A 72,089-nucleotide genomic window follows, 5' to 3' on the forward strand; every position below is an offset into this window, starting at 1 on the left:
GTGCCTACCAAAATCGAATGTGTCCTTGTGTAACGTAACTAGGTCTCATGTAAAGCACTCCAATATAAGATAACTGGTACTCATGTAAAGCACATTAATAAATCTCACCCACGAGTAAACGCACAGCCCAAGCGCAAACAAAGGTAAAAAAAGTGCCAACTGTCATTATAAAACGCACCGTGTTCTGCCGCCAGTAAAAAATCCAGTCCCGGGGGCGGGGCCAAAAGTGGACAGGGTGGCAAACAGGAGGGATTAAAATACAGCTGGTGCAATCATTGCACCCGCTTTTGCATAATTTGTGACACCAAACGACGTGCACGAATGAAAACTGCAGGTAGAGCAGAAACACAACTTCGGAATCTGTATTGATTCCAAGAAGCTCTTGAATGCCGAGAGCAGCGCATGCGCGCTGCTATCGCCAGCAATCATTGCACCCGCTTTTGCATAATTTGTGACACCAAACGACGTGCACGAATGAAAACTGGTGCAATCATTGCACCCGCTTTTGCATAATTTGTGACACCAAACGACGTGCACGAATGAAAACTGCAGGTGGAGCAGAAACACAACTTCGGAATCTGTATTGATTCCAAGAAGCTCTTGAATGCCGAGAGCAGCGTATGCGCGCTGCTATCGCCAGCCGAGACCTAAAAAGGGCTTCAGAAAAGCATGTTACTATTGGAGATGGAGCGCTCCAATGGCAAATTATGATTTTATGTGTGGTTCTCAAAATCCTTATAATGGAGCTGCCTCTCTGCAGCCACCGTCTTAGCAGTCAGTGGGTGTCTTCCCTTGCTCATGTAATGGTAGTGCGATCGCGAAGGCCCCACTGAAGGAAACAAACGTTGCTGACTCAGGGGTCCTTCCCATATGGCGTGCAGAAGGGGTCGCAAAACAGAAAAGAAATCTGGTATTTGAGAAAAAGTGTATAATGCACACTGTTTTTGGCTCAGTTTGTTGTCTATGAACATCTCTCTGTGTAAATATCCATGTAGCAGAAATGCTACTGAGGGCCAATTGTGAGTTTATATGTCCTAACTAAATGTTATGTCATATTCTTATCCAATAAACTCTCTTTCAAAACAAAGGAAATGTTATTCCCTCTTTGTCTCAACCCTGGTTCTAGTGGGTGGGCCACCCAAACATGACTCTCTGTCATAAGGAGAAGAGGCCACTGGTAACATGTTAAGTTCTTCCTCCATGTCAACAGCCGAACATTATATTTTTCTCACTTGTTTACTTTAATTATCAGTCAGGGGTCATCAAGAAATCCCAAGAATACATGTTAAAGTGCATTGCTTTAAAAGTAGTTGTTTTAATTGTGTGCTGGTAGGGGAAAAAGTAACTACTTTAGATGATTTTCCTTTCTTTTGTACTGGCGGAGACATTAAGATACCGGTCAAACGGGTAACAGAAAAGAACTGTGGCAACCCTGGCTCAGGTCTGAGGCAAGCTGCAGTGGGGACCTGAATGATGGGGGAGAAGGGATAGGAGTTTACCTTCCAATGATGCAGCAGGTGCAGTGGCACCAGGTCCCAGGGCGATGAACGGCCTTCTGCACCTCAATGATTGCTGTTTCTATGGGAGGGTTCTGAGAGTGTCATGTAGTTTAGTCTGTGTAGGATGTGTAAGTAATATACTGTGGAATGAGACATGCAATATATTATCAAGGAAAGTGGCAGTTAATGCCTCATTGGATGAGCAGCCATAATGTGGAATTACAGTGCCTACCAAAAAATATGCATCTGCCTATTCTGTGCCAGATGCTGTGGTAAGGAAAATAATAGTTTTATTGCAAGTTAAAATTGGCCTGGCCTGGGTTTATTCTTACCAGTGTGGCAGGGTTACAATCGTGCACTTTTTGTTTCTGATATTCTTGTTACTGTACATTGCATATTCCCAGGTTATAGTTGGGCCACTGGACTCATGTATTTTTATAGCCATTGTGTTTTCCACATAATTATGGTTTTGACGCATTTGCCACCTAACCCACTATATAATGCATAATCTGCAGATTAAAAACAAAATACTAGCTCAAATGGATCAAAAGTTGATACAAAATACTGCAACACATGTTGCCGCAGTGTTGAAGGCACTTCAAAACGATTGACTGGTCACTTTTCTTTTGCTTATTGATATACTTGGGTGGTAAATTGTAGTACTGAGGTGCAATCTATGCCCAGATAGTGATAACAAGCGTGAAAAAAAAATGACAAAGTAATGAAGAAGTACTATCACAAAATGTGCCTTATTACGCCGCATGATTTGGCTTTCCTTGCTTCATAATTTACTTAACCTGCTGCATAATTTGGTCCTACCCTGCCGCATAATTTCAGTGGTCCTGTTTATAGGGTTCTTACTCTTCACATGTACTACCAACGGTACTGATCAAAGTTCAGTTAAATAAAGAGCTACCAAAAAGTATGGAATGTGGTCAGATATACACATGGTGGCAATAAGGCTAATTATACAAACTGACATCAGAATGAAATAATTAATTCCACAGGTATCTTTTAAAATTAATATCACTAAAGTTTTGCCACAAAGTATGATTTTCAGATAAATGGATAGTCTCTGTGTACATAGCAGTATATACTTTGTACATCTATTTTAAAACCAATTATGTACAGTTTGTAAGACAAACGTAATCTATTCCATTTGATCACATTTACTAAACAGTGTTTGCTTACTTTTTACATTACACTACATAGCACTAGGTTTGAGAAGGTTCGCTGTTACCTGCACAGCTGATAATTCATGTACAGAAGATGCCGAGCGTGTGGTCCTTTGAACTTCAGCACCCAAAAGCAGCACCACGTACACATTCAGAAGATAAATGCTGTCTTCTTGCCTCAAGGAGCTACACTGGTGTAAATGTTGCCACCATTTGAGAACTTGTGCATGATTATGCTGAAGCTTTTCCAGTACTTCAAGAAATGTATGTTTCTGCAGTTGTAATAGTGATTGCAACAGCAGCCTATGAGAACACCTTTTCAACTCTATCTCCTGCCCTCTCACCTTTGCTGTCCACAGCCAGACTACGACCAGAAACCCCCACCCTGTAAAAAAAGAAGTCCTCATGGGTCGAAAACCAGCCCCCACCTTTCCAGCCCACCAGGAAAACACCCAGTGCCTGCTATGCCCAGTTCGGCCTTGTGCCCGTGGCATAATGAGTGGAAATACAATTTGACCATTTTAGAGGATGAGATGGAGCTCCCAGCAAACTTATGCATGAATGAGTTTGTAAGGGAGTTTTTAAATAACAAGAAGGCCTATATTACAGATAGGGAGTATTGTCACTATTTGTGTTACTGCACACTTTTATGGCGTCTATCCTTACACAAGGAAGGCCTCAACGATTCCATCCCATGGTACTCCTTAAACTCCTGATCCAAGCACCCACAGCCTGGCCTCATGACACCTGGCCCTATGGACCTACACTCAATTCATGATCTATTATCCCTAGCCCAGCGGGCTTGATGTCGCTGTCCCTTGGCGGTAACACTGAGCTAGCAATGTTATGTACAGTGATTTCAGTCCAGCGCGACTCTCCATTATGGGAAGCTCAGCCCTGACAGCTCACTTTGGTTCATCCCTACCGCGCATGTGCGGACTTACTCTGTCCCATGCACACATATGCGCAGAACGTAAACTAGAACAGGACCCTGATGGCAGGCGCGCATGCGCGATTACGCTCTGTCTCATTTACACACACGCTCAGCCCGCGTGGCGGATTGCTAGTCTGTTCTCTATTGCTGCCTCACCCACAGGTGCCGACAATCCGCACCAATCAACTCCCACATAAATACAGACCGCTACCACCAGACAGGTTCCGGAGTGCGAGCACGGCACACAGGTTCCCCGCAGGTCCTGACTGAGAGTTTTGTGAGTATGCTGTCCAACCATCACTACGACCGGGTAAGCGTTTCTTCTCCCACAGGTTCCTAACCCCCGGTGGTCCCATATTTGTATTCCAGAGTCATACGCCCTGCCGCTACACTCCAGGAAGCATCGTGGGCCAATTGCTAGCGTTTTAACCTTTGACCTCACGTTCTTTACTCCACCTTGTTTGTTTGAACCTCCGTTTCTTAGTGTCACCACGCCATTTAGAAACCGCCTATCTACACTAACGGTACCACCAGTACCGTTACACTTTTGCCGTTTAGAGTTCCTACACGCAGCACTTTAAACAAACGGCAATTTTCAGACTTGTGCAATATGCTAATGTCTTTTCTCCTTCTACGTCATGTCTACGTCATATCCGTTGTTCGTCCAGGTATGCTTGAAGAGGGAATCCCCTCCTTTAACATATAGAGCACCTTAGTGAGTGCAACACTTAGTCAATTAACACTCACTGCTTTAAAATAAGTTTTTAACATGCACCGCACTTATAAAACGGTCCTGAGGAAAGCCAGCATAGAGAAGGCACTGGCTGAAACATGTCGACCCACACAGGATGCTAGAGGTTGTAATCCGCCACCAACACATCCACACTGCCTTGTTTTTTAACCGCTGACAGGGGCACATTTATTAAAGTCTAATTTAACCCTCGGGTATTGGGACCCCTGCCAAGCCGTTTTAATCTCACTCCACCTTTTCACAACATTGCACTTTCAGCGATATACCTGCTCCGCTGTAATCAGGCGTCGAAGCACATCCGGGACATACTGGGTGTCACTGTGGTGGGCCCGATGATGAAGCATGCCACCAACTAGGTTGGTGGGTGAGGGCTTTATAAAGACACCCAACAGGTGCCAACTGACAAGACATATCAGAGAATAAAGCTACAAGTCACTTTTAGCTAGTCCTTTTTGATACATATAAACTGCACACTTTTAAACATGTGCGCAAGGTGGAAACGGGGACAGTGCACCCTGTTACAATGAATGCACTGCCCTCAGGGCAGCCTGGATCCCGCACCTGCCCTGAGGGCAGTGCTTTCAATGAAATACGGAGCAGAGGTTTAGGTGTAGGAATCACATGTTTCACAATGCAGCCGGCATGCTGCCTGCAATTTAAAGAGGAGAGAGAGATCACCTTGCGGGCAGGTGAAGTCAGTGACTGCACCTGCCTGCAAGCCGAAGTCTGGGGGGGTCCATCATAGCCCCTCGGCACCCTCCAGAAGTCTGCCTTAAGGTGGCACACAGATTGTGTACCACCTATTTGTGGTCTATTGTCAGTAGACATCCTGACAGTCTATTTGCCGCTGGACCTGCATCCATAATATGGGTTGAATGGGCCATACTCCCATGAAAATGAGGGAATGCGATCTGAAGATAGCGTTAGCTCTAAATGCGTGCCAGCGCTATCGGTATTGCAGAAGGAGCTGCACAAGCATCCCCCTTTCTGTACCATCATAGTGCACAAAGCTGGCCGTTGCACCCCTAGGGCTCAATGTGTGATACACTCCAGGTGGTTACCTCTTTGACTGCAAATACCAGTTTTATAATTACCAGGCATGAAAACTGCTCTCAGGTATCAAGAGTACAGCTTTTTTTTATCCAAATGTGTTGCTGTTTTTAAACCTTATCAATGAAAGCAAATGAATGACATAAAAATAAATAGTAACAAAGATCACAGTGTGCAAAAAATGGGTTGGACAAATTACGAGTAGTAAATAGCCAATCTTCATAGTGCAAAGATGCGAAGGCTTGGGTGTGGTTACAAGGACCTTCTTAAACTTAAATTACTGTTATAATCTGCTTGGTATCCAGGCACTTTTATTGAAGCCTGGCCTGCAGGAAATTATGAGGGTTGGGCCTGACAAGTATAAAGATTAGCTTTTACTATAGCCTTATAGACCGCCGTAGCGCGCTATACCGGCTATTAAAGGCCCGCTACAGCGTTAAAGGCTCGAGCCGAAGGCGAGGGACTTTAACACGGCAGCTGGACTTTACAGCCGGTATAGCCCTGCTATGAAGGGCTGTAAGGCTATTAGAACATTCTGCCACTAGAGGATTGAATGTTCTCACAAATTAAACAAAGGTTTCAGGGAGCGGGAGGGGATTGAAATGCCCTCAGGCTCCCTGAAGCCTTTGTTCACAGCCAAAGAGAAGCATTGGAATGTTGGAGCTCCGGGCTTATACCAGCCACTGTAAGCCCAGAGCACTCCATTGTTTTCAATGGAGCTTCCAACATTCCAATGTTCTAATTTCAAATAATTCTCCACATGCTCTGCAGGACAGTTTGGAAGGAAATATAAAGTTAATCTAGAGCAACTTTCAGAATTGACAAAATTGGGCACAGGTTGGCCCACTCAAATGCACCCTTGTCCCATACAGATAAATAATTCTGGAACAGGGCCCGCTCTGTCTTCTGGCAGGAGTTGGAGCTGGACAGGAATGACCTGAAGGTACTCTAATGTGTGAAAGGGATCACTGAGCACAGGGGTAAATTACGAGACTCTCCAGAGTGCTGTGACATGCCCAGAGTCACACATGGTGTGAGGGGGGAGCTGGGACCTAAAAGCCAGCTACTTCTACTTTGCAGCCCAGCACATCATGTATAACACAGAAACCCAATAAGAAACACCCTGCACTGCAGGAGCACAGCCTGGCATCAGCACAAGCCGCGTGCAATGGATCCATCTCTCACTACTGCTTCCAAAAGAGGTGTTGTAAAAAGGCTCAAAGTCCAACACACCCTGCTTTTTTTGCCCGGATTGAAACGGAATGCCTCTGTTGATAGACTGCACCCTATGAAAGCCCGACGATAACTTTTTTGAAAACATTTGTGGAATTTTGCTTACAACACGCCAAAGGAAAACACGAGGAAGGGTGGGGGAGATTGGAGCAGAGGGCCCAATGGCCAGGGCAGGGGTGAGGGGCGGTATGGCCAGGGTGGCATAAATACAGGTGTGACACGCCTCCGCCTGCAGAGGTCGGTGCCAGGCAGTCGGGTGAGTACCTGACCCTTTCAATCTAGCCTTCTCTTTAAGCCTCACATGGGGGAACAGAGGAGTGTTTGTGCCCCTGTGGATACATTCTGGGTCGGGCAGAAGGGACAGGACTCTCACTCCCTGGGGTAACAGGTCTGCTGAGAATAGAGCTGTCAGTCCCGGGAGAAAGGGTCAAGATGGGGTTAAACACCCAACTCAAAGTTACAGGCGAAAGGTATAGCCTCCTACATTTTGATTTCTTCAGATTCTGGCTGTGCTGGAGGGAGAGTTCCCTTCTCTCTTCTCCTCAGCCTCAGGTTGTGCTGGAGAGAGAATCCCTCCTTTCATCTCCTCAGGTTCTGTCTGTGCTGAAGAGAGAGTCCCTTACTGCATTGCCTAAGGCTCCGGCTGTGATAGGGAGTCCCTCCTTTCATCTCCTCAGGTTCTGTCTGTGCTGAAGAGAGAGTCCCTTACTGCATTGCCTATGGCTCCGGTTGTGATAGGGAGTCCCTCCTTTCATCTCCTCAGGCTTTGGCTGTGCTGAAGAGAGTCCCTCCTTTCATCTCCTCAGGTTCTGGCTGTGCTGCAGAGAGAGGCCCTCCTTTCATCTCCTCAGGTTCTGGCGGTGCTGCAGAGATTCCCTTCTCTCATCTCTTGTGTTTCTGTCTGTGTTGAAGGAAGAAAGACTCTTCTCTCCTCTCCTGCCTTATGCCTGTGCTGAAGAGAGGGTAACAGTAACTGAACAAAGAGCACGTGCCTCTAGAGAATGGTGGTTGTTTACTAACAATTTGTGTAAGGAGAGGAGAACCGGAGCGTTCGGGGGAGGAAAAAGGGGGGGGGGGGCGGGGGGGGGGGGGTTGCTACAATGGGATCTCACCATGCCTTGTTGTCAGGGCAGACACAATGGATTGTTATTTATTTAGCAGTTTTGTTAAAAGCTGGCTAAGGATAGTCAGCCATTTTAGAGAACTGTGATGAGAGGAGTGTGGCTCACTGGTTAGAAGCGGCAGACTCTGAAGCAGAGATCAGGCCGGGAGCAGGGTTCAATTCCGCTCTTGGACTCAATCTCCCCGGACCTGATAATCCTCGCCTCGGTGCCTTGTCTAATCATGGGTCCCACTCTGTGACGCTGGGAAATAGCTTGCTTAATTTCCACAACGGCCCCAACAACACTGGGATGCCTGGCTTCACCTTGGGTGTGCCCAGGAGGGGCATCTCACAGGGAAAAGCAAGGAAGGGTTCCACAGTGTTATACAGTGCCCGGACGCCCCGTTGCTGGGGCAGCTGTGCGCTTTACAAGTATACTACATTTACATTTACAGAAATAACCAGTCCCTTCCTGGACGGTGGAGTATCTGTATCTGTGGGAGATTGGAGACCGCATGTGAATTCTCAAATCTGGGCTACGGTGCACCCCTTAGTCCAAAATACCAGGCACCCAGATACTTACAGCTGCTTCAGAAACCACTCTGAAAGCCTCATCGAGGTGCCATGCTAAACACACGAGCGCTGCGCTCACTATTGCTCCGCGCGGTACCACTGTTGTGACTGCATCATTAGAATCCCTGATATTAAAACAAGCATAGCCTGCAGCAAGCTCAAATCCATGCAGTCTTTCATACCTTGCAAAATACTTATCCAGCGGCCTTTACAAATTCAAAACTGGCCTCATTGGCAAAGGTGGGCCACTTTTTTGCCTAACTGGTTTGCTAATAAGATACACTTATATTTGGGTGCCCGGTCCTACTTCCTGTTTCAGTCCGACCCTGGCATGATGGGTAGGGATTTGAAGGGAAGGGTGATGAGAAGAGATTTAAAGAAAGGGTGAGTGTATCAAAGAGTGTAATCGACATGCAGGTGTGAGAGGACACAAGGTGGAAAGGCGTGGGAGAAGGAACTCTTCTGGAATTGTTCGGAAATCCAGACGGATGCCCTGTGATGATGGGTTGCTTGAAGAGATAACCAGTTAAAGTCAAAAAGGTCCATCCCAAAAGAGACTAGTTTGAATGATTATGTCCTTGTTTGATGACATGCCCTGGTGTTGCCAGATGAAATAGACCTCAGTGGCAAAAAACGTCAGATATTGAACTTTTGTTAACAAATGGGGGACAACCGCTCACTTCTCCTTAATATAATGGGGCACCTGGGAATTTTGAGGTTTGAACTAGAGAACGTTACAAAACAAGGTGAAATTGTGGTAACAACAAACAAGTGAATGTGGTTGCTGTTGAAGAGGGGTTAGTATTTCTCTGGTGTATACAAGCTCAGTGAGTCAATACCTGGGACAGGTGTGCTGGAGTCAACTTCAAGACAATCTTTCTTTTCCCAACAGGATGGAATTTCTTGCAGTTCTCCTCTTCGCAGTCAGCATCTTCAGAGGAATATGGGCAGACCCTGTATGCAACCCAACACCAGCAAGTAAGAGAGGGATTACTTTTAGTACATTTAAAATAAGAATAACACCATTATTGTAAGGTTTTACAGTCAAAACTTAAAAAATTGGTATCATTAGGTCTCGCCTGAGCCAATGCACTTGCGCATTGCTCCGGTGAGATTATTTTTGTCATTGTAGTAGATTTACATTTTGACAAATTATGCTTGTGTTTGGCTCTTCTATGAGCCAGGTGATTAGGACTTGAAAAATATTTTATTTTGGCCATAAAGTAGAACATTAAGTATCATACTGAAGTTCTGACAAATGAGCTAATTCACGGGAGAGCAAATAGTATATGTTAACTAGGGAGCGTGGTGTACAACGCCATTTGTGGTATCAAAGCCTGCAAATCAGGAAATCACAAGGTTTGCGACTGTAAAATGGCATTTTGAAATGTATTAAACCAATTTATGGCTGTGGTAACAGGTTTACAAATCATACATTGGGTTTAGGAACCTGTAACAAATCACTATTTGGAAGGGGAGCATTGGGGCATGCTATTCAAATAGCAATTCTTTAATGTATGTATCAATGTTTCGCAATTGCAATCCGGTCACGTAAATTAAACTTTCACCGAAACCTCAAAGAAGTTGGTAACACAATTACAAAAGGGAACTGGTGCCCTTGGAACTTCTTCCTCTTTGAAAATGCTTTTAAAAGTTGCTTGTCTCCTTTGAAACTGTTTTTTAGAAAAGTTTGATGGGGAATAAGCAGTGGTCCATGAGACAGCTACCAAATCTCAAACAAACACATTTAAAAAGCTGCTTTCTTTTTAAATGAACCACTGTTTCCTTTAAGGAAAAAGGGCTGCATTAAAATAAGCTGACTTTATTTAAAATGAGATCACATACATGCTGAACTGCTGACCCCAAAAAGGGGAAACAGCGTTTACAACGCCGTCAACACAACGCGCATCCACTACAGCAAGGTGGTTACAACGACAACGTTGTTTCTACGCGATACATTCAGGGCCGGACTGGCTACCGGGCGTTATGGAATGCTGCTGACCTGAGGGAAGATTTAGTTAATGGGGACCTGCGTGTACTGAACGAAATTTGTTTCGCTTTAATTATTTCGAAGTACACGCAAGTCCCCATGAACGAAATCAGCCCCCACTGCAGAGAACTCTGCCCCCAGCTCGGCAGAATTCCAAAACGCCCGGTAGTCAGTCCGGCCCTGGATCCATTACATCGCAAGTCATATCAACGACTTGCTGTAGGGGGCGTGCAACACCAGGGAATGCGTTGGATTTTAAATCCAACACCTTCCCTGCTGTTGCGCTAACTGGAGTAGGAATAGTAATTAATACTATTCTTTAATCCAGCGTGCCCCCTACAGCAAATCATTGAAATGACTTGCGATGTAATGAATCGTGTAGGAACAATGCGGTTGTTGTAATGACCGCATTGTAATGAAATGCATAGTGAAAGCATTTGTTGTAAAGGGCCATATTCCCAAAAAGGCCACTGTCCCTGTGATGGTCTCCAATCTTAAAGAGTCACAATTTTAGACCTCCTGAATACTGATGCAGTAGGTCAGATTGTGAATTTCTTTAACTGACCTATTCATACACGGTCGGATTGCAAAATTCCTTTCGAATGAAATCTTAGGGGCAGATTTAAAAGCCCCTTGCGCCACTTTTGCGTCACTTTTCCCATGTTAAAAATGACGCAAAAGTGGCGCACGGGGCTTGTAAATCTGCCCCTTAGTTTTTAAATAGCAAACCTCTATTCTTAAATTCATTGTTTGGTGCTTGTGGTATTTTTGTTTTATTTATGGTTTGTTCCTGTAGCAAACTGATTCCTTTTATAATTTCGTAGAACTTTTATGTTTTTTTATTGTAAAACTAATTTTTGTGCCAAATAGTTTTTGTCCAAATTATTTATGATATTTTCTCATATTAAATTTATTAAAGAGTAATGTCACTCGCTCACAACGTTTCACAGATTACATTTAAGACATGGGTCCTCAGAAATGGGTAATTTCATAGCGTTAACATTTACTGCAAAAACAGTCCCCCTACCACCACCTACATTTTCCTTGTGAAATTTGACTCTTGCGCTCAGTGTGGTGGTTCAAGTGATGTATCTTTTTATCACTTTTTCATTTTAGGAATGGATCTCTCTCAAAATGATTTGAAATAGACAAAGAGACACAAGTTAGCATAGGAGACTCTTACAATGTCCTTTTAATGCACATCCTGGGGTTTGCTGATAAAAGAAGCAAAATTCTTCCGGTTTACTACGACTTTATGGTTTTTTTCTGGACATTGAGGAGGAGTGGAGTCTTTAAATCCAACTTCAAGAGTATTCGGCAACTTTAATCCATACTTTCAGAGGCAATGCCAACTAACGCCCTTAAAGAAAAAAAGGCCACAGCTGCTTTGTTCACCTGTCCTATTTTGCCCTTTTCAATTGTCCACTGAAAGCTACTTTATGTGTATTGATTTTTGTTGTTCCCAATAGGCGACAAGTGTGATTATCTTTGAATAATCGTGGTGCTCATAGGAAATGCAAAACACACAAGGTGATGGACGGAATGTTGCACATTGGCAAAACATTCAACTCCAGTCACAGATCTGGGTTTAATCCATCGTTATTTTGCTCACCACGCCACCCCAGTTCAGACATGGCCACATGCAAATCAGCCTTGACCCTGTGCCTCATGGGAACAGTCCAGCCCGAACTGCCAAGCCATGTCTTCCCTGGACTTGAATCAAGCATCCTACGACCGGTTTCTGGCTATCAGCCATCATCAGCCAGGATAGCTTGACTCCAGTGGCGTAGTGAGCACGGGACCCACGTCTGGACATACCCTTCCCACATAGGACGAACAGCTAAACACACAAGGTGATGGACGGAATGTTGCACATTGGCAAAACATTCACCCCCAGTGACAGATCTGGGTTTAATCCATCGCTATTTTGCTCACCCAGTTCCATGCATGAGTAGTTCATCCAATCCAGATGTTTTGCTTTGCATTCTGGGAATTTTAGTCCTGATTGTTAAATGCAACAAAGAGGACTACAAGTCACAGAATGCAAAGCGAAAACCTGGACTGGATAAGCTTCTCAAATGTGGACTTGGGAAATTGGGAGCTCTGGGATTGTACATCCTTGCCAGGCAGGCACAGGCCCTCCACAATGTTTCTTTTAATGTTTCTCTGGGTAGGCTAAAGGTAATTTATGAGCGCATGTGAACATGTCCAACGCTTTGGCGGGAGGAGATTCAAAACATATTTCGGAGCCCTTATTGGGGCCCCTTGCAAGTAGCAGCGCATAATTTTATGGAACCGAAAGGGAAACAATAGTGGGGCTCGGGTCGGCTGTAACTGAAATGTGAACGAGCTGAGCCCTTAAAATGTTTGCCATGCAAAACTGTAGTGTCGCGCACTAGATGTTGCACGTCACGCCGTAACGTGACGTGCGGGCGGCCATATTGGTGGCTGCACGCGCATCTCAGTTAGAGGCGCAAAAGCCGACCCGAGAGACAGATCGGCTCGGCGCTCTTTAGGGAAAGAGTTTAAATAAATAATAGTTGAAACTACACACTGCTGCAGAGTCTTTATTGGGCCGAGAAGCTACATTACAATGGCGACGAGGACGGGATCCTGAAACCCTGCACCCTGGAAAACATACTTATCAGGGAAATACACTGAGGGAGACAGCAGCACACCGGTTAACCCAGATCCAAGCAGGAAACAGGACAGCAAGGCCAAGCAGCCAGAGAAGCACGGTGTCGAGGAGGGGCAAACAAGCCACCGCATGAGGGACCAGACCCTAAAGAGCGCGGCAGAGCCCAAACACACCCCGTGGGGAAGACAACCACACAGGGGGGAGATAAAGGACCCAGGCGTAGTCAGGACTGAGCGCGCCGAATCCACACGGCTAACTTAAACAAGGGTAACCGCCCTGGGTACCGTAAAAGAAGGCGAGGGGGCTGATACAGATAGTCCCCAGTCACAAACCGGAAAATAGGAGCCAGACAGCACTCCAGGTAGTCCCAGAGGCCAAGGAAACACACCAGCCACGGTCAAAGGGGAGAAAATGAGCGCGCAAGCGGGATACGCAATGGCGCCAGTTCAATTGCTGCCCAAACCGGGGGAACCACTTATGAAGTGGGAAGATTGGAGGGAGTATATAGACAATTTCATAGGAGTCCTAGAAGACGAGAATGAGGAACAATTTAACCCCAAGAGAAAAAAGCGCATTCTACTACTCAATTTAGGCCCGGAAGGACTCAGAATTTACAAGAGCATAGTACCCAAACCAAGAGGTAGCACAGACGACGACGTGTACGCCCATGCCATTGACGACTTGAACGAACACTACCGGCCGGCAGTGTGTGTATCAGTCGTCAGATTTAATTTCCAACAAAGGAAACAACGTCCCGGAGAGTCGGTAGAGGAGTACGTGGCGGCCTTGAAGAAACTGGCGACCACATGCAAATATGACGCATGGGAAGATGAATTCATTAAAGATCAAATAGTGATGCACACTACGAGCATGAACGTACAGGACAAGCTGTGGGCCAGTGGGGAAACCACGCTGAAGGAGGTGATGGTCATTGTCAAAAGGGCAGAATTGGCACGCAGGTGCGCAGACGCTGCAAAGAAGGAAACAACACCCAGTCCCATGGTGAACAAAGTAGACGATGAGGAGACTCGCAGAGACTATAAATACAGAAGTTCCACCTCAAAAGGACCAAATAAATGGCAAGGCAACCCCGGGCCACCAGGAAAACAAGCATGGAACAACAAGAAAACGTGCTACAGATGCGGAAGCTGGTCCCACGAAGCACACGACAGGAAATGCCCAGCGTTCCGGGCCAAATGTATGTACTGTGGCATAATAGGTCACTACGAGAAGGTGTGCCGGAGAAAATCTTCCAAGAACATGGTGAAATACATTGACCAGGATCATGAAGACCATGAGGGAAGCACAGAGGAAGAAGTAGTCACCGTACTGTGTATATATGACCAGGTGTTGAGTGTGGACGGAAAAAGGACAACCAAACCAGTATTAGAAATGACAATCGGCGGAATACCCATAAGCGTAGTGGCGGACACCGGCTCTCCCTACACCATTGTCCAGAGAGCGGTGTGGAATGAAATTTCCGGGCCACACTTAGGCCCAGAACTGGAGAAATTGGACATCCGACCAGTCACATACAATGGGGACCGCATACCGATGGCTGGATTCCGACCATTAAAGTTTGAGTTCAGAGGCCGATCCGCATTTTGCAAGCTGTACGTATCGGAGAAGGGACCGTCAGTATTGGGATGGCTGGACCAAGGTGACCTGGGCATCAAACTGGATCCAGGCGGGAAGGAGCAGATACTTCTCACAGAACCAGAAGCATGGCCAGACCTGGTCAGGTGGAAAGAAGACTACCCCAAAGTATTTGGAGGCAAAGTGGGAAGGTTGGAGAAATTCCTACACAAAATTGTACTGAAGGATGGAGCCATACCAGTCGCCCACAAAGTGAGAAACGTGCCCCTAGCGGTGAGAGACGCTGTTCAAGTCGAACTACAGGACTTAGAGAAAAAAGGAATTATCGAACCCATCACGTGTGCAGAATGGCTCGCGCCATTAGTGGTGGTCATGAAGCCCAGTGGAAAGGTCAGGTTATGTGTTGACCTGAGGGAGTTGAACAAGAATATCGTGGTGGAGAAGTTCCCTCTACCAAGAATCGAAGAAATGTTGGCAAAAACCAGAGGAGTCAAGTGGTACTCCACCATTGATTTGACCTCGGCTTACCATCAAATTGTCTTGCACCCTGACAGCAGGAAATTAACATAATTCATCACCCCATTCGGATGCTATCAGTTCTGCCGCATGCCGTTCGGACTGGCCTCGGTGGCTGCAGTGTTCCAGAAACTGATGCACCAGCTGTTTAGGAATATGGACGGCATCCAGTACTTCCAGGACGACATCCTGGTAAGGGGGCGCGACAAAATGGACCACGACTCGAAACTTAACAAGGTGCTGAAGACCTTGGAGGTCAAGGGCCTCACAGCAGAAGGGGCCAAGTGCCGATTGGGCATGGAGTCGGTAACCTACTTAGGCCACGAGATAGGGGTGCAAGGGATCACGCCAAAAACAGAAAACGTAAAGGCCATTTATGAGGCACTGCCACCCACCAACAAGGAGGAGGTCAGGTCATTCCTGGGCATGGCGGAGTATTACAGTAAATTTGTGATGCATTTTGCCTCAAAGACACACCACATGAGGATGCTGACAAGGGAGAGCACCGCATTCCAGTGGACAGCAGAGACTCAGAGTGAATTTGAAACCATCAAGAAGGACGTCGCAGGAGCTGTGCCACTCCAGGGGTATGACCCTCAGGGCATAAGGGTGCTCACAACCGACGCCAGTGACAAGGGGCTGGTTGCAGTACTCATGCAAGATCGAGGCCAAGGGCAAATGGAGACAATCAGCTTCGCATCCCGCACATTGAGCGATACGGAAAAGAAATACAGTGTTATCGAAAAGAAGATGCTGGCCGTCGTGTGGGCAATGACAAGGTTCAGGCAATTCCTATGGGGCACTCGATTCCAGCTGAAGACAGATCACAGCCATTATTGAAAGTGTTAACATCCAGCGGACACGCCCAGGATCTCGAAGATGACCTTGAAATTGCTTGAATTCAGATACGACGTAGAGTACATTCCAGGAAATCGGAACAGGGTAGCAGACTACCTAAGCAGAGCGGCGGCCATGGAGCCAGGAGAAGAAGACCAAGCAGGAAAGGAGGAGATGGTAGCACTCACGGAAGACCAAGAGAGAGTCATCTGCAATCAGGAGTGGACTGAAGCATACGAAAAGGACTGCACCATACAGGAAGTGAAGTTACACATTGTCAAGGGTTGGCCGGACAAAAGACAAATGAACGAGAACATTAAACCATACTATGAGGTCAGGGAAGAGTTGTCGTTGGATGACCGAGGAGTATTCGTGTACAGAGGAGATAAATTCATCCCCCCAGAAGGCATCATTCCCAAGCTACTGGACATACTACATGAGGGCCATTTGGGAATAGGAAAGATGAAATTAAGGACCAAACAAAACTACTGGTGGCCAGGTATGGACCTACGGGCAGAGAGACATGTCAGAGATTGTCTACAGTGCCGGGGAGCAGACAAGACGCTCAAACCTTTGCGTCCAGCATTAGGGAAATTCGACCCTCCACAGAATCCGTGGGAAGAACTGTCGATAGACATTTTGGGCCCGATTCTCGACGGCCAAGGTATCCAAAAGTACGTATGTGTCCATATAGACAGATACTCGAAATGGCCAGAGGTAAAAATAGATGAAGCAATGGATGCCGAGAACATTTTAAAGTTTCTGTCGGACACTTTCGTGAAAGAGGGCATCCCCAAGTCCATCCTGAGTGATAATGGCCCCCAATTCACTTCCGACAAATGGAACAACTTCATGCAGAGGAATGGTATCATTACCAAACGCACGTCGATCTACCATCCGGCTGGCAACGGCCTGGTAGAACGATTCAATAGAGTAGTGATGGGAGCTGTACAGGCAGCGAACTCCAGCAACAAGGACTGGGAAAAAGAAATATGGCACATGGTGTGGGCGTACAGAATTACCCTCACTGGGACGGGGTACAGCCCTTTCCAGATACTGAGAGGTCGTGAACCATTCACTCATGACAACCGCGCATGGAAGGAAAAAACCATAACGAGTGAGTGGTCCCCCGCAGTGGTTCAAGCCAACCTGGAAAGAGCACAGACCATATATGCCAACCACTACAACAAACGCAGGAATGTGAAAAGTACAGAACTGGAAAAAGGCGAGTGGGTGCGAGTAAAGTTGGCAACGTTGCAGAGGAAGGGGGACAGTAAGTACAGTAAACCGATGCAGGTCAAGGAGGTGTATGACGAGCGGCCTTGCTGAGTGATGGGAATGTGTGGTCCCAAGACCGCATGGCCAGGTGCAACAAAGTCTTACGATGGCATCAAGGCGGAACAGAATGGGAAGACATGGAGGATCCCAATGTGGAGCAGGAACAACCCGCCGTAGAGTTGCAGGAGAGGAGAGGCGAACAGCACGAGGAGAGAAATCCTGACATCAACCAAGGAACTGCAATGGAAATGCAAGTGAGGAGAACTGATGGAAGCGCGGCGGCGCTGAGAAAGGGAAGTTTAAGCACAGAGACCCAGGATAGGGGGGCGCCGTCCACCCCAGCAAGGGTAACCCGGAGAGGAAGAACTGTGGTGAGACCTGCCAGGTTTCGAGACTTTGATATGGACAGCGAACTGTAAGTTACTTGTTCTTTATTTGGAAAAAAGGGAGATATGTAGTGTCGCGCACTAGATGTTGCACGTCACGCCGTGACGTGATGTGCGGTCGGCCATATTGGCGGCTGCGCGCGCATCTCAGTTAGAGGCGCGAAAGCCGACCCGAGAGACAGATCGGTTCGGCGCTCTTTAGAGAAAGAGTTTAAATAAATAATAGTTGAAACTACACACTGCTGCAGAGTCTTTATTGGGCAAAGAACCCTGTAAAACTAAGGGAAAGTCTCTTTTAAAACGTGCATTTCTTTAACATGCGGGAGCGTTTTACTTCCGTACACCAAACTATAACACTGCACGGTGAGTGAGGCATTTATTAAACGTGGACATTTTAAACACGACCTTAAAAAGATTCATGCCCCCACACCGACAATAATGCCAATATTGAACAAAAATCAAGTCTGTTATCTCCCGCACTATATAATAGCCTAGATTTTTTTCAGCGATGGAGCAACTTTATTAAACCAAACACAAGGGGATTTTATACAGCGCACATCCTTAGCTCGCGTATTTCAAAGACCTTTCTTCTGCGAGAATGTTACAAAATGAGGGCGGTGAAATAAAATATTTGACTAAGATCACACAGTTCGGTCAAGCAGCGTAGCGTGGATTGATCCCAGTGGCAAACTGTGCAATTAAGCCACCAGATGCGTATCTCTGTCTTATGATTTACACAGGGACATCTTAAGAATTTTGGTGGTCCCTGGTCCTAAATAATTTTTGGGGGCACTTTTCAGAACAGCTTTGAATTTATGATCCAATTTCAGCTCTTTCATGCCTTCTCTGGCCAGGTCCCCGACAGTCAAGCAGGGGCAGTACCTCCGCTATGGCAGAGGAGCGTCGCCCCACTGTTTTCTCGCAGTGCAAGAAGCAGAAACATAAAATGGTATTTTAAATGCTAATTTATATTTTGCTTCTGGCACTGTGAGAAAGCAGAATGGTATGGCTGGTTGGGGGCGGGCGGGTCGGAGTGGCTTGCCCAATGCTGTGGGCCCTGACTGTTTGGTCGGCATCTGAGGCCGATCAAACTAGTCATGCACACTCTCCATTTTCAAGCCTTGACTGCAGTGCACATGCACACTCCAAATTCGAAATTTGTTTACATCCAATATTCAGGGATAGTGATGTGTACTTAAAATATTGTTAATCACACTATAAGGTCAACTCAGGAGAGATAGTTACCATCTAAGGCACACTCCTAAACTACAATTCTCACAAAAATAACTGGATGGTTACGACAACTATACCCAAACAGTAAGTTGACACCAAAAATGTATTAATAGGGACAAGGAATGAGGAAAATCATGTTTAAAAGGACAATTATTGTCTTTAAGTCGAGAACCCTCACTCACCTGAAGGTTACATGCGTCATCATTGGGTTCTCTCTTGCACACTGTGACAGCAAGGTACACAGTGTGGGCTACAACTCTCCCTCCGAAGAAGAGCGTGAGGTGTTTTAATTAACTCTAATGTTATGATGAGTGAGGGGTAGAGTGCAGAAATGCAAAGAAAATAGTGAATTAAAACTATCTCCACCAAGGACACAAAACTTTAATGGTTTTCCTAGGCGGATAGAAGAAAAAACCGTGTGGAAAAATAGGGGTATGGATGTTCTCTATATGTCAGGTCAACATGTTTCTGCCTTGATGACTAAAAAGTTTGTGGCATTCGTCAGGACCAATAAGTTGTCACTCTGCTATAACGTGAAAAATAATAATAAAATTACCATACTTAATATGTATGGAGAACCATGAAACCAGCTGCAGTCTGGTCCGGTTTCTGCGAATAAAATTATTCATGGTCAATATTGCTCACTAACCATCATTTCCTCAGAAACATACATCCCGTGTTAATAAAACTAGTGCAATACCCATATCACCACACACGTGTGAGATGAAATTTAGTCACCTCACAATTTTTTCAGCGATCATCTACTTCTTCCTTCTACCGCCCTAGATACACACGTCACAGGAATCTAAAGTGTCATTAATCAAAAGTAAACATGAAACACTTTGACACACATTCTCTTAGGCACTTCAATTATATACATCAGCATATTCCATACCATACTCTTACTGTTCAATTCACATCATTGAACATGCCTTCCAACCAAATCGTCTAATCACAGTTATCCAAGTATATTCTTAATCTATGCCAATGCCTCTTGGTTTTCACTGTCAGGCAAAACAGTATTCCCTGAAATCTCACCCGCCCGTCTGTCATTTGTGAACCTCATTTTAAGTATCATACAAACGTTAAGATAATATTGCTAAGTAAATAATGTCCCATAGTGATATATACGGGTCTAATGCTGGCTACAGAGACCGAGTGTATCACTGGACGCGTATAGTCAAAAACCATCGCGATGCACTGTAGACCTTACCGACTTTCCTGGAGCCTGCAGCTCTCACATCAAGGCCAAAAGGGAAGCCCGATTGACTTGAGTGACATTTAAATATCTATATTGCCGACATCTTGCGTCTAGTGACCCGGAAGTATCCCAATGCACAACCGGGTCACACGGGCCACCTCATTGCGGCTGTAACATAATTTACTGATGGTTCAACTATTGTGGAATTTGATAAAATGGCTCATCAAATTCGGTAATTACAGTGGTTCAAAATTTCCTCTTGGGAATTTGTAGTTCTAAAAGGAAAAGTGGTCTTATAAACTACAATCTTGGCGTGAATTGTAGTTTACAACCTAAACCCACTACCCTAAACAACGATATTATACGGGCCAAAAGGAAAAAGTTCTCAAAGATCACACAGGACAAGTTCCTATATGCGAACTAAACTACACGCATGCAAACTAGTTCCAAATATGGAATGTGATCATTAGAACTGCAGACATGCTATAAATGTAGTTTGGACCAGAAGCACGTCCCTAAAGAACATTGTAAAAATCAAGCGGACAATGGACAAAACTAACTCTCATGTACATAAATAGTGTGGTACTCCATTGTATATATAGGTTGGTGCACGACAAATTAAGACATAATCGAGTAGACACATCCGTGTCATTCAAATCGCAATCATTGTGTATTGTCGCTACACCACATAATATACAGTATAGGGGCATGATAAAGTCTTATAAAGAGCCCCAGGGTATATCCTCATTTAATCCTCTCTCATGACTCTTTCTGTTCACGTCTAAACATTACCTTCTCAAGGGGCCCTATATTAGTCTCATATCTAGGTTTATCCACAATGACCCAGGAGAAATCATTTTCAGCATGGCCCCTCTCTATGTAGTGTCTAGTCATGCGTGTGTTAGCTTTCTTGCATCTAAATGCACTACGGTGTTCAACCATTCTATGTTTAACCTTATGTGTGATCATACCAATACATATTAGTGAGCACGGGCAAGTAATCATATAAATTAACCTGCTCGTATTACAATTGGTATGTATCCTCAATTGCCAAGGTGTTTTCAATATCATATCCAATTGTTTCACATATTTAGTGAGAGGACACACTGAACAACAACCACACGGGAAGTGGCCTGTAACTGGAGGTACCCCCCATATAGTGCTCTGTGTCACTCCTGGTTGTGGTACTCTTGGTCTCGTGTGAACTAGTAGTTTGCGTAGATTACTGCTCCTTTTCAAGGCAAATGGAGGTTTTTCTAAACTTAAGGAGCATGTGCCAGAATTTCATAACGGCCCTTTTGACATTGGACGTCCGGTCACTATAAGTAGTCACACAAGCCATTCTCTTATTTTCAGGTTTATCATAAGATTCAAGCAATGGTTCACGATGATTATAACATGTTCTTTTTTCTGCTCTGTACACCAAATGGATGGGATAATTTCTGGCAAGTAATTCCTCACTCAAGTTCTTGGCATGTTCTTTATATCTGGGAACCTCACTACAATTCCTACGTAGTCTTAAAAATTGACCTATAGGAAGGTTTGTTAGTAAGGCACGTGGATGAAAGCTGTGATAGCTAATCAATGAATTCCTAGCCATGGGCTTTTGATATAGTTCTGTGTGGATTTTCCCATCTTTGGGGTATAGTCTAAGATCTAGGTAGGTTACTGTCATGGTACTGGATTCACCAGTGAATTTCAGGTTTGCATCACAGTTGTTCAACCACACGGAAAACGTATCTAGAGATCCCTGGTCACCTTCCCAGATGAAAGAGACAAGGCGTCTTTCCAGTCATCCCTCGATTGATGTTTACAGTCGTGTTGATTATAATAACTCACCTTCGGAGTAAGAATTTTAGTCCCTGAGCTCCCCGGCAGCTGGTATGAGATAAGCAAGCTGCTTGAGGTCTACAGTGAGCAAGTGTCCAGTAGTATTGTGGCAGAAAATTGTGCGGCCCTGAAGAACCTGCTAAATATGTTCATGGCAGAGAAATATGTCGGCGTTAGGTAATGGTTTGCTAAATTAGCTACCAGCCTTTTTAATTCAACAGAGTACACCCATTTTTCAATAAAACTTGCGGAAGGGTGGCACTGTTGATTTTAAGCACTTTTGTTTGTCACAAGCAGATTCATTTTGCTACCACATTTTTTCCCTGCACTTCTTTGGTTATTGTTTTGGACACATTTTCTTTTGAACCGATTGATGACCAATGATGAGAAAGGGGCCCAGTCTGGAGTTTACATACCAGTTGCCCCGATGGTGGTGTTCCTGTGAGGTGTCATTCGGTTCTTCACACTTTTTTTGACCTTTATGTGCTACACACTTGGCGTTGATTTAGGTTCCAGACAAATGTTTGGACTCGCTCTCGGGACCTGTCAGAGAACGTTTAGCCATTAGGTCTTGTCCTTTTTCGTTAGAAGTAATTTGGACGTTGTGCAGTATGACATCCCCGAACAAAATATAAAATACTGGGAAATATAACGGTGAGCAGTACTTTTTAACTGATCCGTTATGTATAAAAATAACTGACATTATTTACGTCCACAAGACAGGGCTTCTATTGTTGATGAGGTTCTTGAGTGGGGGGCTGCCCTGTCTGTTGTTTCCCTCTAAGCTCCGTTTTGTTATACACCTTCCCAGAAGACCAGGATATTGTCAATACACCGTTTCCACAGTTTAAGTTGTGGGTGAAACAAATTTGTACAGGAGTATATAAACTTGGTTTCAATGCCGTGCATGTATAAATTGGCCATACTAGGGCCACAAGTGCTGCCCATCAATGTGCCCGTAGTTAGCCAATATAATTTATCCTCAAAACTGAAGAAATTTTCTTTTAAGGCTAAACTCGCAGATCGCATCACAAATGCATTAAGAGTTTGATCCTCACGAGGGTGACACTCAAGAAGTTGTTCGATGGTCTCCGGTGTGTCATTCTGTGGAATACAGGTGTATAACGACTCAACGTCATATGTTACTTAAAATATTGTAACACAGCAGCAGCTCACTAACATTACTGCAAATAATATGTGTCACCCTCCCATTTGTAATATGTGGAGTCCTCTATTTAATTAATATGAAGGGGTGGGTGAGTGTGTGAGTGAAAGGATGGATGTGCGTGTGAAAGTGTGGGTGAATGATGAATGGATGGACGGGCCAATGAATGATTGAAGGGATGGATGAAGTGACTAATAATGTGAATAGATTGAAAGGGTGAATGGATGGGTGGGTGGATGGATGGATCGATCGATGGGTGGAAGGAAGGATGGATGGATGTGTGAAAGGATGGAGATAAGGATGAATGAGTGAAAGAATGGATGGATGAAGATGGATAGATGAGTAAGTGAAAAGGTGGATGGATGAGTGCAAGGGTAAATGGATGGGTGGAAGGATGGATTAATGAATGGCTGAAAGGATAGATGAGTGGAAGGATTAATGTAAGGATGAATAAGTAAAAGAATGAATGGGTGAGTGAAAGGGTGGATGGATGGGTGAAAGGGTGGAGGAATGATGGATGACTGAAAAAACGGATGGATGGGTGAAAAGTAAGAAGAAAGTAAGGATGGATGAGTGGAAGGATGTATGTATGAGTTAAAGGGAGGATGGATGACTGAATGGATGGATGAATGACTGAATGGATGAATGAGTGAAAGGGAGGTGGGTAAATATATGAATGAAGTGGTGGATGGATGATGAATTAAATGATGAATGGATGGATGAATGAAAGGATGGATGGATGAGTTAAAGGGTGGATGGGTGAAAAGGATGGGCGGATGAGTGAAAGGATAGATGGATGAATGGAAGGGTGGGTGGATGGATGAATGAAAGGGAGGATTGATAGATGGAGTGAAAGGGTGGATGGATTCATCCTCAATGGGATGGATGAATGGATGGATGAGTAAAAGGGTGCTGGAGGGATGGATGAGTGAAAGGATGGATGGATGAGTAAGTGAAAAGGTGGATGGACGAGAGCAAGGGTAAATGGATGGGTGGAAGGATGGATTATTGAATGGCTGAAAGGATGGATGAGTGAAAGGATGAATGTAAAGATGAATGAGTGAAAGAATGAATGGGTGAGTGAAAGGGTGGATAGATGCGTGAAAGGGTGGAGGAAGGATGGATGACTGAAAGCACGGATGGATAAGTGAAAGGATAGAAGTAAGTAAGGAAAGATGAGTGGAAGGATGGATAAATGAGTGAAAGGGAGGATGGATGGATGAATGAATGGATGGATGGATGACTGAACGGATGGATGCAAGGATGAGCCTACTTTAAAAGGGTGGTATAAGTTCAGTTCCCAGATCAGAGGTGTGTAGCTAACTGTACTTCTTGGTGGGTGATGATTGTAATGAGCTTTGTTTACTATGGTCTATGGTTACTGCTAATTTAATATAATTTTGTTTAATGCAAACCTTATCAGTAGATGCTCACAGCACGTTGCACATAAAAACAAAAGAACCTTTACATCTTGTTTGCTCTCTCATAGTGCCAATATCGGTAACCCTCCCCATCCCCTACACAGCAATATCCTGGAGAAATAAATAGACAAGACACCTTTGTGGAGAAAATTGCTGCAGGTTTATTTGCATAACAAATATGACAACATAATGGGTTATCTTACGGGCGATCCCAGGGCAGGCATCTCCTCGCCGCCTGCCCACCTGATCAGCCAAATTGCACCGTGGCCCTAGCCAACCGGTGTTTGTCAGATTTGGGGGAGGGGATAGCCCCTCCCACCGGTGGACCGCCAGTCCACCCCATTACTCACGCCCCCAGAAGGAGGGGGGGCTTAGCATCGCAGGCAACCCCCGTGCGTCAGGGCAGTGGGACAAAGAGGGTGTCCAGAGGGCGGGAGAGGCATATGATGTACCTCGCCCCCCACCCACTCCTGCCCAGAAGTGACGGAGGCATGTGGATCGTATAGGGGTCCCAAACACTAGGCGGCTGCCTCGTGTGCCATCATGTGGCACTAAGGAGCCACCCTCTTAGGAGGGCCCCCTTCGTGGGCCCGGGGCAGCCCGCATTGAGTGTTGTGGGCTGTGCCTAGACTACACATTGCATTCTCACCCTGGGTCTTGAGGTTTAACGGTGATATTCTGGGCTGGACCCAGGTCTCTGGGTGGTGGTGCCATGCCGCTGTTTGATGACATGGTTGAGATGGATTCCCCATTCGGGACTGGGATTTGTGGGGTCTTCAGCTGGTCAGAAGTAGTTGGTTTGAGGATCTGTTTGGCCCACATAGTGTTGTGTGCATGGACGAGCCAGTGGTTGGATCCCATGGGTACAGCACTGGACCCTGGAGGCATGCAATGAACTCAGAGGTCGAAGTGCATAAAGAAAAGTATTGGAACTGTGATCATTGGTAAAAGGGGGGGCAATCAGCCAGCATGGGGGCGGAGTCAGGGTCATGGCTGAAAAGAACAGAATATTCTTCAACCCTGTTCTTGATCTTTCACCTTCAGGTTACTGCATATAAAATATAATGCACACATCTTAAATGAAAACTAAATGCAGCTTACATTTGTAAGTGGAAAATGCATTTTTTCAGATAGGACAGCTCTGTTGGGTAATGCGGTCACTTCATGTGTAATCGGATGGTCACCGATTTGAATCCTGCTCAGTACCCCGGGGAATTAGTGACCTCTAATTATATTGCTAAAAAGACCATACCTGCCACAGCAAGCACTATTAATAAGTACTTTTTTTTTTTAATATTAGACCCGTTATAACATAGGTTGCACACTGTAAAAAGCATAAGGCAGATATATTTAAATGTTTAGAGTGCTTTCAAAGGCTATGTTTTCAGTCATAAGCTCTTTATAGCAATTTTAAACCGTTTTTATAGGTTTACATTAAGTGAAAAACGCCAGATCCTATCAATTAAAGCCTATACTGGCTCCCGAGCAGCCTTTAAATTGACCAATTTACTAATTGCACACATTTACATTTCTTACAGGCAGCCAAGAACATGGAGGGAAGCTGGTTTCTCTTCAGCTGCATTTCCCTTCCCCTCATTCAGGCCAGGGGAGCTTCTCTCTATCTAGACCACTTCAAACATTCAGGAAGGTGCTCTTTTTTTAAATAAAAAGTATGGGAACTGTTTCAATCAAATGAATACAGTTTGGGAAGTCATTCTGCTGCTCATTTCGAACTCTGAATGAACTTTTCTCTGGTGATATATGACCTTGAGATAGTTTGTAAAGTTGTAGGGTACTGCTGCCTTTCAAACCAGCCTTTCTTGGTCTCAACGTGAAATCTGTACAAATTCTGTAGCCTTCACAAGGATTTCTGGGCTAATTCCTAATGCATGCCAACATTTCAGAACAGGAAAGTGGGAGATTTTACTAAAAAATCTGGGGAATGCATTTTCCTCATTCATTTTTATTGAGTCAATTTTAGGCGGGAAGAAACTAAATAAAGTAACTATTGGCTTCAAAAATTAAAATCGTGAGTCTCCTGACTAAATCGGGTCAGATGGAATGTACGTTATGCCCAAACGCAGCTTCAAAAGGGGACTTGTTTCACCATAATCCTGCTTCATTTCTGAAATAAAAATAAATTGTTGTGCGCTAATGGAGATGGGTGATTCACACAGAAGCACATTCTAGCCGGTTCGATGCTGATGACGGAACCGCTCCGTCATCAGCTGCGGGTGCGCTGTGCTGATGACGGAGCTGTTCCGTCATGGCCCGGCCGCCGCGCCTGCGCGGCATGTTCTATTAGGTGGGCGGGGCCATGACGGAACCGCTCCGTCACTAGCACAGCGCAACCGCGGCTGGTGACGGAGCGTTTCTGTCACCAGCATGCGGCTGCCGTGCGGCCGCCCAGCCCACTTAGCGCTGCGGCGGAATAGCCGCCGCAGCGATGTGGTTAACAGAGTTGAATGGGTTGTACTCCTACAAGTGAAGCATCCCAAGGAATGAACTCTGTGGACCACTGACACCTCAAAAAAAAATGGCGGCATCTGAGATAAAGCCCCAGCCCATGCCCAATAGCTCTAATCTACAGGAAAGCTAGTGCTAGTATTGTCAACAACTCTATAAATAAAAAAGTGGTTGTTGCCATTTCTTTAGCTCATAAGGTGGAGTGGTGTGGCTCATTGGTTAGAGGCGGCAGACCCGAAAGCAGAGAACAGCCCGGGACCAGGGTTCAATTACCGATGCGGCAGGGTCTTGGACCAGGGTCAGCGGACTCGATAATTCTCGCCTCGGTACCTACTCTAACCAGGGATCACACTCGGCAACTCTGGGCATTAGCTTGCCTTATCTCTACAACGGCCCCCCACATTCGCCAGGGATGCCAGGTTTCACCTTGGAGATACCCAGTAGGGACCATCTCACAGGGATAGCCAGGACGGGTTCCCCAGCGGTCTACAGCGCCACGACGCCTCAGGGCAGCAGTGCGCTTTACAAGAACACATACATTACACATACATAAACTCTGGGAAGTTTTGTCGATTATACTGTTCTTTTTGTCATTTCCGGTGGCCCTGTATTGGAAATGGGCATTTGATGTCGTCATTTTGCCCACTTAATAAGAGCACAGCTTCTTAAGAGTCAGATCAGATTGTTTGCTGATGTGTCTATCTGAGAAAGAAAATATATTCATAGTCCCTGGGACATTAAAATATAGCAACGTTTGTGACTAATCGTTCTGTGCAAGAGACCAATGAAGGCACTTGGACAACATATTAACTTACAGGGTGTTTGTGTATTGTCCTGGAAATATGTCACAGGTGAAAGGCAACACTTGGAGCCTGTTTTAGAGTAGGGTGTGCCAGAAAATTCTCCGTTTTATAAAGGAAGTGTTAAATCCACTGGGGAACCGTCCATGATAATAAAACTATCTGACTTGGATTGTAGGTTAACCACAAATATAGTGACTTGTACAACATTGTAAAGGCAAGCATGCATAGTGGAGTATAGGTTTACTATTCTAACACCACATGGATGATATTGTGCAAACCAATATCTTGCAGTTGATGTTACTGCATGTCGATATTTTTGAGTCGATTACTTGGTAGAACGCCATGCATCGAGCTGGGTTTTCGACTTATCTTCTACTTACCCATTTGCATGTTTTTTTTAGCTGAAGATTTGGCGCTGAAAGGTACAGCTACACAAAGCAGCCAGTATCCATACCTCGGGCTGCCGTCATACCCACTCAACACCAAGCGCAATGGGAACTACTTTGAAAAGTACTGCTCTGCCACCAACGGGGACATGAATCCATGGTGGAGAGTGGACTTAGGACAAAGTCAGCCAATTGGATCTATTGTGGTGGTGAACAGAGCCGACTGCTGCCCTGAGAGACTCAGAGGTGCTGAAGTTCGGGTCGGAGACAATGTGAACAACAACAACCCTGTGTAAGTTCTGATAATTGTGCATTTGACTGCATTGAGCCAAGGGGAGCTTGATATTGTAGAAGCTTTTCCAAGAGTGCTTAGAATAACCTAGTTCTTAAGCAGGTACTCACTATACCACTCATCTGTCATTGTCTGATTTGTGATGCAGCTCTTAATGGATCTTTTGTCATCTTTGTCTTCGCACCTTATGTACAATACTCATGGGTGGGCTTCCATAAAAACAGGTCTGGCTCACTCTGTTGTTCTGGTTGTCTCTCTCATTCTACAGGTGCGGCACCATCACTAACCTTGGCGCCGGATCTGTTACTACTCTCTGCTGTAAAGGGATGGTGGGACGCTACGTCAGTGTCGTCATCACAGGCCGCCGGGAATACCTCACCCTTTGCGGAGTGGAAGTATACGGTGTTGTGCCACAGAAGCAGCCAAATGTGTGCTGGTAGTGAGGAGGAGTGCTCATCAACAACCATGGTCACATGTCCAATATGGGACCTGTTTTAACTTTTCCTCAGACGGTTCTGTTACTTTGCTGTCATGTCTTTTGTATCAAATACCTGTAATTCTAGGCGCTATAAAAGTTCTCTAACGCAGCATGAACCATTGATTCATTGAACATTTAAAAAGTGTGTGGTGGCTCGAAGGCAAAAATCTTTAATCAACATGCTAGAAAATAACAGGTTTTTTGGGGGGAGGAAAGAGGATTTTTGACCATTTTTGCAGCTGTCTACAACAATGCACCATATGTATGCTGGAGAGTGTGTCGGGGTAGGAAGGCCTACGTACTGACCCGGGGTCTGGGGGGTTGTCGGGATGGGAGGCGGGTATGACTTGGAGGGGACCCAGTGCGCTGGGAGTGAGCCAACTGTTTGAAAGTCCTGGGGCGGTTTGTATGTGGGGCGAGAGAGGGGGGGCTGCGGCTGATGGAAACTGACTGCACTATTCTCAAGGCTATCCGGACTCACGTTAACTCGATGGATGAGCTCTTACTTTACCCCGCATTGTTTTTAGTTATGTTCAGGGAGGGGGGGGGTTTGGTTTGCTACTTGGGTTCAGAGAACATGTAATAATAAAAAAAAAAAAGGATAAAAGCAGATGCCCGGATGGACACGATGGCCACCCTCTGTGTTGGGGCGGAGCCCCGCTTATGTGACCCTTATGTGATGGTGCTTTGACTACTGTTTTTCGCAATGTTGAGAATTGGGGGGTCGCTGGCCTTTTTCTTTTCTTACCTATGTAAGCATTGATCTCTGTTTATTTGATATTGGCAACGTAATTCTACATGTATCTGTGCATCTGCAATAAAAACGTTTTATAAAAAAAAAAACAATGCACCATATGCTTATCGCAGAAAGACTAAGGGCCCGATGTAGGTAAATCCCATTTACCGATTTTGAAATACAGAATTTTACCGATTCGGTATTTCAAAATCGGTAAATGGGATGTAGGTCCCAACATCTGGATTCGTTACCGAATCCTTAACAATTCATTAATTACCGATTCGGTAAATACCGAATCGGTAATGCCCATTAATTCCTATGGGCTTTGAAGCCCATAGGAATGATTAGGCATTACCGATTCGGTATTTACAGAATCGGTAAATAATGAATTCACAAGGGTGCAGGGGGTGTCACTTTGACACCCTCTAGCACCCCCAAAACGGGCATGTGTGCAATGTGGCACACAGACATGCCCTAAGGGCATGTCTATCTGTCACATGGCACATGTGTACATGCACAGATGTGCATGTACACAGGAATCAGTATTTTACCATGGATTTGTATTCCATGGTAAAATACCGATTCTGTAAGCCATGTGCCAATGGAAAATTGGCTACCCACATAGCATTTTCGGTAATTTTACCGAATCGGTAAATATTACCGATTCGGTAATTATTACCGATTCGGTACTTATTACCGATTCGGTAATAATAACGATTCGGTAAAATTACCGAATATGTGCACCTACATCTCCCTAGCCCTTTACCGATCGGAAACGGCCGAAAATCGGTATTTTCGGCCGATTCCGATCGGTAAAGGGCTACCTACATCTGGCCCTAAATCCCTGAAAGTGCCCTGTGCACAGAGGTCAGTAACAATGGTGGTGGGGCAGAGTGTGGGAACACTTACTTTGAGATGCAACCTAACGTCCTCCTCCACCAGTCTTCTCTCTTCCAGTCAGGCTCTAACACGGGACCTAGCAAACTCGCCCAACCAATCCTGGTGCTGCTCTCACCAGCATGAGAGCAGCACCTGGATTCGAGGGAGGATCCTCACTCAGCGCTCAAAGAGCACTGGAGACCTGCACTTCCTCTAACCCAGCTGTCTAAGATAGCTAGGTTGGAGAAGTATAAAATGTGCATGTCTGGCTGGTTGTTGCAAAGAGACATGCCATTTTAAAGCGCTCAGCTCCCTGCTGCCACTCGGCAGCACTGGCCCTGCCTCGTGCTGAAACTCAGTTTGGGACAGGCCTGTTGCTCTAAAATAAAATGGTAATAAATAAACGTTATTACCATATTTTTTTCAGCTCTGGCCTGGGGCTTTTCTTTGTGGCGCGACGCTCCTCCGCTCGAATGGAGGAGCTGCCTTTGCCGTACACTCAATCCAGAGACCCTAAGAGTCAAGTGAGACTAAACCACAAATGAACTCCGCCTGCTGTCAGCTGAGGTGTAGGTCGGTCATGCAGGCCATTGCCATTAGGCAGATTTACCAACATTTAGTAAAACCGACTCTGCTCAACACATGTGGAATAACATTATAGCTTCAAGGTCACCAAGGTCAGCCTGGTATGTGGATAGAGCTTTCTTTTCAGATGCACATGCATAGGATTTCCAAAGGGATTCAAGGAAATCTAGGATTGCACTCTATCCACAACTAAAGGACACATTTTGTGCAGATGCCTACTGTGCCATTTACGAACAAAGGTTTGCATTTGCCCAGTTTTGCAGCGACTGGAGTCCCTTCTCGCTTTTCACCTCAGTACATTTTTTTGAGGTTGCGTATAGCGGCACAGATCACCTCCTGTCTTGCTATCAACTTCTTCTACTTTAGACCCAGGTATTCAGGATCCACATCTTGCTTTGGTAGGTTGTTGGAGAAACTGATCACTTTTAAAGGGAAACCACTATGACATCATCATTTTGGCATTTCTACCAGCTGAGTCTTGGGAGCCTGTCAGCTGGCACACTCCATGTGTTCATGCAGGTCCTGCATGCTGGCTTGTTCAGTGATGTCAAGTTATGATCATGTCCACACTCTCCATGCTGTAACCTGAGACCTGTGCACTGCTTTGTCTGGCTGTCTTTGCATTCATTGCTGTTGCTAGGTAACATGGAATGGAATGGAATGGAAGGGCATTTGCAGAGCGCAAGGCTACCCGAAAGCATCCCAGCACTAGTAACTGACACAGGGGAGACAGAAGGCTAAGGAAAAAGCATGGTCTTTAAATGCTTTCGGAAAGCCAGGTGTTCGGAGACTGTGCGAAGGTGTAGAGGTAGGGAGTTCCAGAGTTTGGAGGCGTTGTAGGAAAATAGCTGACCGTTGCTTCTGGACCTCTTGATCCTAGGGATTTCTGCCAGATGCAAATTGTCTGATCGGAGCCTCCTATTGGCTTCATAAGGACGTATCATGGTGGAGTTAATGGGTGGGTCGAGTTCCTGCATTGACTTATGCACTAGACACAAAGCCTTGAATCTGATGCGTTCCTGGACTAGGAGCCAGTGGAGGAAACGGAGAGCAGGTTTTGCTGATAGCCTATTGGTGGTTCCAGTGAAAAGTCTGTTGGCGCTGTTTTGCACCGATTGGAGTTTTGTGATTGCTGAGATGGGGGCACCCAGATACAGAGCATTCCCATAGTCCAATCTCGAGAGTATGAGTGATTGAACCAATACTCTCCTACCCTCAAAGGGGAGGAGAGGCATAACCTTTCGGGCCATTCTAAGTAGACCATAGCAGAGGGCTGCCCTTTTTCTAGCCTACGTCCTAAAACTCAGGTCCTGGTCCAACCATATACCGAGGCTCTTAATTTCTGTTTTAGGGACCGGGGCTGGACCCATGCTAGGGGGCCACATGGAACTGGGGTTGAAATGGAGCATATTGCCCAGAATCATGATCTCAGTTGTTCCTCCGTTAAGCTTAAGCTGGGAGGCGTCCATCCAGATTGAGATATCTTCTAGACAGGTATAGAGGGTATGGGTTTTTAGGTCTGATTGATTTAGCCCCACCACCAACTGCATGTCGTCGGCGTAGGTAATCATCCGGACTCCATGGGGGGCTATTATGGCTGCTAAAGGGGTCATATAAACATTAAAAAGAGTCGGACTGAGTGATGAGCCCTGTGGCACACCGCTCAGCAGGTGGGTGGGTTTAGATACCATGTTTTCTTCAAAAACCTGAAAGGTTCTACCCTCCAGGAACAAGGATAGCCAGTGAAGCGCTGTGCCATCCACTCCTAGGCTCCTGAGACGCTGGGTCAGAATCGAGTCATTCACCGTAATAAAAAATGCGGCGCTCAGGTCTAGGAGAAGTATGGCCGCCGAGCCTCCTGCATTAAGAATTTTCCTACTTTTCTCTACTACTGCCAGTAATGCGGTGTCAGTACTTTGGCGCAGTCAAAACCCGGTTCGAGAGGAATGGAGCAGGCTGTGAGTTTCAAGAAATCCAGAGAGTGACTGGTTTCTCTGGAACCTTACTTATTGCTGGCAGAAGGGATATGGGACGGTAATTGCCAAAATCTGCATCTTGGAGCAGTGGTGCTTCCTGAATGGCCGTATGGATTGTGGACTTATGTACTCACACAAGATCAAGGCTTTTATTGAAATATGAGATTGTTATGGATATGGAACTATAATGAGTAACATTTCTTTCAGGTTGCAGATACCATGGAGGGAAGTTTTCTGCAGCTCCCTCCCTTAAAAGGCACTGTGTGTGGGCTTTTGAACCTCTGGTCTGGTTGCTCTTGGAGGTTCTAGCTAGAATAGCTGAAGTATGATCCTCCTGCTGTGCCATGCCAGAGATAGTCACATTAATATGTCTGGAATAACCCCCAAGTAAGAGCCCTATTAGGCCAGCACTACTGTAGTACCAGGAATAGCCACCATCATGTTCGGAATGCATAACATATATCATAGGGTGTGCACCATTATGCAAGAGATAGCTGTCCACATTAAAATAACATGCCAGATGTCAATAGTACCCAAAATATGCCAAGGCGGGGCAACTGTATGACAGTAATGTTTCATGAATGTACAAAATATATCAAAGGCGGGTACACATATGGTACGGACAGAAATAATGTGCTCAGGATTCTTATGTATGTTAAGGATGGGCCACCGCTGTGCTAGGGATAGCCGGTTTGATGTCAAGAATTCCTACAGTATGTCAAGGATGGCCAACTATTATAATATCAATAGCCAGGATGTTGTCAAGATGTCCACAATGGCCAGAATGAGGCACTGGTTTGCAAAAGATAAGCAAAAGGACTCATTCTCCCAAGACCACAGGAGCCAGGGTCCCAAATAAACCAATCTCCCCAGCAGCTTCTCCTTCCCCTGCTAGCTACTCTTCCTTCCGCGGTGGCAGTCCAGACATCCACAGACAGAGGGAAACAAGCTGGCAGCCACACACACACACACACACACACACTCACTCACTCACTCACTCACATGAATCGACACACTATTTCACAAACGCCCCTTAGCTCCCTCCTCACTTACCTCACAGGCAGCTGCAGTGATCCTGGCTCCAAGCTCATAATGGTACCCAGGCATGTGCTTTCCTGTATGGAAGTCAGTCCAGTGGGTGTAAAGGGGGGAACTGACCCAAGGTTCTCAAGGCGGCTCCTACGAGGCATCTCAGGGCTCAGCTCTCTGCCTGCTGGTCCCTCAGGAGGAACAAATAGTGGAAGTGGTAGGGTTCACAACGAGAAGGTAGATTAATTAGTCGATGGGAGGCTTCTGACTTCTGGGTGCAGTCATAGGGTGGTGTTATCCGTCTAGAACACCTTAAGATATCAATGTGGTTGTGTATGCGGAGCCCCGCAGCTACATCCCCTGGTGAGGCACACCAATATGGATCACACAAAAGTGCTTCTGTTTTCGGTTATGAATCTTTGTTTATTTTATTTCCATTGTTATATATATATGATTCCTTTATGGATCATTGACTTCGATATTAAACAGCATATCAAAAGATGACAAATGTTGTAATCCGTTAACGTTTGAACATTGACCTCCAATGCATTTCGGGCTTAGGTGCCCTTGGTCACGGAGAGCTGAGGAGGAAGCAAAGAGGAGCAACAGTGAGGGACTGTATCACTTTAAGAAAGGTTAGGGGAGTCTAATGGAGTGCTATGGTGTGTGGGCTAATGAGATAGGTGCGCGAGGCTATAGTGCAGGGTAGGGTATGTGATGGGAATGTTACCGCCGGTGGTACAAACAAATAATATATATGTGACCCTTAAGATTACAAAATCTTACTTCAAAGTTACGCGTGGCGTCCTGAGACGTTCTCAGTCAGTCATCCGTTCGCTGTCTCAAACGCGTTTGAGGCAGCCTGCTATATAATTACATGGACAGAGATGACGGACTAGCGTCCGAAGGTGGCAGGGGCCATATTGAAGTGGTGAAAACTGCAGGGACACCTTGTAGTGTGGGGTGAATACTAAGTGCACAGGTAGATAAACAAAAAGTAAACAAAGGTAAAGACTGAAATAAGGAGGAAGGTAAGGCAGCTGAAACGGTACAATATGGGTGATATTAAAGATAACAGCTAAATTCTGTACGATCATTGAGCCCATGGGGCTTCAGAGTCTGCAGAAGGTAAATCCATTCAAGTTCTCTCTTGAGCAACAGTTTGGTATTGTCTATGCCTTCTCTCTTGGGCACGATCTCTAGGACCATGAATTTTAGTTGGGCGATGGTATGGCGTGCTTCCATAAAGTGAAAGGCGATGCTGGATTTTTCAGTTTTAAGTCTAATGTTAGACTTGCGTTCATTAAGTCGGGTTTTAATTTTACGCTCGGTCTTCCCTATGTATAGTTTGCCGCATGGGCATTTGAGAGCGTAAATCAAGTTGGTAGAATCACAGGTGGCGTCTACATGGAGTTTGATATTGTGTCCCTTCATGGGGTGTTGTATTTCATTGCCCCGAGCGTAAAATTAAAACCCGACTTAATGAACACAAGTCTAACATTAGACTTAAAACTGAAAAATCCAGCATCGCCTTTCACTTTATGGAAGCACGCCATACCATCGCCCAACTAAAATTCATGGTCCTAGAGATCGTGCCCAAGAGAGAAGGCATAGACAATACCAAACTGTTGCTCAAGAGAGAACTTGAATGGATTTACCTTCTGCAGACTCTGAAGCCCCATGGGCTCAATGATCGTACAGAATTTAGCTGTTATCTTTAATATCACCCATATTGTACCGTTTCAGCTGCCTTACCTTCCTCCTTATTTCAGTCTTTACCTTTGTTTACTTTTTGTTTATCTACCTGTGCACTTAGTATTCACCCCACACTACAAGGTGTCCCTGCAGTTTTCACCACTTCAATATGGCCCCTGCCACCTTCGGACGCTAGTCCGTCATCTCTGTCCATGTAATTATATAGCAGGCTGCCTCAAACGCGTTTGAGACAGCGAACGGATGACTGACTGAGAACGTCTCAGGACGCCACGCGTAACTTTGAAGTAAGATTTTGTAATCTTAAGGGTCACATATATATTATTTGTTTGTACCACCGGCGGTAACATTCCCATCACATACCCTACCCTGCACTATAGCCTCGCGCACCTATCTCATTAGCCCACACACCATAGCACTCCATTAGACTCCCCTAACCTTTCTTAAAGTGATACAGTCCCTCACTGTTGCTCCTCTTTGCTTCCTCCTCAGCTCTCCGTGACCAAGGGCACCTAAGCCCGAAATGCATTGGAGGTCAATGTTCAAACGTTAACGGATTACAACATTTGTCATCTTTTGATATGCTGTTTAATATCGAAGTCAATGATCCATAAAGGAATCATATATATATAACAATGGAAATAAAATAAACAAAGATTCATAACCGAAAACAGAAGCACTTTTGTGTGATCCATATTGGTGTGCCTCACCAGGGGATGTAGCTGCGGGGCTCCGCATACACAACCACATTGATATCTTAAGGTGTTCTAGACGGATAACACCACCCTATGAGTGCACCCAGAAGTCAGAAGCCTCCCATCGACTAATTAATCTACCTTCTCGTTGTGCACCCTACCACTTCCACTATTTGTTCATCCACGAGTCCGCCTACGGCGGGGTAGCACACATCAACCATGCAATTCGACGACATCAGTAAAAGCACAGAAGCCAGAGCACATACATTAGCCTACGATGAATCGGAGAAAGAACGAATCTACTCGCTGATCGAGGAAGACATTAGCCCCTCCACTACCACCAGAAATAAAGAGCAATGTGTGAAGCAGCTAATTTACTTATCGAAACGACACATAAATCAGAAGCTCCATGCGAGCACGCTATTGCGCTATCACCGGGCACTCAGAATCCCACGCGGATTACGCATTTCACTAAAACCGTCTCTTTGTAAAAATTCCAAGACCTTCCTGGAGAAATGGAATGGGATATTGAATAAATGCAGTCTCGACCTGATATTATTAATTGTTGAAGAACTAGCTGGCATTTTGAAGGAACTGGAGTCAGAAATGAAAGAGATTGATAATGAAATTAAGAATCTCCTGACATCGGAGGAACTCACAACTATGCTAGACGAAACCAAAATCATACTCGATAAGTATCAGAAAGAAATACACGAACGCAAAGTCAGGAAGTTTCGTCGTGATACGCTTGATTACAAGCTCGATGAGGTTTACTCGTGGGCTGATGTCTACGCCCAAAGACGCCGCAACCGACCGTTTAACCCCCAAACGGACACTTCCTCATCTGATACTGACTCGACTGCTCGTCCAGCAAGAAGACCCCCAAACACTAGAAATGCACCTGACAAACAACAGGCCAGTACCAGCACCAACGCCAGTGCCCCCAGCACTAGTGAAGAACAAACTACATCCAGCTCGTCTCCTTTTTTAGAGATCAGCCCAGACCCTCCAGAAGACCGAGGCGGAGCAAGATCAAAAGAACGAGACATAAGTCCACCGGCCACAAGGAGCACAGTTGCCAAAAAGGATCAGAAACCAAAGAAAGCAGTTTCGTGATCAACATCTCTAAAACCCAAATATCTAACCATCAAATGAATCTTTTAGAAAAAGGAACGTCATTTATTCCAACAACATCAACTAACCTCCTGGAACTTGAGGTTAGCACCTTCAAATTCACTCGAAAACTGAGACTAAGACACTTTTTCGATAATGTATTACCTCCACCTACCACTGAGAAAACAGATGAACTTAAAGGTTTACGACCCCCAAGCACCTATCAGGCACCCACCAGCCACAAATGTATCGATTTGTTTGAAACACTGGTTCGTAAATATTCTGCAAACATCAACTTCAAGGCACCCAGAAAAACTCAAAATCTGACCAACAAAGATCGGGACGTACTGAAGTCCCTAGCCAACAATCCGAGCATAAAACTCACCAAAGCAGACAAAGGCGGGGCCCTTGTTATACTTGACAGCGAAATGTACAGGAACAAACTTTTGGAACACATCCAAGACACCGATACCTACATGGCCCTGGATTGCAACCCAACCAATGAGTATTACAATCAACTCAAAGAAATTGTCCACAAAGCATACCAATCAGGAATCATAGAAGAACGCACCAAGAGGTATCTGATAGTGGAACACCCCAAAAGTCCAACGATACACATGTGTCCGAAAATCCATAAAAACCTTATGGACCCCCCATTCAGACCGATAGTGTCCACCAAACGATCGATCCATGAAACCACTGGTAAATTTTTGGACAAATACCTACAACCTCTAGTTAATCAATCATTGAGTCACATCAGAGACACTACAGAGTTCCTCACAAAACTATCCTGCATCCAAACTTCCAGCAATGAACCTCTAGTGTTCTGCACAGCCGATGTGAGTTCACTATACACATCAATACCCCACGCGGGGGGCATCGAAGCAATAGAACAGACCCTACTCAAAAGCAACATCCATCCTGACATGCAAACGTTCCTGATGGAATTAATGATATTCACACTATATCACAGCTACTTTAAAGTCGACAATCAGTGGTTTTTGCAACTCTCTGGAATGGCTATGGGAAACTGCGCTGCCCCGTCCTACGCCAATACCTACATGGAGAATTTCGAAATGAAATATCTGTACACTAACCCAAGTTTTCGAAAACACACGAAACTATTTTTACGATACATTGATGACCTATTTTTCCTATGGGCAGACACCAAAGAATCTCTCCACAATCTCCTGATGGAAACCAACACCAAAGATCCACGGATCAAACTCACGTGGCAAATCAGTGAAACCGACATCGCCTTTCTAGATGTTCACATCAAGAATACCACTGACGGAATAGTCACGGATCTTCACAGAAAGAGCACAGACCGAAATAATGCTCTCCACTTCACTAGCTTCCATCAAGGCTCCCTGAAAAAACATCTCCCGTACTCCCAATTGCTGCGCATCAAGCGCATCGTATCTGATGAGACTATGGTCCACAAACGGATGATGGAAATGTCAGACAGATTCCGGGCACGTGGCTACCCAGAGACTGTCCTGCAAGATGCACAATCTCGTGTCGCCAACATATCCAGACAGGACTGTCTGACCAAGACTCATAAAAATACAGAGCAACGCATGGTCCTTGTGTCCAAATTTTCCACTGCAAGTGCAGCGTACAAAAAGATCATCTGGAAGCACTGGCCAATATTGCAGAACGAACCCGACTTTCAAGGCATCTTTAATGAGCCACCAATATTTGCTCATACCAGGAGCCGAAACCTCAAAGAAATATTGGCTAAGCCCACCGAGTCAACCAAACGACATCGTGGCACTCAACCGTGCTTGAACTGTGGCCACTGCAACAGTGTAATTAGGGGCAATGAAATACAACACCCCATGAAGGGACACAATATCAAACTCCATGTAGACGCCACCTGTGATTCTACCAACTTGATTTACGCTCTCAAATGCCCATGCGGCAAACTATACATAGGGAAGACCGAGTATAAAATTAAAACCCGACTTAATGAACACAAGTCTAACATTAGACTTAAAACTGAAAAATCCAGCATCGCCTTTCACTTTATGGAAGCACGCCATACCATCGCCCAACTAAAATTCATGGTCCTAGAGATCGTGCCCAAGAGAGAAGGCATAGACAATACCAAACTGTTGCTCAAGAGAGAACTTGAATGGATTTACCTTCTGCAGACTCTGAAGCCCCATGGGCTCAATGATCGTACAGAATTTAGCTGTTATCTTTAATATCACCCATATTGTACCGTTTCAGCTGCCTTACCTTCCTCCTTATTTCAGTCTTTACCTTTGTTTACTTTTTGTTTATCTACCTGTGCACTTAGTATTCACCCCACACTACAAGGTGTCCCTGCAGTTTTCACCACTTCAATATGGCCCCTGCCACCTTCGGACGCTAGTCCGTCATCTCTGTCCATGTAATTATATAGCAGGCTGCCTCAAACGCGTTTGAGACAGCGAACGGATGACTGACTGAGAACGTCTCAGGACGCCACGCGTAACTTTGAAGTAAGATTTTGTAATCTTAAGGGTCACATATATATTATTTGTTTGTACCACCGGCGGTAACATTCCCATCACATACCCTACCCTGCACTATAGCCTCGCGCACCTATCTCATTAGCCCACACACCATAGCACTCCATTAGACTCCCCTAACCTTTCTTAAAGTGATACAGTCCCTCACTGTTGCTCCTCTTTGCTTCCTCCTCAGCTCTCCGTGACCAAGGGCACCTAAGCCCGAAATGCATTGGAGGTCAATGTTCAAACGTTAACGGATTACAACATTTGTCATCTTTTGATATGCTGTTTAATATCGAAGTCAATGATCCATAAAGGAATCATATATATATAACAATGGAAATAAAATAAACAAAGATTCATAACCGAAAACAGAAGCACTTTTGTGTGATCCATATTGGTGTGCCTCACCAGGGGATGTAGCTGCGGGGCTCCGCATACACAACCACATTGGTCCCTCAGGAGGCCCAGCACCTTCACTCAGGGCCTCAGGGCATCAGGAGGCAGGAGGCATGCAGTGTTCATTGTGCCCAAGCACACTTCAGGAAGAGACACCCACAGTACTGACCCTCTGCCCTGAATCCTCCAGTTTTTGCCGGGTCTCTGAAGGTTCTGAAAGAGCGGAGGAGGTGTAGATCTGGTGGCTGAACTAACCTCTGGTCAGAGCTCAAAGCAAGATGCTTTCTTGTACTCAACCTCAGCAAATATGCTGCTCTTGCCAGCACCAGCATGCCAGCTTTCACCAATGCCACACAAAGACACATGGCCCATACTAGGTGGTCACAAAATGTGTTCGATTCTCGCACACAGTGTGTGTAGAGTTCTGTACACTACTTTACTGTTCTTTTACTGCCAGATTTAGCTCTCAAGGAAAAGAAGTCTGCTTTGCCAACCTCCTCCTCTTCTCTCCCTCCGCAGAAGGGAAAACACCCCGGCGAGTGGTCGACCCTGCAATTCCTATAGTTTACAAAACTCTAGGTGGTAGATCCCCCATCTCACAGCGACTGACATGCCAAACCAGGCCGAATACTGTGATGTGCTTGCCTAAATCTTAAAAGTCCGCTTCAAGCCACCACCTCAAACTCAGAGCGCAAATGAGCATTTAAATTCCAATTTCTGGCACTTGAAAACTGTGAAACTGACCCTCCCATACCAGATGTTGGCTACATTTGATCTTGTATGTACAAGATAATGGTCTCCACAAGTATTAATTTCTACTTTTGAAGTCTTGCGAGTTATAAAAATGTGTGGTCATCTTGTCCTCAAGTAACCACGTCCCTCTTTTTCCTCATACACCGCTATGATACTCTGTTAAGCTCTTCCTATGTTGGGTTTCATTCAAGAAATAAATATAAAATATAATAAATTTGCTATTTTCACTCTAAAAGCTCTTCGTTCCATTATGCTTCTTTAGTTTTATAATTAGCTTTTTATGGGTGAAGTTATCATTTGTACATTCTGTATGATCTCGCAAGCCTGATTTTTTGCGTTCAAAATAGCCTCAAGGATGCTAATTTGATTGTCTTTCAAACGAGATTTTTAGCTTTTCTTGATCAACTTAAACCCAAAACTAAGAACTTGGTGCAGGGCTTTGTAGAGCTGTAGCAGGTCCCCTTTCCTTGGTCATGCTACATGGTAGTGACCCCATTCAGAGTCCTGAAGGCAAAGCATGCCTGTTCTACAGACTTGAGTTTGGAATCCAAGTTAAGTACAAACTATAGGAGTTCAACCTGCAGATGAACATGTCTGAGAAGATCCACATTTATTACCAAGTAACATTCAAGAGTGGGCTGGTGATGATGTAACTACTGTGTGTGATCTTTACTGGACCCTCCCTACCTCCAAACTCTTACTGATGGGGTGCAAGTTCTGCAGAACAGGGCGGCCGCCTTGGGCCTGAATCTTACAATCTCAACCACATGAAACCAGCCTTCAAGGTTACCACTCCCAGTTGCGGTGAGAACCAAACAAACAATTCTATCTCATTCCTAGAGCCTCCTGGAACAAAGCTGTGGGCACGTGTAGAACATGACACCCAAAGACAAGCCAACTGGGAATCTAGGGTAAGCCAAGTATTACAACCATGTTTGAAAGTCTCTGAGAATTCAAAACCCATATTCTAGAAGTTCTTGAGCCTAAACCAGTGCCCAGAAACCTCATTTTTACTGGTCACTAAAAAGTAAAATTTAAGACAGAATTGAATAGACTAGTGTTGTTAACATAAAATAGGGGGGGCGAAGTTGTTACAGATATAATAGATCTATAATAGAGGGCAGAGGTAAACCACCTGCACTTCCTGCTAACAGCTGTTGTGATTGGTCGTCTGCTGATGCTTCAATAGTGTAAGGGAAGTGACGAGTAGTGCTGGAAGTCCCAATTCCCCTGTGTTGATATTCATGACAAGCCACAGTTATCAATATGTATTCATGGTGCGCCATGGCGAAACCATGGTTTAACCTTGTTTGTGACTGCACATTTGAACAGGGTGTCATCCAGTTTGGTACTATCTAAACTCCTTAATTTCTTTCAGAATAAAGTACATGACAAACAAGTGCTCGGTAGAGGCAAGTAGGGGATGTGCGGGGATTTACAAAGCACCAAAATATATAAAGGCACATATTCAAATGACCTATGGTTAAATTTAAAGCTCTCGGCTTTTATTTTTTTTATTGCTTTATGTACATAAATACAAACTGGAAATAAATTGTTTGTGGGTCTGTACTCATTTTTAAAATGTTAAAGATACAGAAATTAAAGCCGGATGCAGTAACCTATTTTGTGTTCTGAAATTTGAAAAATAGGTGCATTTGCGGCTGCAAAATTGGTTTTTACCATGTACTAATCCTATTTTAGGAGTAAGTAAACAATTGCCAACTCCTAAAATGGGATTGCAAATGGATACCAATGTGCAAGTTGGAAAGGGCAGGTTGTAGAGGTCCATTCCAAATTGCAAATCAAATCAGAAAGAGATGTATCAGTGTTTTTGCAACGTAATCTGGTCATAAAACACTGAGTCTGTATGGGCACCCATTCACAAAGGGGGATGGGCCTTGTTAGACCATTCCCCATTTGATAATGTACAAAAAATGTTGTTAGACCACCACTTACTATCGAACAAACTTTTTCGAAAAAGGTAACTTTTTTTAACGCAGTCCAGTTGCCGCACTGAACATTAAGTTTACTCTATTTAAAAGTCATCACAGTCATGGTAGTCTTTCAAACTGTGACAGGTCGCATCCCTATGATTGTGACCAGCTGTAGAGAGACACCTATTATGGCCTGCTCAATAAATATTCATTAGGCAGTGTGGTCTGCAAATCACAACGATTCCTTATTTTGAGAACCGACCTATTAGTATGCAGTGTGTTTCGCAAAATCAGATTGCATTTGCAGAAAGGCAGTGCACAACTTGCATCCCCTTTTTAGGTCGAGGGACCGTTAAGCTGCGAAGCAGCTTCCGGTCCGGAGAATTAATGTCATCTAGTGGGGCTTCAGAACCCGCCTCCCTGCCCTGTCTCTCCACCATTGGCTGGCTTCCTAAACGGAGGCCAGCCATTGGAGGAGAGAGCCGTCCCTCCATGAAGCTCCGTCTTTTTCGGATTTGGGGGCGTGATTTTTTGCATTCTTTAGCCCTGTGACGTCGTCTGTCACTCAGGGCGCAAAAAACACGCCCCCGAATCTGAAAATGGCGGCGCTTTTCTTTAGGCCATTTCACAACAACAGCCGCCCCAAGAAGTCGCAGCCTCCTCCACCTGGCAGTCTCTGTGTGCCCAAGAGTACACATCGCGCCTCTCGTTTTCTGCTGCCCACCGCAAATCGAAGGGGACGTCCACCGCTGCCCATCTGCGCCCCACGCACCCAGGAGCAGTGAGAGTCAGGACGCAGACCTCACTAACGTTGTGCTTTGGTTTTCTGCTTCTTCCCGGCACACAGAGAGAGCCCCCTGCGAGGCGCCGAGACGCCCCCCCTTCCTCCTGAGTGGAGGCAGAGACCGAGGCAACACCAGCGAGGAGCAGACGGCATGTGCTGAGCGCGCTGCCCGCGAGGAGAGCTGGAAATCGGCCAGCGGCATTGAGGCAAGCTTACTGCTCATTTTTAGCAAGGTCGAGTAATCGAGGTAAAATACCCTTTCTTATTTCACAGACGCACCCCACACAAAACACGTCCCACTGCCTGGAGCGCACATTCATCTCCCGAACATTAAATGTGGCAAATTACGCGATTTTCCCCCTCTTTCCCCTGCTTCATACACACGTTTCCAGGCTTTTCCCCCCTCCCGCCGTCTTTTGTGAGTTGATAGACATGGCATTAAATTGGATTTTGTGTCCATCATTATTAAAATGTGAAGTGTGTCGGTCACAGGGCCCACATCTCGGGCCGTTAGCTAAATTGCAACCCTCTTGATTATCCCAAATTACTGCTGGGCTCTGGCGAGGTGAGCAGGTTAGCCAATTATTGGCATTTCAGGCGGATTTGCAGGTGATTAGCTCCTGGTGGAAGCCAGTCTCGGTGAGGCCTTTGAAGAAGCGGCTCGTGTAATTCTTGTAGAGGAGAGGTAGGGAGAGACACGGCTAATGACAGCTGGGTCACCAGGGTGATGCAGCCTGTGCGGTGGGCTTTTTGGGTTTAGCAAACAGGACTCCTGCAATAACAAGTGCGTCACTCACCCGCCATGCATAGTCCCGGCTTTGGAGGATTGCCACAGATGCTAACAGCTCAATTAAAGTGTAACCCTTTGCACCACCCGGAGCCGGCAGGGGGACAGAAATATCGCCACCAAGACAGACAGGAGGGGGGCCGCAATGGAGGTAGTCCCAGCGAGGAGGGCCGGGGCGCAGGCGAGCACTTCATCTGGAGCGGGGAAAGGCCCAGTGGAATAGGAGCGCCTTCTGCCAGAGGCGTTCAATGAATGGGCCCTCGATTAGAACATTTTCGCGTCTTCCTGGATAGGTACATCTAACAACCCATTGCTGTGCACGCACCTGTATGTGCCCGTGTGAAAGGTTCTGGTCGGTTGTTATGGAGCAATGAAGCCCCCATGTACAGCTAAACCCCGTATCAGGCCTGTGGTATAGAACAACGGCTACCAAATGTAATTAATATTAAGCTGCCTTGATAATTCTATAGCAGAACGTTGGCCCTGTGCAGTATTTGTGTGTGCGCATGAGCCTGTGCAGTATTTGTGTGTGCGCATGAGCCTGTGCAGTATTTGTGTGTGCGCTTTAGCCTGCGCAGTATTTCTGTGTTTTGTGCATGGGCCTGTGTAGTACTTTTGCAAGTGTGTGAACGTGAGCCTCTGAAGTATTTCTGTAAGTGTGCGTGTGAGCCTGTGTGAAGTGTTTGTGTGTGTGTGCGTGAGCCTGGGCAGTATTTGTGTGTGTGCATGACCCTGTGCAGTATTTGTGTGTGCGCGTGAGCCTGTGCAGTATTTGTGTGTGCGCCTGAGCCTGTGCAGTACTTGTGTGTGTATGTGAGCCTGTGCAGTATTTCTGTGTTTTGTGCGTGGGCCAGTGTAGTATTTCTGCAAGTGTGTGAACGTGAGCCTCTGAAGTATTTCTGTCTGTGTGTGCGTGAACCTGTGCAATATTTGAGTAAGTGTGTTCATGCGAGTCATTGCAGTATTTTTATTATCTCTGAAAAGTGCTGGCGATGCGGTGAATTTTTGGGTTCGATGAGGCAGGATCGAGTACGGCCGTGGGGGAAGATTAGTCCTAAATATGTACTTAAAAAGAAGAAGAAAAAAAGTCAGCAGATACTCAGTCTCCCCCAAAAACGAACTGTCCGTGTTCCCGTTTTTGTGCCTCTGGGCTCCCCTGTCCGTGTTCCAGTTTTTGTGCCTCTGTGTGGGTGGCTTTGTGTGTGTGGCTCTGTGTGGGTGTAAATGCAATAGGTCATGCATTTGCGAGCGATTATGCTATTAGCATTGTAAATGACAATGCCATTTATATAACGATTAAGATATTGGCATTGTAAATGACAATACCATTTATTTAACGATTAAGATATTGGCAATGTAAATGACAATGCCATTTATTTATGATTTTTTAAAAAAAAGTTATGAGCAATGCTAATAGCTCTACCTTTAATAATGCCGAGACCATTGCATTGTAAATGCTTGTTTGCATTTGGAATCTTCCCACATCAAGCGCTATCATCTTTTGAATATTACTTAATGCTGTCACGCGTGACTGGCAGCCCAACAGCTGTGTACACTGACAGCATCTGCAGTTCAAAAAGGCTAGGTTGTCCCAATGAACTGTCGCTGCGAATGTGCACATGATAGCACGTTAATGTGAAAACTTTCAGAAGAGTGCATTATTTTATTGAGTTTGTCTACTTAAGGCAATACACTATTACAAGTACAGAATTACAAATGTAGACTTATCAGTTAGACAAATGCAGAAATAAACTTCATTTTCTTCGCTTTAAAATAAACGTGAATAATTACCAATATGATAAAAAAAAACAATAAATATGGATAAATACAGATGTAAAAGTAGAAAAAAAGTACCTAAAACCAAAATAGGGTCTGGAGTTGCCTCTAACTAAATCTCGGTTATTACTGCATTGCCTTTTTGAACAAATGCAGCATTTCACTTTTTAAAACCGGGAGTTCACGCTCCCATGAGGCTAGTGATGGACACACCCAGCCTTATCTCTGGATTTACAGTGTGTGCACAGAGGGTGGACACCCACTCGTGTCACCTCTCACCCTGAAAAGGTCCCAGTGCTACTGTGTTTACCCACAGCTCAGCAGGAATCCGAGGACGGGGGAATGAAGGCTTGCCACGTTCCTGCGTCTCACGGAAGGGTGCGGAAAAAAGCTGAAAGAAAGAAAAGTTCAATCAGTAACGTGTGATCTGATCTGGACTAGGCTGCAGAGGCACTGGGGACGACAGCGACAAGGCAAGGGCAGAGATCTCTCTATAGTAGTATGAGGGAAAAGTAACAGCAACAAAAAAGTTTAATAAACTTGAAAGAAATAGTAAAAATATGTCTTTAAATATATAAATAATAATGTAAATTAAGTGTATACATTTATTTTAAATACAGAACATTTTAAAAAATGCCCTGATTTTAATGTAACATTTAATTATATTTTATAGTCTTTATTAAACACTGCATGTATGACAAAAACCAAAAAACAACTAGGCAAACCTTGACCCATATCATGGCTTTTCTACATACTGTGAGGTATTAAAGCTTTTTTTAGCCCAAGTCATGAAGGAAGCTCTCACACAGTACTCATATCTCTATACATTCTGGGCCTCATTTTTGAGGTCGTACTGGTACTTTTGTGCCACCGGAGAGTCACTTTTTTGACGTTCCAGTGGCGCAATGTGCCACTAGCATATTTATATAGCCACGTAGAGCCAGGTTACGTTTCTTTTCATGGCCTCATGAATATGTGCCCCTTTCACGCAGAAAAACTTAATGAAAGAGGAGTTCCGTGGGTGTTGCTTGGGGCATCCCCAGCAACATCCATGGCTTTTTGACAATTAATCAGGGGGTTTAAGGTGCGCTACTCACCTGTGAGGGTCTCAAGGAACTAGGCGGAAGGGGTGCAGCTCCAGATTAGTCAAAGAGCCAAGTCTTGAGGCTCCTCCTGAAGGTGTGCAGAGTGGGGGAACGTCTGATGTTTACTGTGAGCTCATTCCAGGCTTTGGCTGTGATGTAGGAGAAGGCTTTTCCACCCGCTCTGGTTCTGCGGATACACAGAGTTTCTGCTAGGGCGAGGTCGGCAGAGCAGGGGTTCCTTTTGGTTATGTGTAAGGAGACTCTTTCGTTGAGGAATTTGGGTTTGCTGGTGTGGAGGGATTTGCAGGCGTGGGTGATTAGCTTGAAGGTTACTCTCTTCTCGAAGGGGGGAAGTGGAGTTCTCGCAGGTGTTGGGTGATGTGCTCATGCCGTGGGATGCCGAGGATGAATCTGGCTGCTGTGTTCTGGATGGTCTGGAGTTTGCGTTGCAGGGATTTGTTGATTCCGGCATAGAGAGCGTTTCCATAGTCCAGTCTGCTTGTAATGAGTGCAAGGGTGATGGTCTTTCTAGCCTCGGGGGGATCTACTTGAAGGTCTTGCAGATGATGCATAGGGTGTAGAAGCAGGTGGAGGTGATGGTGTCGATCTGTAGGGTTATGGTAAGGGAGGAGTCGAGTATGATGCCAAGGTTCCAATCTGCAACGTCTTTCATTGCTTCATGGAAGGGAAACAACCATTATAACGCAACTTTTACGACGCACTACCATTACAACGCAACTTTTACAACGAAACATCCATTACAACGAATGCCTTTACACCGTATGACATTACATAGCAGAAGCTATTACAACGCATGCCATTACAACGTAAGTATAGGTAAGTATATCATTTTATTTAAACATTTATTTAATTCATAAAATTATTTAATTCATTTAATAAATATTAAAAATATATATATATATTAATTTAAGTAATTTTATCAAATAAATTAAATATATTAATTTAAGTAAATATAAAAAGTAAGTATGATTATAGGAGTTTATGTTTTGGGGTACTGAGGTATATGTTTTGGGGTATTTGGGTATTTTAAGGGTTCAGGGCTAGGTTTGGGTTATGGGGTACAGGGGTATTTTTAGGGTTCAGGGCTTGGTTTGGGTTATGGGATACAGGGGTATTTTTAGGGTTCAGGGCTAGGTTTGGGTTATGGGGTACAGGGGTATTTTTAGGGTTCAGGGCTAGGTTTGGGTTTTGGGTTACAGGGGTATTTTTAGGGTTCAGGGCTAGGTTTGGGTTTTGGGGTACAGGGGTATTTTTAGTGTTCAGTGCTAGGTTTGGGTTATGGGATACAGGGCTATTTTTAGGGTTCAGGGCTAGGTTTGGGTTTTGGGGTACAGGGGTATTTTAAGGGTTCAGGGCTAGGTTTGGGTTTTGGTTTACAGGGGTATTTTTAGGGTTCAGGGCTAGGTTTGGGTTTTGGGTTACAGGGGTATTTTAAGAGTTCAGGGCTAGGTTTGCGTTTTGGGGAACAGGGGTATTTTTAGGGTTCAGGGCTAGGTTTGGGTTATGGGGGTCAGGGGTATTATTAGGGTTCAGGGCTAGGTTTGGGTTTTGGGGTACAGGGGTATTTTTAGGGTTCAGGGCTAGGTTTGGGTTTTGGGGTACAGGGGTATTTTAAGGGTTTAGTTTTAAAAATAGTACTTTAAATACATTAAATAAATTAATTTAAGTAATTTTATTATTAATAAAAAAAAGTTCACAAAAAAAAGTAATTTTTACACCTACACTATCCAGCACTTACCCTACTATTACACCCTCCTGGATTTAGAATAGTAAATTTTACCTGTACATTATCCTGCACTTACCCTAATATTACTCCCCCTGGTGTTAGAATATTATTTTAAAACACCTACACTATTTAAAACAATATATATATATATTTATAAATACATTAATAAAAAATTAATTTAGTAATAAAATTTAAGTAAATATTTATTAATTACATTTTTTTTTAAAAATAATATACTTACCTATATTTACGTTGTAATGGCATGCAGTGTAATAGCATCTGCTATGTAATGTCATGCGTTGTAAAGGCATTCGTTGTAAAGGATCCTGCGTTGTAAAAATTGCGTTGTAATGGTATGCGTTGTGAAAGTATGCGTTGTAACTTCATACATCCTCATGGAAGCTGAGACGGGTGGTTTCGGGGTCTTTCTCGTGGTAGAGGATGAGCTGGGTGTCGTCAGCTTAGGATACAATACTGAGTCCATGCTGTCTGACGATGGTGCTGAGGGGGGCAATGTAGATGTTGAAGAGCGTGGGACTGAGAAAAGATCCTTGTGGTACTCCGAAGTTGATCTCTGTGGGTTTGGGGCGAAAAGGTGGGTGTCTGATACTTTGGATTCTGCCAGCCATGACTGAGCAGAGCCAGTCGAGGGCGGGTCCCTGTATTCCAGTTTCGTGGAGTCTGGCTGCGAGGGTGCGGTGGGAGAGGGTGTCAAAAGGCTGTGGAGAGGTCAAGGAGGATGAGGGCTGTGGTGGGGCCTTGGTTGAGGAGCATGTGGATGTCGTCAGTGGTGACGAGGAGGGTAGTCATGGTGCTGTGGTTGCTGCAGAATCCAGATTGTGAGTGGTCGAGGATGGAGTTCTCTTCGATGAAGTTGGTCAGCTGGGCGTTGACGATCTTCTCAGTGACTTTGGCTGTGAAGGGGAGAAGAGAGATGGGTCGGTAGTTCTTCAAATCCGTCTAGTCTGCGGAGGGTTTCTTGAGAAGGGGTTTGACTTCTGCGCATTTCAGTCATCTGGGAAAGTGCCAGTTTCGAAAGTGGTGTTGATGGTGCTGGGACGCAATGGCGGCTGCTGCTCTGTGGAAGATGTGCGGAGGGCAGGGGTCTGTGGGCGCTCCTGAGTGGGTGCGCTTCATGGTAGTAGTGGTATCTTCGGTGGTGACCGGGGTCCAGGCAGTGATGGTGGGCTGGCTGTTGTTGCTGGAGGGAAGGGTGGTTTCTGGAATCTATTCGCTGACACTGTCCCAGATTTACGATAAATCTTAAGTCTGAGGCAACACCAAAAACCTGCGCGTCACCATTGAGAGGTGTAAGGCAGGCACAACGAGGAGAAATATCTTTATTTCTCCTTGTTTGTTCCTCTTTCTATGTGTGAGCATTCTGACGCACACATAGAAAGAGGAAAAAGCCTCTTGTGATTCTTTTGTATTCCTGCACAAAAAGAATCCTCCCTGCTATGCAGGCACCATGGTGCAAAGCTGCCTGCATTGGTGCACGGCAGCCCATTGTGCGCCGGCGCAGGGAAAAGGGACTGTATAAGCCGTATCTAATAGGTATGGTGCATTCTTGCCCTTTTCTTTTGACATAGGACAGCGGAGCAGCAAGGCCTGCTGTGCTTCCCTGCGGCATAAAACCCATAAATGAGGCCCTCTATTGATCAGAGCCCGTTTCCAGTTGCCCGAGTGGAGGCAGGGTCTCAGAGAATTCTACATCCACCGCCGTTTTATCCCTCATGGTTCCCTTAATATGAATTTCGTCAGTCAAAGCCCACTCCATTGTGCCGCTAATCCAGAGGTTTACTGTAGGCTCTCGTCCACCCATTCAGCCAATAGCGACTCATCTCCTTGCTGATAAGAATGCCAAATGTAGAAATCTATACTGCATTTTCGTGTAATGCAGACGAACAATTATACCTAACAGGCATTGTTGTGGAATAAGGGAAACTTAGATGTCAGTCGTTCTACATATATCCAAGAATTCTTGGAATATAAAAAATTAAATATCAATTATTTTCTGAAGATAAAATGTCCACCTAAATTCTAAACAAACATTGGCAACGCCAGTAGATCCTGCCTTTGCGAGATGCTCTATTTTTGTTTTCTCTATTCTATAGTAGTTGTGTGGATGGTAAGTGTAGATTGTTTGTTAATAAAATAGGTTTTAATGTTTTGCTGCTTAAGTGATGTTTGTTGGATGTTTTGTCAGCCACAGCAGACCTATTAGCTTTGCAAATGTTTTTTGTCGATGTTAGCCGGCTGCAACATTAATGCCCTGCACTACTTCAATGACACTGGAAACCATTACTGCAAATGACACAAGCTCTCTTTGGGATGTGTTCAGCGAGCTATAGTGCATGCTTTTGTTAAGCTATTTTAGGACAGCACACAGAGGCGTGGTTCTTTCAGTTGGAAAGGGAGTCTACCTTTAGCCTCCATTCAGTACAGAAGTTGTATGTATAAGGTATTCATATATATACTTAATTGAAAAGCAGAGGCATAGCTGCCAAGTTTTCAGATTGCTTGTGTGACACTACCATGGTTACAGTGCGCTTATGAGTGACATTCAACTGCAAGTGTGTGACCCTTTAAGTGACACTTCGTTGAGAGGAAAACCAAGCAATAAAGTGCATAGAACATGAACAAAAAATCAGAAAGTACACCCTTTTGAGCAATGAGAAGTCATAAAAAATGTTTTAAACTGCTGCAAAACCTCTGAAATGGAAGGTAACACTTGCTTTTAATTGAACACTAAATGTCTGCATGGTTTGTAGCAGTCTGTCTTACATTGTGTGTAGTACCATTTTAAGCAATGTGAGTATTCATAGTGCATTTAGCTGCAGGCTGTGACCTTGTAGCAACATAATACAGCAGTCACCATACATCCAGCAGTCACTATTACCTAGTTCACAAAGCAGGACTCAGTTCTGTTCCTCTCTGGTTTCACACGAAATCTCTTCAGTGATTGCATTAAACAAGTGAAGTAATGAAGAAGATTGCTGCCGTTGCAGTGAACTGCAGATGTGATTTTTGGCAGACCTTTTGGATTGATGCACTCCCTGTATTATTCATAGACCACTTAGTATTATGCGAGTATGTCCCACTCACCCAGTGCCCCATATTTACTCAGTGGGTGGGGCAGATGAAATCATTCTGATGGTCTACCCATGTGTGATCCTCAGCAGCTCTGCAGAGCTTGATGAACACCATGCTTTTTACATACTCTACTTTTTGGTAGCCCTAACACAGTACAAGTTATTTCCACTCCGTCGCCCCCATTGTCTCTAGGGGGGGCCACCACAAAGGACACCCAAAAAAGAACACCACCAAATGTGTTCTTTAGTAGGGGACACTGGATTCACTCTCCACTGTGTGTCTGCCCATCATGAAGTGCACAAAAGGGTTTTCAAAAAGGCAGAGAAGTGCATCTGCACATGCCATCTGAAACTCTGAAATACACACAGATGCTGTTGGAAATATGAGCTCTGGTTCACACGTGCAAACTGTGAAATATAAGATCATCTGTGTCCATGTAATATTTGTGTCTATAATGCGAACTCACGTCTGCATATGCAAAAACCACTTCACGTATTAATGTACAAGATTAGGCGACTACAGTTTAGGAACAGAGGAGATAAAATATCCACATACTACCAAAGAAATAAGGGGCATATTAACAACGGCCAGCAATAATTATCGCTGGCTGTGCTGAGCGATAATTTTGTTATTGCAGGCTATCTCTGGTATTTATCGCCCTAGTAGCGCGTAATTAACAACGAGTTACTCCAGGGCGATAAAAATTCCAGAGATAGCGAGGTTATCGCCCTTTTGCAGAGAACATCGCTGGTTTTCCAGCGATGTTTCCTGCAAAAGGGCGATAACCTTGCTATCTCTGGAATAACCTTGCTGATACGACCCACAGGGTAATGACGTTGCGCTCCCTTTACTTGGACTGTCTGCTTACTCACGGACGGTGGACCGGCTGGGCGACCGTCGAGTGCGACTCCTGTTGACTGGTGATCTGGGGAGCTGAAGTCTTAGAAGTTTTCCCGTGATTCAGCTGAGGGTGTGTGAAACTCCCCGGTGTGTGTTTAAATACGCACCTTTGGAATATATACTTTTGAGACCCAGAATCTATAACCTGGAGTACTAAGGAGAGCCCGACTTGTATGCCCTTGACGAGGAGGTTGGCTGTATCCCCAGGGTTGTGTCCCTTGGGGGGGACCACTTTAGCCTTTAAAGTACCTCTGTCCCGATGAAGCCATAAGAAACTACTGGCGGAAACGCGACCGCGACTGCGTCAACACCTGCTTAAGGAGTCCTACCACATTGTATATTCTGGGAATAATATTAGGCGCCTTGAATAATCATTACTTTGTTTGTGATTATAAGGAATAATAACTTACGCGCTATAAGGACTACCTTGGTTGTGATATTCCACTCAAACTGAGGAGTGGGTATTGACAGAAAATTGATTGTGTTCTTCTTTTTTCTTTTTTCTTTTTGTTTAGGGTACACTGTTGTATATATACTGTATATATTGCACTTATAGGCTTTTGTCTTTTGTCTATTGTATATATTTTGGCCACCTTGTCTTGTGATTCATATAATTGTCCTTCTTAAATTATATCATTTAATGACGACAAAAATAACTGTAGAAAACAGGATAATAAAATGTATCCTGTTTTGAAGTAGCCCATGTTTTATTGATTCCTCAGTACCACTTATTCTACTTTGTCATCCTTGTGATGCTCCTTGCCCAGATATGGGAGGGTAATTTGGGCAGAACCCCTGTTTATTATGTAGCACAGGGTCGTATCAGCATATTCCACCTCCTATGTAAGGGATGGCTAAGTCAGGATTTTAGCAGACGTTAGGTTTTGGCGAAAACTGCAGTTTTCGCCAAAATCTAATGTGCGCTAAAATCATGTGGGCTGGCTTGTAAATATTGCGATGTAAATATCAGCGATATTTGCAAGGTAGCCCATTTTGGGTACGCCCAGTAACGCCCACTTTGCATCTCATTGGAGATGCAAAGGGAGGCGTTGGAAAAAAGGGTGCTAACATGAGATTATGCATGTTAGAACCCTCTTGTAAATAGGGCACTGGTTTTATCTCCGCTTTTTTGGCTTTGTATGCCAAAAAAGCGGAGATAAAGCCCTTGTAAATATGCCCCTTGATATTTTTAAGACTTTCAATTCAGGAAAGCAACAAATCCATGCTCTAGGCCCATGCACACCTACACTAGTGTGTCCTTTAAACTGACCCCAGAACTCTGTGTTACCTCCTGCAGTCTGCCGTTGAATTCATGCGGTCATTTCTCACGTTCTCCCTGGTACATTGGGCTGCTCATGAGGCTCTCATTTCGGGGTGTTTCATTTGGCAGCTGCCACGGATGCGACAGAAGAGGCTGGCAGTAAACTGTCCTAGCCAGCTGTTCCTGAGGTGCCAGCGCGAGCAGAGGTGTATCAGGTCATAGCCCAACACCCCAATTAGCAGCCTCGCCAGAAGTTCCAGCAGCCACACGGGTGCCTCAGAGAGGCAGGTGGGACTGGCAGAGAGAGTACAATTCTGTTTTTGTGCACAGGAAAGAGGCAATGTATCCCATAAGAACGAGCCCTCCATGCCCGGCGGCCGGCGTCGGCAGGCCAAATTCCTGCGAAGTAAAGCAGCAGTGTAGGGATTCAGTGCCACACGCAAGAAATATTTGGAGCGTCTCGTGACTCCCAAAGCATGTCAGGGAGCTATAGATGCGTGACAAATGCATTTTAATGTAGTGATGTGGACACCAGCATTAAAATGTATTAGTGTAACTCCTGATGCGTGGTAATTGGCAGAGCTGCAGCGGAGCTCTGTATATTGTCATGGCAGAGCCATCACAACATATGATAGAAGTGGTAGGTCATTTGTGGAGTATTGCTGATGCAGTTTGATGGATAAGTGTGAATCAATAATCAATAATCAAAAATCAATAATCAATAAGCCCTTGCAGCATCATCTCTGCTCAACCCGTCAGCTAACTTGAGTCACGTGACGCAGCGCAAAGAAGATGAAGTAGACTGCGTGCAGAACTGCTTTCCTCGCTCCTTAAAATTTACTTTTGGAACATGCGGAGTAGCTGCAGGACTGTACACTAACGATTCCTTTTATAAAATACATAGCTGTAAAAGTTTGGGTTTGCATATATGGTTGTGGTAATTATTGTTAATGCATTGTGCCTCTGTGTGAAGATTAGCGGCCTCACGTGTGCGTGTAGCTCTCCACTGGAGACAGTTGTAACGAGGGGCCAGGAAGCTAAAGTCTGACCCAGAGGGGAGGAGACGGAAAGAGCCGCCGACAACGGAAGGGGTTCGCAACGATGAGGGAAGGGGTGTCTGAACCGATCCTAAAACTTGAAGACACACATGACCATAAACGGATCCTAATTTTCTGCAATAAATTTTAAAAAATCATATTTTAAAAAAAAGTCAATCCATACATTTAAAAAACTTAAAATAAAGGTTTATCTCTCGTATTATTACAAATCTTAAACAACTAAATAAAGAAAATCCTCCATCAACAAAGAAAATTACACAAAATACCCTCATGTCTCCCAGCCCACTTACCAGGGTGGGAGGGAGGGATAGGAAATCCCGATTCTCTAAGCAGTAAACCTATGAGAATCAACATTTGGCAAGACAGGAGGCTAGCATTATGCATGTTCAAATCCATTTGAAATTCTACTTGAAACATGCTCTATATATTTGAAGTAAAACTTCCTGAAAACCTCTGCATTAGACATCATATTGCTCCGATATCCTGTTGTTGGAATCCCTCCAGCACAGAACCTGCATCATGACCATGGACAAACCCCCGGGCCCTGCGTCTAAACAGAGCACGATGGACTGCTTCACTTGGGCTAGAGCCGGGAGTGCTGATAGCGGAGGGGCCCAAGGCACTGCTCTAGTCTAGACAATGTGGTACTGCTGGCTACAATTAATCAGTCTAGGGATTTACTGGATGCAAAGATAGGGGTGCTTGTCTCTAATGTTATGCTACTGCGCCAAGACCTACGGCATGCGGTGGAGAGCATAAAGGCAGTCAAGACTTGCGTGTCCAACATCGAAGATGTAGCTCATACATTGCAGTAAAAAGTAGACACTCTCATGGCGTTGACCAAAGGCATGATGGCTCAAGTGGAGGATGCTGAAGGCCAGGCCCATCGGAACAATCTTCGCTTCGTGGGCTTCCCAGAAAGATGTGAGGGAGAGGACATGGGCAAAGTCCTTGCCCACTGGATCACTCAGTGGATGCCTAAAGATGTCCTCTCCTCCTGTTTCATTATTGAGCTGGCGCCAGGCCACGGTCGGTCATCGCCAAAATTCCTTAACTTCCATGACAGTGACGCTATCCTTAAACAAGCTAGAATCCAGGAAACGCTGCTCTTTGACTGACACTGTATCATGATATTCACGGATTATACCAAAATGGTCCAGCAACAACTGCAATCCATTACAGTAGCGAAAAACTGCCTACGTGACCTGAAAATCAGTAGATGCTCCTGTTCCCTGCCCGACTGCGTGTACTATATAAAAACAGCGGGTGGAGAGTGTGCGGAGTTTTGCCTACTCTACGTTCCGCGGTGAACGCATAGTAGGCAAATCTCTGCACACTCTGCGGCGGAGAAGAGTTGACCAGCCCCAGCCTACCATCCGCCCTATTTACAGTTACTTACAACTTTTAAAAAATGACTTAAAGTAAACTAAAAAAAAGCACCTTATCTTAGCTGCGGCTTCCCCAGGCTGCCCTCCTCCTCTTCATCACGAGAAATGCTCAGGCGCGGGTGCGCGCGCATGCGCAGTTTTTCCAGAGAACGCGATGAAGAGGAGGAGGGCAGCCCGGGGACGCCGCAGCTAAGGAAAGGTGTTTTTTTATTTACTTTGGGTAATTTTTTTAAAGTTTTGGTGTTTACGGAGATCCATTGGATAGGCCAAGCAACCAGTCCTCGTAGGGACTGCAGCAGGGCTCCTTCCGTTACAAGATGTTTGCATTTTGCTGAGGTATTGGGGGTTGGGCAGAGGGAACTGGTATTGTTGTTGACTTTAGATATTGTATGCGCAGACCTAGTGCTTCCCTAACAACTGCTTGCACATGACTGCTGTGGCACACAACAGCACATGCTTAAGTGGCTGATTTAAATATAGCCGCTCCCGCTTGGCGACTACATCTTGTAAATTGGAATGTCTGTGGTGTCCTAAATAAAGTCAAGCGAAACGCCGTACTTGGTCAGTGTTAGTAGTTACAGTCCAAAATTCTCCTTTTACAGAAGACACACCTACTTAGGTCTAAGGTCGCACGCTTGGCTCATTATGGATTTGGACATATCTTCCACTCAGGCTCTGTGGGGGGTTCACTGGGAGTGGCCATAATCATACACCGCAGAGCTCCCTTCCGTGCTCACAAGACCTGCAAAGACGGGCAGGGGTTGTACGTCTTTGTATTCGGTTTAAATATCTCCAGTGCACCTACTTTACCAGATACAGGCTATGGGGTGTGGGTCTCATAGATTCCCCCTGCTGCCTGAGATGCGAATCCGAAAATGGTACCTTCCTACATGCAGTTTGTGAATGTAGAGCCCTGGTCCGGTTTTGGAGGGGAGTGTTGGGGTGTCTGGCTGAGTTACTCGCTTGGGACATCCCTTAGACCCTGGAATTACTCCTGTTACATAGCACCAATGGGATTAGTGGTAACCAATACAAACAACACCTATTATTCCTTGGCCTTACCCTTGCCAAATGAGATATTGTCCGTTAATGGAAATATGCAAATCTACCTTTGCTGGGCATTTGGATGAAAGGCATGGACTATCGTATGGGCCTTGACATTGCTGTGTTTCAATCAAGGGGGTGCCTGCAAAACGCCCCAAAATTTGTCAACGATGGGCTGCTTACCAAGGCTTGATCCTAGAGCCTGTGCACACCGTAGACGAGCAACTGACTACAGAAATTCGACACTACGGGCAGGACACTCATGCAGATCCTTAGGTTCCTTAATGTATATATGTGTCGTGTAGTGGTTGGTGGGTTGGGAGAGGCATCTGAAGATCATTGCGCATATGCTTCAGTTTTATTATTGTTTCTTTGCTTTATTGTTTCTATTACTCCATGGTATTCCCAATGGTGATAAAGCCGTGCCATGCATCTGGTGATTTACAATACTTGTAAGTGGTCCTCTGGGCTGTTGTCCGGCAAAAAAATCAATAAAATTTGTTGGGAAAAATAAAATTTAAAAAATTAAAATCAGACCTGCATCCTAAACAGAATTATATTTCACTTTGTAGTAGTAATGTAATGTAATGTAGTAGTACTTGTATAGCGCACAAATCACCCATGAGGCATCTCTGCACTTGTACGCATACCGCTGTGGAACCCTTCCTGGCTTTTCCCTCTGAAGTGCCCACTCCTGGGAACCCCCAAGTGAAGCCAGGCATCCAAGCGCTGCTGGGGCCGTTGTGGAGATTAAGCAAGCTATTGCCCAGAGTTGGAGAGCGGGACCCATGATTAGAATAGGCACTGAGGTGAGAATTATCAGGTCCGAGGAAATTTAGCCCAAGACCCGCCGAGGCGGGAATTGAACCCTGGTCCCGGGCTAGACTCTGCATCAGGGTCTGCCGCTCTAACCATTGAGCCACACTTCTCCACTTTAGGCGGTCTTTTCAACGTAATGCCCTTCATCACTCTACACACCACAGGACTTCTATCTATAGACACACCCTGAACCAAAGCATGAACAGCAGAAACCGAGTTCATTGTTCTATATGATAAACCCTTCTCAAACAAATATGCCAAAAGAATTGCCACCATTGTCTCATCAGCCTCCATGGAATCCAAATCTCTTGTCACTCATCAATGTAGCCAAGCAGACCATACACTCCTACATCTCTTCTGAGTCGCAGGTGCCCAAGACCCATTGAGTAACTCTGAAGCCGTTTCCAAGGGCTCTGAGAATCTATCAGACACCTGAATCTTCCACTCTAGTAGGTTGAGTGAACCTGTCTCTATCAAGAGAAGCTCTATTCCTTCTACTCTTACCAACATCCATTTGAAAGCTCTGATTAAAAAAGGCTCTTCCATCATCATATCCATGACTGAAGAGAGCCACCCCTGAGAACTCCAAAAAGGAGTCACTAACGCTATCTGACATACCTGCCGCCACACATGTATCAAAACTCTCTGAATCATACCAAATGGAGGGAAAGTGTATCCCCCATGTTCCTCCAATCCTGAGCAAAAGCATCCACAGCCTTAGCTCCTGGGTTTGGTCTCCAACTGGTGTATCCTGCAGCTGATGAGTCAACCTTCAGGCAAAAAGATATCCACTCAGAGGACCTAAACAATTCTGAATCTCCTGAAACACTATTCTGCACCATCTTAGAACTGCGTCCTGAAACTTTACAATGTAAATCTCACTGCTTTCATCTACAAATAATTTATATGCTCCATCTTGCTCCATATTCTGCCTGTCTCCTGAGTTGAGCACAATGCTCCCCATCCAGATCCGCTTGCGTCCGTCTCCAAAACGAAATCTGGTCGGGAACCAAAAATTGCTTGCCCATTCCAGGCCTCCAGTTTCTCCGGCCACCATCTTAATTCTTCTCTCACCTCCTCTGATACTCTCACACAATCTCCATATCACAAACCTACTGCCAGACCAGTGGTCTTCAACCATTGCAAAGCCTTGTAATGCTAAGGACCTGGAAACAGTCTGTATTGAAGAAGATAAAATGCCAATTATCCTTGCCAAATCTCTCACCTTCCCCATCTGCTTCCTGTCTTATTTTCTGCTCTGGTAACAATAACGGCCCTTTCACCGTGTTCACCATAAATCCTAAAAACTCCAAGGACTGAGATGGCTCTAGAACAGAAATCTCCATATTTGTTAGAAAACCCAAGAATTCCAATAGGGTTTTCCCTGTTTCCAACTGTGACCCTACCAATAACAAATAGAAGATGGTCCATAGAAACGATCTAACGTACACCTCTCTTCCTCAAAATATCAACTACCGATCTCATCACCTTTGTCAAGCATCATGGGCCGGAGTACAAACGGAATGATAGACAAACAAACTGGTATAGATGACCTTTCCATCTGAACTGAAGATACATCTAACAAAGGAATTGTAAATTATGCATCCTTCAGATCCGTCTTTACCAACCAATCTGAATCCTTTAAAACATATCTCAACCGGTAAATGCCCTCCATCTTGAAATGTCTGTGTCACATAATAATTGAGATCTAAAGTAAAATTGATTACAGATCTCCATCCTTTGTCCTTCTTCTCCATTAGGATTAACGTACTCACAATACCTACCTTAGCTTCGTTTACCTCTGCAGTCACCCATTTCTGTAACATACTCTCTACCCCTTCCATCACCATGCCTTCTTGTTCCAAGCCAAAACAAAGTTCCCTTGTCCTGTCAAAGTCTGGGCACAGTACTGAACACTACAGCATAACTCACCACTGTCTCTAACACCCATGGATCGCTCGTAATCCCTTTCCATGCTTCCACAAAATGTCTCACCCTTCCACCCACCTTTCCTTGGTTAAAACCAGTTGTGATCCCCGTACTCGTACCCACCTGAACTTGAAGCAGATGGTTGTCCTATGCCCCATTGCGGCCCTTGATCTGTAACTCCTTCCTCTCTGGGGATAAAATCCATATCGACTCTGGATTCCTCCAAATGAGCCCATATTATATCCTTGGGACCTATTTTAGTTACGGCCGTAAGGTTGACCTCTCCTCCCGGTCCTGTCATAAAAACGAATAGCGCCTCCAAACACTCTGTGCATATTAAACTGGGCTTTGTTCGCAGCTGTAAAAGTATGTACAGATTTACCCAAGACTATGAGTAAACTGGACCCAAATAGCATGCCTTTGGGATCCTCAGTAGACTCTTTGTAAGCAAAATCCCCCAATTTTGGGTTTATGAAAAGCAACTCCGCCTTACGCCTTCATGCAATCACCCCAGTGTTTGCATTGCCAAGAAACAAAGCAGCCTCTGAGCAAGTTAATATCCAGATCTGTTCCATTTAGGTGTGCCTCTTCTATCATGTTAAACATTCTTGCAAGAAGCCCTCGGGTGTCCAAGAGCTTGCCTCCACACTGCTTAAGAGCTCTTTCAAGACCCTTTCTAGGATCTCTACCTAATTTAAACATAGAAGTGATTAACTCCACATCAAGGATTGGAGTCAATAACAGAGCGAGAACACTCTGCTTTCACCATGTTGCGCTCCCCTTTGTCTACAGGTCTCCGAATCCAATGCCTAATGTAGTCTGAATCATGAGTCATAGGCCACAAGTCAGATCCCAGAGGATGGCGTATATCTTTAGGATCAAACAGTTTCTGACCAAGTGGATCTACCACTGTCTTGCCACCTTTGTTCCTGTTAACTTCACTACCACCAAAAATGCTCATCCATATCATCCTTATAATTTAAATCAAATATATACTCATCGAAATCATCATTTCTCGATCCATCTGCAGAGATATTGTGCCCATCAAAAGTGTTGCCACGAACACCATCTTTTTGTGATCCGCTTTGGACTCCTCTTCCTTCAGCACTCTACTCAGATGATTCCTCTTCCCAGTGCACTTACCCCCTCATCCTCTATGAGCTCTCTCTTCTCCTTCAGAAATTGAAAAATACTCATTCTCCTCATCAGTATGACTTCTATTCCTACTATAGGTAATCAACAAGAGAGAAAGGGTCAGTATGCTACTCTTATACCCCTTAGAGTTAGTATACCAAACAACGAAAGAGTAACCTAAAAGAACAAAAAAGAGAGGGTGTGGGTAAGCAGGTTCAGTTACCACAACCAAAATAACTTAAAACACAGACTGGGTGGGTTAATAAACACTGTGAAAAAAAGAACCATCAGACCGATTTGTAATTATTTTTAGGGCATGTTTGGTTCAAATTGACTCAACCACTTTATGTCTGTCTTTCACTTTTGTTTTAATGGAGTTAAAACTGTCCCTCTATTAAAAGGAATTCTCGATATTAGGGAACAGTTGTAGCTCCTTTTAACAATCACTTCCTTCACTATATGGTATTAATTCACTTACCTTCAATAAGGACCCAATGAAGACAACTGGCTACTGACTTTTGTTGGTGCCTGAGGGTTCTTTTTTTTCACAGTGTTTATTAACCCACCCAGTCTGTGTTTTAAGTTATTTTGGTTGTGGTAACTGAACCTGCTTACCCACACCCTCTCTTTTTTGTTCTTTTAGGTTACTCTTTCGTTGTTTAGTATTTTATTCCTACTAGTCATGGCTGATCTAACAGACTCCTGCACTATGCTCCCAAATTCCTCAGTGATTTTTTTTATCATACTCTCTTGTACCTCAGTACTGTTCTCCTTGTCAGTCATGACTGAGAAAACATTCCTTATTTATTTTATACAGAGCCTTAAAACAACACCTACACCTCTCACCTGCAAAACTCGTATATGATTTCCCATGGGGTTTAACCCCTACGCTACACTTACTGACCCAAAATTCCTAAATTACACTCTAAAGAAGCACACACTGATAACATTTGCCGTTACGAGTAAAACAGCATAAACCGTTGCCTAGGAAACGTCACAGAACTCTGCGACATACCCGACAACCTTTAGAAAAATAAAGGTGAACATTACATTAGGAGCCCAATTAAAATTGGCACTTTCAATTGTAAATCAATAAACCTTTATTCCTCAAATTGAATAAATATAGGCAGCTTTTTTTCTTCATTATTAAAAATCCCCATGTGCAATACAAGGCCAACATTTCACAATTAATGTGATGTGCCACCTCCCTTTTTCAAGGCAAGTTTCAATGCTACTGTGTCCTAATGTGCATGACGCATCAAATAGAAAATGGCCGACAGACCGCATCGGAAGCCTCACTCTCCTCGCTTCAGAGAAGTCTCGCGCTGCATGGTGAGTGGGCCCACCTCACCGTGCGGATTCCCTTCCATACATTTTTCAAAAATAGTCCTAATACTTACCGAACCTCTGCAACCACTGATAAATGGACTTCATATAAAGCAATCCATTTTTTCCTAATCAACCTCGATGTTTTGAAGAGCAATTAAAGCCCACACTTTAAATAATAGGCAGAACCTTTGCCCAAACATTACAGAAGCATTAAACAGACTTGGCCCATAAATAGGAACCTTCAGATCAAACAACACACCTCTTTCTTAAAAAACCCAATATATATACTAAACACGTAAAGTACTTATCTGCTCAGAAACAGCTTAAAAAGAGGGAGAAGATGGCGGATGTCTGGAGTATATGGGACCTTAAAGTTCTATTTCTAGTGGTAGGTGTTTTGGTTCTGTTCTAAGATTCTTTGATCTGTTTAGAAGTCGTAAATAAAAGTATTACGCATAATGCTAGCATCCTACCTTGCCATAAAATCCAAGGATGGAACACTGAACAGACAACAGGATTGAACATTGACCAGACAATACAAAATTAGGACATTGAACTAAGAGGAATGCTGGAGGAAATTTCAAAACAGATTAAGCTAAATTCTACTGCCGTACAATTCCACGGTCTCAAAACGAGCCCTTCGCAATTTCATTGGACCCATACCTCGGCCTGTGCTGCAATCCACTTGCCCTTTTCCATTTGATCATTTGTCACCTGCACTGTGTGTCATAGAGGATTCTTTGACAGACTCCAGTGAGCAATTTAAGGCATTTGAAGAACTCCACTTAATCTCAGCCACACGCCCCTACCCAGGGCACAAGTCCTAAACAAGGCATTTTTTCCGGATAGGTTGAGAACTCTAAAGCTCAACTTTCATTGTGACAATGGTTCGAATATACTGCCATTGCCACTGGGAGTTGTACTCATGTCAACATAATCCTGCATCAAATGGCGTTGGCGTTCAGGGATATTTGTGCAGTTTTAAACGTCATGAAAGCAGTGCTTACAAGGAGTGTGCGCTTTTATATTTTTTTTATTTGCAGTTTTTACCGGCCACATGCATCAACCTATTTAGGAAGTGCAAACGGTGTGAATCGGTAAATTCGGCCGTTTGCGATTCCTAAATAGGTTTTTGGGATGCATCAAACATTTTTGGAAAAATCGCTATTTTTAGCGAATTCCAAAAATGCGATTGCTTTTAAGGAATCGCAAATTTGCGATTCCTTAAAAGCAATGCATGATTACTTTTAAAATTGTGAATTCGCAATTAGGGGGTGCAAATTACCACGAGGGTGAACCTCGTGGTAATTTGCGAAAATGTATTAAAATGCTCAAAATGGCATTTTAAAACACTGTCATGTTACAGACACACATGTCCTTAGGACATGTGTGTGGGAAACATGCACTTTAAAATACATTTCAGGGGTGCAGGGGGGGGGGGTCCAATGGCACCCATGGAATGCATTAACATTTTGCGAATCGCTAATTGAAATTCGCAAAATGTCAATGCCTTCCCATTGATTCCTATGGGCCTTTTGGCCCATAGGAATCAATGGGAATTGCGAAATCGCAAATTAGAATTCGCATAATATTTGCGATTCGGTAAAAATTGCGATTTTTACAGAATCGCAAATATTATGCGATTTAAATCATGCATCCCGTTTTGCGATTCCTTATTTGCAATTCCCTAAAAATCGCAAATTAGGAATGGCAAAACCGGACTTTGATGCATGTGGCCGCAAGATCATTAAAGCAGTGCTTACAAAGGGTGTGTGCGATAAAAAAAAATGTTTGCTATGTTTACTATTCAAGAAATAAATATACTTAATATCCTCCTGTGATTGTTAGCTTGGGTGGTTGGGGGGTCTGAGCACATACTTATAACTCTGTTAAAGATCATAAAACCAGTGCTTACAAAGGGTGTGTGCGATAATAAAAAAGTTTGCACACTTCTTCTTTACATATATTTGTAGATTGCTTTCATAATATAACTTCCCTTGCAAAGTCACCAAATAATAACGTTTTTAAGCTGAAAGAGGAGAACACCGGCATCATGCCAAGAACAGCCATTGACGTGTGTCTGTTAAAACGTACAACGCGAAAATAACTATGTTTTCCACCCACCCTGTGCATTAAAAGAGTCACAACAGAGGGTGGCAGACGTTTGTTCCGGACAGGAAATAGAGTTTGGAGAGCAGCTGCGCGAGACCTATTGCATTTGAAAAGCTTGTTAAGCTATGCGTCGAAATCTCTGAATCTTCTGCTGTGCCTTATTGTATGAAGTAAAGCATATACCCAGCATTTCTTGGTGCTAAATTGAGCATTATTAACTATAATGACTTCAAAGAGATTGTTTAAGGCAAAAGTTGGTGGCAGAAGAGGCTAATAATGTGCACATCATGCCCCCAACTCAGCTAAAATGTTTTGATTTTAAAAGTATTACATGCGTGGTGGTCCAGTTGATAGAGCGCGCAGGTCACCCGGGTCACAAGTTAACAATTTTCCCCACGCACTGGGCCCTGGCGTGAGTAAGAGGACTGAGTTTGCGCGAACCGGGTGATTTCTTGCACGCCACTATGAGTAATTCGGGGGGTGATTCTTACACCACTTACTATTCATGTACCTGACTTACCACAGGTACATTACTCCTGACGGATCAGGAGCTAGCAGTGGATAGGTGACAAGTCTCCTAAAGGGAGTAAAACTTTGCATATACCAAGTACGTTTAACCACACGTTATTGTAAATGACCACAGACACCTGATGAGTTTTTAAAGTTTATCAAAAGATTTCAGAATGAATATGCCAAAATGACAAGCCAAATACATAGTAACACATCTATCAGTAGAACCAAAGCCACAATATAACTATGAATTAGGGCAAGGATCATTAGAGTAAGTGAGAACACTGGAAAGCAATAGGTTTTCACCGCAAACTTAAACTAGGGCAAGGGACAGGAAAACCGGACCTAAAACAAGTACTTAACTAGACTAGTTATTCTATTCTTACTGAGTTTCACTGCAATCATACTAAGGGAAAAGGGAAAAATTGGAACATACTACTATAATATGTCAATTCAGTAACGTCCTACGGGCAGGGAAAAAGTGGAACAGTCTAATAAACAATAGCATATATGCTGCTTTCAAAGGCAATAGGGCAATATCACAGGCAAGAGTGCTTTATTAAGAAAAGAAGAGAAAGTAAGAGAAAGACGCAAACCCACAGAGTAATATTTACCTAATTAGGAATGAGGACTAACCCTGGCCACGGGTCAGTTTAGAAGAACGGGGACAAGGACCCTCAAGGAAAGGAATACCAGAATGCGAGCAGGTACAGCTCACGGATAGTCAGGACAGGATACCCCTCAGGTTCTGGGTCAGGACTGGGCTCACCAAGGTACGACCAACACCCAAAGCTTCGGATGCAACGCCTGCGTTACCCCTCTCTGCAAGTAATCCGCCAGTAACCCCGATTGGGTTTCGAATTTCCCCAGCAAAGTGCTTCGCCAGCACTTAAGACTATTTCCACCCCTAGGAGTTTGTGGAAAGTATGGACAGAGTGCTCCGCAGCACTCTAGATTGAGCACCTATAGAGTTCGTAGGGTCAGTGACAGGTCTGCTACTCGGACAAGTCGGACAATTTCTCTATGCTACACTAGGGCAATTATACTGTTTGGGGACCCTTAGACCACCCACCAATGTTGCAAGTGACAGTTTCCCACATTATGATTGGTCAGGAGAGGTGACTTGGTCATTGTCGCCTCCTAGAATTCAGTGTTCCCATCATTAATAGTAATTTTTGCCTACCCGCCCCTTGGGTTCACGTTCCCAGGCATAGGAATACAGCAAGACAACACAGTACATAGCATATAGCAACAGTGTTGCTTCGCTCAAGGTAGGATTCAGTCTCCTGGAGAGGTTTCCCAGGCGCATTGGGCTTCAGGAGCCAGCTGGCTTGTTTTAGCTTCTGCGCAGTGAGGTTTCTCCCAGGTCACATGACAGGTTTCAGAGGAGCTTCATCATGGCGTAGCTCATGTGTGCCCCAGCCCCCAGAGACGCGGTACATGAAAAGTAAGCGAGAACAAATTAGAATCATACATAAAAATGATCACACTGTATACCGTGATAGATTTTAACACACCCCTCATTTTATAACATCAATAGTATTAAAGTTTAGTGTGAAAAGACAGATAGGCGAAAGCAGCGGTAGCAAGCAGAGAGCGTGGTGAGAGACAAGCGGCCATTTTTGCATCAGTGCGCATGAGCAATACAATCCCTCCAAAATGCGAGTGCGTCACATCACATGGGTATGACCGACGCATGCGCAGATTGGATTTTCTGCAAAGCAGCCATTCTCTTAGTGCAAGCATTGTGAGGATGAAAAGACACACAGGCAAGCCTCTCGGGGACACCCGCGTGTTGGGGAAAATGCTAAATAAATGACGGACAGTGGGGTTAATATGATTATACGTTAGGCGAGGTTCATGGGTGCGAGCAAGTCGCGTTACGTGCGAATCCTTGCTCCATCAATCCCCTCTTTGATGATATTTACTATCATCACTACATTAAGGAAACAGATGCCAACTTTCATTCATCCATATCTTTCATTTCAATCTCGACAAATTTATTGTTGAGTTTTCTTTCAGCTTCTCTATGAGAGTGGTGATTCTTCACCTTCTTGTAGATTTGATTCCTCAATTCTTCTAATTCTAACTCATCAATATTTCTTTTCACCCCTCTCTTATTCACTGTATACTTTCTGCATTTTTGACATTTACAGCAGATGAATATGATCAGAACAACCACACCTATTCCGATTATTGGCATCAGTATTTTCCACAGAAGATTTCTACCTAAGTTAGAAAACCAACTACCTATTGAGGAGAGACCTCCAGTCAGTCTCGTCCAGGCACTGTCAACCTCTAATGGTTTGAGCTCTTTTTCCAAATTAGTTATATTTCTTACATATCTTTTAAGTTTGATACTTTTGTCAGGTATATAGGTGCAACAATGTTGCGCCTTCAGCATTCTACAGACTCCGCCCTCTTTTGCCAATAAGGTATCAAGAGCAAGGCGATTCTGCAAAACCATTGATCTGATCGCAACCATTTCAGTATTGACCAGCAGGAATCCAGCAGCAGTGTCAGTAGATAACCGATCCACTACTGTAGACAGTTTGCAAATTCTGTGTGTGTTTAGAACTACCCCCATTCCAGGTATCAGTGCACTAAAAATATCACCTATGATTTCTCCTACACTCTCACGTTTACTACGCACTAAGCCATTAGTGTCTTCATCATTGCTTCCAGCAGCATTATTCACATGGTATATTTTCGGGAAAACAATGCCAAAATAGCAGCTTCCATACCAGTGATCCGGCAATTTGAAATAAGCCTTGTTCCCACATATATAATATATTCCGGGAAACACAGGTTCTGACCCATTTTTGAAACCCCAACCTCCAATTACCTTATAATTATGTTCACACTCGCTGGAACCAATGAATACATTGTTATAATATTCTGTCCTTTCTCTATGGAGACAAAGTTTTCCTTTCCGTTCAAAATCCAGTAACAAAGCAGGATTAGCTTCGCCTTGTGAGGTGTTATCCATATGCTCTGCCTGTGGAAATTGAAGAAATTGATGTACATAAACAGCATTCATTTCCCTTCTTCTCCCACTCCTCTCCCTGTGAGCACCATGAATACCGTAAATTATTGACCGTATCACTTTGCCAGTAAGAGCCCATACCCATATGCATATGTACAGCCATTCTAGGCACCACGGCCTTTTACCCATTGGAATCCCCGGCTTCCCTCCTGCGCGTATCTTAAACACCCTCTCTCATGCATAGACCATGAAACCCTCTCCCTCTGCGCGACCCTGCTGTGAAAGGCAACCCTTCTGCTTGACCCGCACAAACCCCCCCATTCCCTCTTGAAGAGGCATCCTTCGCCTTAGCTGACATAGCCCTCCCCAGCTGCACCTGACTGCCCCCGCTCTCTCATGTACGGGTCATAAGATCTCTCTCTCTCTCTCTATGTGACTCTGTCCCTGTGTCCACCCTGGCTCCCCCTCCCTTCTCCTCACATGGGCAAGTCATAAACCTTCTTCTTCTGCAAGACCCTGTCCTTGGGAGCCACGGCCGCGCCTGACCAACACCTCCTTTCCTTCCATGAATGCCCCTTTGTTGACAAGCCTTCCCTCCGCGCTCGATTGTCCACGCGGCATGAATACCACTCCTTTGATGACCCCTTCCCCCGAGTCCGGCTGACCACACATGTCCGAGGCCATCGCCTGAGCCGGGAGATACCATTTACCGCCCTTATTGTATGAAGTCACTCCTCTTCAAAGGACCCACTATTGATCCTGGCCACCCCACCCCCTGGGCTATGATCAAGCGCACACATCCCAAACAGTTGACGGAACACTCAGCTGCGTGATTGCCCTCCCCTCTTATCAGCAGGTCAAGGGTCCCTATTGTGAACACATGTGGGGTAGGATTGACACGAGGATTATGGGGATGTATTTCCCTTGTCTCACAATATCATGATTGTAATGCCAAGTGTTTTGTAAAGTATAAAAGACGGAGTCTCAGCTCACTTGTTAGAGCACCTCCTGAAAGACACCGTGTTTCGTGTCCGAAATGACAGGCTCTCCTCATGAGAAATAAACTCTGTTCTTGATTCCTGCTTCCAGCGCCCGTCTCTTTATTTGGTAACTATTCAACATGGGAACTAAGAGGCGGTTTGCGCCAGCGGCCTGGGCATCGGTAGTAATCTGGGCTCCTGTTTTACAATTGGCGTCCCAACGCGGGGTCCATCAGTGACATAAGGTCCGGTAAGAGAGATCCAGACGAAGAAGTGAACATCTAAAATGATCGGAGTATACCTGCCTTGAGAGGGCCCTCGCCCGGCTGCCGATCGAAAGAACTTCACCAATTCTGAACGGACCTCTCTTGAGTGACCTATTGTCCCGACTGGAATCCCACAGGAATGCCACACGGAGTAAGAGAACGATCGGGCGCTGGAGGAGGAAGATGAAGAACTGTCCGTATGGTCCGGTCCGGGTAAGATTAAGTAGGGTGTTTTTACGCCTGATTGGAAGGGTGGTTCTATCCACCTGATTGATTGATTGATTGTATTGGAATCGGTATTTGTATACTGATATTGTTGGTATTGGTTCATTTAGCTTTGAATGCTACTTGACATATTGGTTCTCTTCTTGAGAACGAGACATTCTCTGTTTGCAAACAGCGGCGAATAGGAACGTCGTCCCTCTTTGCAGATAGAGAAGGGTAGGTAATGCAGACTTTTGTCCCCGTTGTAATCCGTCATGCCTACTTTTCTCCCCACTGATTGTTTGAAATCGATTAAAAATCGATTGTTGCTCTTTGAGATCTTCCCTGTCCACAAACAGAGACAAATAGGAATATTCTGTTTCCTTTATGGATAGCGAAGGGCAGGTAATGCAGACATTTGTCCCCGTTGTAATCCGTCATGCCTGTTTTTCTCCCCACTGATTGATTGGTTGCCTGGACATTGTTGCTCCAGGAATTGTTTCGTTTGAGGTATTTTCTGCCTGCAAACAACGTGGAGTAGAAATATTCTATCTAGTCTTTGCAAGTAGTAAAGGGTAGGTTATGCCCCTTTGTGAATTCGTCAGTCCTACCCACTCCCCACTGATTGGTTATTTGGGGGGTAGCTCGCATGGTCCGCCCAGGAGACTACCCTTATGGAGGACATATGCTCCCCACTCATGGGCCATTTAGTGGAAGTAGATCATCTGGTCCGTCCAGGAGGCTATCCTAGTAAGTGGAAGTACATCCTTTGGTCTGTCCAGGATGATACCCTAATGAAGGAATATATGTTCCCCTTTTGATCGATAATCTAGTTCCAACCCGGACCATTTACTGGAGGGAACTCGTCTGGTCCGGCCAGAAGTTCCCCCTAGTGAAAAGGACACATAAAAAATATGAAGTGATCACCGTTCCCTACTAACAGAAAACTCTAGCTCGAAACACGCTAAGGAAGAGAAAGAAAAATAAAAAGAAATCAGGCTAAGTCAGTAACCCCCTGATGAGCTTTTGACTTCACTAAAAATAAGAAACATTAGAAATAGTTCGTAATAAGAAATATAAAATGGCGAAAAGTTTGACAGCAAAAATAGCCACGAGGTAGCTAGGCTCCACTGCCTATTCCTGCTCCCAACATGTCTGCCTCATTGCCCACCACGCCCAAATAACGGTCACACGAAATAGAAACAATTCAATAGGTACCTACCCCCATTCCGGAAGCTCCCGAAGTGCAACAGGTCCGCGGTTACGCCCATCCGGAGGGCGAGGCCTCGAGGCATGCGGGGCTCGCCTGGCCGCGGTCAGTAGGAGATGCTGTTGGGCAGGCGGCCCAAAGAATAATAAGGACCTCTCCACCTTTCCCTCTTCTGCCGCCCTGCAGGCCGCGGGGAGAGAGGGGGCTGTCTTGCCTCGGCCACCGACCACCCCTCTCTCTCACCCGATCCGGCTTTCGTCGAAGGCCGAAGCCAAAGCGAGGATGACGGCATTTCTTTGAGCTATAATGGCTGCAACTACACCCAACGCCTGACAGTTGCAGATAGTCCCGCCACATGCCAACGCCTGGATAGTTGCAGGTAGTCCCGCCACATGTCAAGAGGGGGATGTCTTGCCTCAGCCACCGACCCCCCCCCATCTTCAATGGCTGGCACGGCCAATACCGAAGCGCTGGAGCCGAAGAACGGCGCGGGGTCGCTGGAAGGGGGAGGCGGCGCGAACGAGCCTCCCCCACCTCCCTC

The 72,089-nt window shown here is 44.8% G+C and overlaps 1 protein-coding gene across 1 annotated transcript; it reads left to right on the plus strand.

The window, feature by feature from the left end:
* The first annotated feature begins 6,800 nt into the window (after positions 1 to 6,800).
* On the plus strand, positions 6,801 to 28,942 carry LOC147724838 (fucolectin-5-like). The gene is made up of 4 exons (XM_086966332.1): positions 6,801 to 6,898; positions 9,210 to 9,295; positions 28,079 to 28,355; positions 28,624 to 28,942. Exons 2-4 carry the CDS (start codon positions 9,211 to 9,213, stop codon positions 28,793 to 28,795), a joined length of 534 nt encoding a protein of 177 aa, XP_086822458.1. The 5' UTR covers positions 6,801 to 6,898; position 9,210; the 3' UTR covers positions 28,796 to 28,942.
* The last annotated feature ends 43,147 nt before the right edge of the window (positions 28,943 to 72,089 follow it).

Source organism: Lissotriton vulgaris, chromosome 4_1 (assembly GCF_964263255.1).
Source record: "Lissotriton vulgaris chromosome 4_1, aLisVul1.2, whole genome shotgun sequence".
Lineage (NCBI taxonomy): Eukaryota > Metazoa > Chordata > Amphibia > Caudata > Salamandridae > Lissotriton > Lissotriton vulgaris.

Excerpts from the sequence above, each read along its gene's own strand:
- LOC147724838 (XM_086966332.1), top strand. The coding sequence starts at position 9,211 with ATGGAATTTCTTGCAGTTCTCCTCTTCGCAGTCAGCATCTTCAGAGGA. Across the intron at positions 9,296-28,078 it reads ATGCAACCCAACACCAGCAA|CTGAAGATTTGGCGCTGAAA; the intron begins GTAAGAGAGGGA and ends TGTTTTTTTTAG. Across the intron at positions 28,356-28,623 it reads GTGAACAACAACAACCCTGT|GTGCGGCACCATCACTAACC; the intron begins GTAAGTTCTGAT and ends CTCATTCTACAG.